A 71,754-nucleotide genomic window follows, 5' to 3' on the forward strand; every position below is an offset into this window, starting at 1 on the left:
AAGGACTGTAGCCCACCAGGCTCCTCTGTCCATGGGATTCTCCAGGCAAGGATACTGGAGTGGGGAGCCTTTCCCTTCTCCAGGGGATCTTCCCGACCCAGGAGTCAAACTGGGGTCTCCTGAATTGCAGGCAGATTCTTTACCCAGCAGGGAAGCCCGCCCCTGCCCCCATTCATGCCTCCATTCACAGGCGCCCAGGCCCACTCACGTCTGAGTCTCTTGACGGGCATGAGAGCCTCAGTGTCTGCCATCTCTGCTCTCGCCCCACCCCTCCACTTCCCCAGGAATGTTCAGAGAAGTCGGGTGGTCCGCCCGAAGCCACACAGCAAGGTGCAATGTGGCTGGGGCCGGAACCCAGGCCTCTGGGCTTCCAGCCTGCTTGTTGTCACTAATATATTTATAAATGTGGGACTTCCAGCCTCCAGGACTGTGGGAAAATAAATACTTGTTGTCTCATCCCCTTGATCTATAGTATTTTTGTTATAGCAGCCATACAGGCTAAGACAGTCCCTGCCTCTGCATGCTGGAGAGATAAGCCTCCTCTCTACCTTCAGAATTTCTTGCCAAAAATGAAACAAAATTAAAAAAAAAACATTCCTAATTAAACAGACTGTAGAAACTACTAAATAGAGATTCTTTCTCTTCCTTCATAAGAAAATTTATAGATGATATTTCTATGTATATTAGATTAAATCATATGGCCTTTTATTGTGACATTTAAAAATTTCTGTTCTGCCTCATTTCACAAAGGAGTTAAAACAGAAACTTGGACATATTTTATGGAAATAATTATTTAACTCAGACTCTGCTTTGTTAATATTCAGAAAGTTTCCATGAGAATTATACTTTTAGGGGAATTCACAGGCTATCTAAAGAGATACTAGATATATCTGAAGGAAAGAAAAAGAGTAATTTGGAAATCTACATGCACCCCAATGTTCATAGCAGCATTATTTACGATTGCCAAGATTGGGAAGCAACCCAAGTGTCCATCAGCAGATGAACGGATAAAGATATATGTGTACATACAATGGAATACTACTCAGCCATAAAAAAGAGAGATTTTTGCCGTTTGCAACAGTGATGATGGGGCTGCACAGAGTCGGACACGACAGAAGTGACTTAGCAGCAGCAGCAGATGGACCTGGAGGGTACTATACTTAGTAAAATAAGTCCAATGACAAATACTTTATGTGTGCTATCATTTACAAAACAAGTGGAATCTAAAAAATAAAACAAACGAATGACTATAACAAAACAGAAACAGCCTCACAGATACAGGAACGAACTAGCGGCCGCCGGTGGGGAGAGAGAAGGGGAGGGGAGAGGCCAGGCAGAGGTGAGGGACCAAGAGATGCGAACTAGTGTGTATAAAATAAATAAGCTATGAGAATATATTGTATGCCACAGGGAATATAGCTAGTATTGCATAATAACTATAGAGTAAAATTTATAAAAATGTCAACTCATTATGCTATACACCTGAACTAACATAATATCATAAATGAACTGTACATCAGTAAAAATTAATTAATGTTAACTAAAGAGCTGCGAGATCAGGATTAAGCCTTTCTGTGAAGAGCCAGATAGTAAATGTGTTGCTGGGGGCAGGGGAGGGGGTTTGGGGGTGCAGTTGGTGGGGTTAATACACGTCCGTGTCGCCGCTGCTCAGCCCTGCTATTGTAACACAAAAGCCACAGACAGCATGCAAAGCAGAGTACTGTGTTCTCAGGAAACTTCACTGCATCTACAAGAGAAGACGGATGTGACTGGAACCTACTGTGTAATCACCTTATAATATATGCAGATCGAACCATCACGCTGTAGCCCTTAAACTTATACAGTGACGTATGTCAATTATTTCTCAACAAAATTAGGGAGAAACTTTAATAAACAGTCTAACATTCGAGCAAATAATCTCATTCCGAAAAATCTAACCAGAAGTAAATCTGAAATATGAAAAAAAAGTTTAATGCACAAAGATGTCCAGTGCAATATTTTCTGTAAACAATGAACACTTGGAACAACTCAAAGTGCTGTATGTTTGTGTTCTCCCAAAATTCATATGTGGCAATCCTGCCCAGTGTGATGATTTGGGAAGGTGGGGTCCGTGGGAGGCGGTTTGTCCCGTGGGGAGAGCCTTCCTGAGTGGGAGGGCGCATTATCAAGGAGACCCTAGGCCCTCCCACCCTATGGGAGCACAGTGAGCAGTTTGCCCCCCAGGAGAGGGCCCTCACCCCACCACGCTGATCCTGGATCCCCGGCCTCCGACTCCAGAACCACGGGAAATAAAGCTCTGTCGTCTCCAGGGCACGCAGGCGGCGGCGTCCATCACGTCAGCGCACTGGAGCGGGCGGGCAGACGAGGGCGCGGCGTGCAGATGCCCGGCCTCGAGTAACGCGGGCTGCGGTCGGTGCTCCGTCGCTGAGGCGGGTCCGACTCTTCGCAACCGCGTGGACTGCAGCCCGCCAGGCTCCTCCGTCCATGGGATTTCCCCGGCAGGAATACCGGCGTGGGTTGCCGTTTCCTGCTGCAGGGCATCTTCCCAACCCAGGGATGGAGCCCGCATCTCCTGCTGCCAGTCCGGTGCTCTCGCACCTCGGAAGCCTAAGCAGATAACCAGCGGGAAGCGCCTCTGTAACACAGGAGCTCATTCCGGGCTCTGTGATGCCCTAGAGGGCTGGGCTGCGGGGCACGAGGGAGGCCCAAGACGCAGGGGACAGACGTACACGTTCGGCCGATCCGTGGCGGTGTGCAGAAAGCAACCCCCACTGTAAAGCAAGCATCCGCCAATTAAAAACAAATTTATAAACAACCCTTTTAAAAAAATAATGAAGACAGCCATGCTCACACATTGAAGTGAAGTCGCTCAGCCGTGTCCGCCTCTCCGCGACCCCATGGTCGCCTGCCAGGATCCTCCGTCCATGGGATTTTCCAGGCAAGAACATGGAGTGGGTTGCCATTAGCTGCCTCGAAGACGGGGACGTATGGATGATTTTCCTTTCTGATGGTCTACTGGGGTGGTAGTTGTTTTTAATTTAATTAGGAAACCCTCATCTTCTCTGTGCAGAGCCACCGGGAACAACCAGAGAACAGCAAAGCCAGCGGCCCGGGGTTGCGGGGCGGGGGCCGTCCGCTGAGACCTCATCAAGGTCCCGTTTCCTTTCCCGTAAAACAGGAGCGATGTCAAGGGCCTCTCTCAAAGGGGAGGCCTGAGAATTACTGAGTCAGGGCGTAGAAAAAAATGAAAATATGGAATGACCGTGTCGTACACCTGAAACTGATGCTCTACGGTAAGTCAGCCACACTGCCATTTTAAAAAGAGAAAGAAAAGGAAAATGAGCATGCTGTTCCAAGCGCTCAGGAAAGGCGGGCTCTCCTCCCGTCTGCTGCGAACGGGAAGGCACTTCGGGAAATGCAGGTGCCTTACTCGCTCTGCGAATCTTGATTTCCCTAACAGGTTCTTCCAAACCAAAGGAATCAGACCTTTAGAATAATGCCTCCTGGAGTCTTAGTGAAGCTTTCACACGCTGCGTGCTCAGTTCAGTCGTGTCAGACTCTTGCGACCCCACGGATGTAACCCCAGGCTCCTCTGTCCACGGGGTTCTCCAGGCAGGAAGACTGGAGGGGCTGCCATGCCGTCCTCCAGGGGGTCTTCCCGAGCCAGGGATGGAGCCCGGGTCTCCTGCGGCGCCTGCATTGCAGGCCGGGTCTCTACCGCCGAGCTGCTGAGGATGCCAGTGAGGTTTTCATAGATTTGTTTTTTACGGAAGCTTTTCTTTGGTCAGTTTAAGCGATTACCCTTTAGTTTTCAATTCTATTTTTCTCTTTCCCTCTCTTATATGAAGGTGATAGTAAAGGCCAACTGAATTTTTTTTTTAATTCCCTTAACTGGCAAGATCAAACTTGGATATCCACCGCTGTGATGTCACCAGCTTATGTCAGTCTTATTGACGACTGAGATTCAAAAACTCTGAGCACCCTGCCCCCGCCCGGCGGGTCTCCTGGGACGAGCCGCTGTCCCGCACCCGGCTGCCCTGGGCAGCAGGTTCTTCCTCGCACCGGCGGCCTGTCCTTGGGTCCCGTCCGTCCGTCCGCGGCCAGCCGCGCGGGGGCCGCGCTCGGGCGCGTTCGGGAGCCGGTGCTGCGCGCCCTTCGCCTTCCGCGGACGAGGGGCGCGCCCGGGTGCCGTCCGAGCGGCTGGCTGCCCCAGCCTCTCCAGCTGCTGGTTAAGCCCCTAAAGTTGGCCGCCAGCGCCGCGCGGGGGACTGCGGCCTTTGTTCCCCGCCAGGTGTGATTCCGGGAGAAGCCTGCCGCCCCGTGGACCGAAGCTGGAGCATCACCGCCTGGAAGAAACCGCCTGGAGCCACCGCTTAAGGAGGAACGGAACTCAGGTTCTGTCTCCACGGGGGCCGGGGGCCGCGGGCCCCAGAGAGCTGCAGAGAAAGCAGTCCAATGGCCTAGAGACTGCTCTAAGATGTGGGTACGATGTAGGCTCCACCGCTAAGAGGACCCCCCTTCCAGGCTCAATTTTCTCTTCCATACAATGGGCCGCAGGCCCCACACCCGGGAGACGGAGATACAAAACTAAAAATAGAGCCTGTGCTCCTTGGCATGAATAAGAGGTCAGCAAACATTCACTAGAATCCGTTCTTGTAGAGAACGATGTACCCAGAATATGTATTACATAAAAACAATTTTTCAAATCTTATCATTAATAGAGTACTAGTTCACAACTAGCCCGATAGAAGTCTTGGACTGTTGCACCATGAAGAGTTGCTTCAAGGACTATTATTCATTCATTTTCTGTCTCTCTATATATATATTCAGTTCAGTTCAGTCACACAGTTGTGTCCGACTCTTTGTGACCCCATGGACTATACCACGCCAGGCCTCCCTGTCCTTCACCAACTCCTGGAGTTTACTCAAACCCAAGTCCATTGAGTTGGCAATTCCATCCAACCATCTCATCCTCTGTCGTCCCCTTCTCCTCCCGCCTTCAATCTTTGCCCGCATCAGGGTCTTTTCCAAGGAGTCAGTTCTTCACATCAGGTGGCCAAAATAGTGGAGTTTCAGCTTCAGCATCAGTCCTTCCAATGAACACCCAGGACCGATTTCCTTTAGGATATATATAGATATGGATATGTTTTTGCTTTTTTTCCACTGGGAGTCTAATGGTTGGGACTCCAAGTTCCCAATGCAGGGGTTCAAAGCCCAGTTTGGGAACTAAGATCCCGCATGCCTCAAGGTGCATTCAAAAAGTTAAAAAAAAAAAAATGTTTGGCTTGCGGGCTGTTAGTTCCCCCTCGAGGGGTTGAACCCCTGGGCCACTGCAATGAAAGTGTCAAGTCCTAACCACTGGACCACCAGGGAATTCCCATCAAAATATACTTATCGCCTCCTATTTACCACTGTTCCAAACATTTGCGACTCAATCATAAAGTTCAATTACTCTAATTTAGACCTAAAGTCGGGGAAAGCAGCACAGTAAAAATGGGTTTTCCTTCTGAAAAATAAAAGAAAAAATAAGTGCGAGAGATAGTGACTCGCATGACTAAACAATTCCACTTACTATTACAGACACACTCAGAAGAACTGGAAACAGACATTCAAAGAGAAACACGTACATGGAAGTTCCCGGCAACACCATCCTCAACTGCCGAAAGGGGGAAACACCCCAGACACCTATCCGCGGGCGGGAGATAAAGAGTGTGCTCTGCCCTGCCAACGGAATAGTGTCAGCTGTAAAAGGGAAGGAAGCACTGCTTCCTGCTGCCACATGGGCAAACCTTCCAAACATGATGCTGAGGCTTCCCTGGTGGTCCCGTGGCTAAGACTCCACGCTCCCTATGCAGAGGGCCCAGGTTCAATCCCTGATCAGGGGACTTGATCCCACACGCTGCCTTAAGACTTGGTGCAGTCAAATAAATAAAATAATTACTTTTTTAAAAACAAGTAATGCTGAGTGAAAGAAGTCAGACAAGAAGGTCTCATATCATATGATTCCACTTATGTGAAATATCCAGGAGAGGAAAATGCATAGAGACATTTGTATAGTTATTAGTACTGATCTTCAGCATTTAAAATAAAGCTAAATAAGGATGGGGGACTTTCAGGTGGCTCAGTGGTAAAACTCTGCCTGCCAACGCAGGAGACCCAGGTTCGACCCCTGGGTCAGGAAGATTTCCCTGGAGTAGGAAGTGGCAACCCACTCCAGTATTCTTGCCTGGAGAATCCCATGGACAGAGGAACCTGCTGGGCTCCAGTCCACGGGGTCACAAAGAGACACGACAACAACAAGAAATAAAGATGGACAATGTTCTCACGGTTCCAGAGCCCAGATTAAGTGCCGCCAGTTTTGAACATGGAACAGAAACAATGCAAATGGCATAACCTGAGAAGCGGAAGTGAGAGAGGGGATGAGGCGGACGGGGAAGCACCATCATTCCGTCATTTTACAAAGGAGGCAAGGAAAACCACGTGTGAGGAAATAAAAATGAGGCCTCATCGCCACTCAGGGCTCTGAAGGTCCAAGTAGAGCCGCTGTTCTCAACGGAAGCAGGTGCCGCCCGCCGCGAGGACACTCGGAGACGCAGACCCTCCACCTTCGGGCGGGACTGGGGGCAGGAGCGCTCGTGTGCCGTCCACACGGGACATCACGGTCCCACCCAAGACGCCACTGGTGCCGCCACGGAGAAGCATCGCCACGGGCGACGCAAACATCCCGGAGTAACAGAGCGCAGAGGATTCTACAGCTAGGAGCCATTCGCTGGTAAGGCAGGCAGAAACGTAAATGCTCTTGCATCACCAGGACAGGATTGGTGGGCGGCTGGGGCGGAAGCGGCGCAGACCCTCGTTTTACATTATAGACACGACTTGGTTGTGTTCACCGTTTGCATAGATTATGTTGCTCATTTTTATGCAAGTGGCCATGTGAGAAGTGGGGAACCGGCCATGAGCTGCTATCATAAGGGCATGCTATCAGCTACTGTCTTTCACTTGGGTTTTTAACGTTTTCTAATGCCACATGGCCTTCAGTTTCAAAGGCAAATTCAGCCTGGAACGACAGAGCAGCTGCCTGCTTTTTGTGGGAAGAAAACGCATCATCTGAAACCACATAACTCACATCTCATCCCAACAAAGGAGCGCCCACGTTTCTGTTTACCTGAGGGCGGGCGCCACCTTGTGGCAATGATGTTTCCTGGCTGTCCACCCACGCCGCCCTAAGTGAGATTCTAGGAGAATTCCTGCTTTTGCAGGATTCACACTGTTGGAAATTTGGTGCGGACAAGGGAACTCTTAACATGTATCCAGTTCACAGTGTTAGATTTACATAATTCAAATCTGCATAAAACAAGACCTCGCTGTGTCGGCTGGGGTCCAGCCAGGAGGATGCTACTTCAGAAAATCTGTAAACTTCTCAAGCCCTGGCGTCGTTTATATTGCAGATGGAAGGAGGCCAATGAACTGGCCGTGATTTATGATTATTTGTTTTATATTAAGGATCAGCAAAAAGCAATAAAAAGAGTCATTAAAGGATTCCATTTTCCAAATCGCTACACTTGCCTGCTCACCTTCAAAATCTAACCGATGATAGTGAGAGAGAGTTAACACAAGTTCAGCCCAAAGTTCCAGTCTTGCTGTCAGCTCCTGACATCGCCTTTCTGCTTCTGGCTGGTAAAACCATGGATCCTGCCGTTCTGCAGCTTTGCGCCCTGCATCTGTCAGTCACATGATGATGGAAACTCCTTAACTAGCTGAGCAGCACCTCTGCAGCCTCTTCAGTCCCTACCCTGGCAGAAAGTTCTCCTACTCAAGTGGATCCCACCTACTGATGAAGCCTGAAATGGGTCCTGCTGCCTTCAACCTCCAGAGGGTAGCTGGAAGGTAACAGCAGATGCAAACCCTCTGAGCTCCACGGGAGTCTCGGATTGGATGACACTTCTTCCAGGAAGCCCTCCCCACCCTCCTCATGGGGCTCAGATGTGCCAACAAGTGAGGTCTTCCAGGAATTGGGACTCAAGCTCAACACGGCGGCATGAGCCGCCCCACAGTCTTAACCTCACGTGGAGGCATGTAGGTGTGTGCTCAGTCGCATCTGACCCTTTGTGACCTTCTTCAGGACTGTAGCCCACCAGGCTCCTCTGTCCATGGGAATTTCCAGGCAAGAATCCTTGAGTGGGTCATTTCCTCCTCCAGGAGATCTTCCCCACCCTGGGATCGAACCCGAGTCTCCTGCATGGGCAGGAGGATTCTTTACCACTGAGCCACCTGGGAAGACCCACTAGGAGGTCCCATCAGTGACCCAGTGACCAAGCACAGGATGGCCAGACGCCGCGTGAGGAGCTGAGGCTGTGGCGCGAACATCAGTCCAAGCAGGCCCATCCTGGGCTCGGGGCCCCCAGTGACTCCCCGTGGCGCTCAGAGCAGAAGCCCGATCCAGCCGCAGGGCCCTGTCCCCTCTGCTCAGCCGCCCGCACCTCCTCCCTGTTCTGGAGGGACCCAGGGCCTTTGTACAGACCGCACTAGGCCAGATCTACCTCCAAGGTTGTGGGCGGAGTCCCCTGGGGGGTGGGGTGGGAAGGAGGAGGAGTGGGGAGCTGGGCGGGCAGCAGAGGGGGTCTAGAGAGAGCGAGCAGGCAGGAGACGGAGCCTCCCTGCATAGAAGACTGACCCCCCACCCCTTGCCGAGATGACCGACGACCCTGGGCCTTCCTACCCCCATCCTCGCGGTAACCCAGGAGGCAGAGGCCCACCTGTGCCCGTTCTCAGAAGCCAGCTCTAAGGCAAAGTGGAGGAGACGATGCAGACCCATCTCTTTCTTACTTTTTAAAAAATTAAACTGAGTTTGGGGCATTTCCTGGGGGAAAAAAAAAACACATCAAAACAGAAGCACTGCCTTCTGCTCCAGGGTTGCAGTCAATAACTAATGAACATAAAGTCTAGCTCATGGGGTGTTGGACTACAGAATTGTTAAGTATTTCAATTAAATCCTATTAATAGAGTCTCATAGTTGCTACAGCATTTGCTATAACACAGATCATTATTGTTCTGTCTTAGAAATTTTGTTCCCAATGGTTGAATAGCAAAGCTGCTTGGACGAGTAAATGAAGTTTGTTTACAAGAGTGCCACCTGGTGGCGTGGTTTATTTTACACTTTCCAGTGTCCTCTGGGGGCTCAGGTAAAGAACCCACCAAGTGGGAGACGCGGGTTCAATCCCTGGGTCGGGAAGATCCCCTGGAGGAGGAAATGGCAACCCGCTCCAATATCCCTGCCTGAAAAATTCCATGGACAGAGGAGCCTGGCAGGCTGCAGCTCATGGGGTCGCAAAGAGTCGGACATGACTGAGCGACTTTCGCTTCACTTCAGGGTTAAGATGTCTGGGGTTTGGTCAGCGCCACTGGGAAAACAACCTGTAATCATTCAAAGTGTTCAGTCACTGACTGTCTTTAAGAACGCACCTGTCACAATTTGGTGAGAATGTGCTGAAATCACCTTCCTCATGACTAGAGGCTGGTTTAGCTCCACATATACTCAAATTCCAGGAATGGCAGTAGCTTAATTCACAGAAATATTGGCATTTCACAAAACTTGTGTATAAAGGCAGCCAGCGACTCAGCTCTCTGGTAGCAGCACAGAGCTGGCTCAGCCCCGCTGCCAGCCGAGAGCAACTCACTGACTTCTCTGCACCTCAGCCTCCTCATCGGTAACAGTGAGAATAAACTCTCCATGTTAAGATAATGCATGTAAAGTCCCTTATTTTTTTTTCTTTTTAAATGGTTTTTGACTCAGCGATTCCACTCCTAGATAAACACTCAAGGAATACTCATATATTAACATATGTGTTTTTTAATATTTATTTGATTGTTTGGGCTCTTAACTTCCGGCATGCGGGATCTTCCCTGCAGCACACGACTTTCGCTTTCTACACTAATGTAGATGGAGAGGTGCCGTGATCAATCACCCAGCCACGTCTGACGCTGTGGCCCCACGGACTGCAGCCCGCCAGGCTCCTCTGTTCCTAGAATGTCCCAGGCCAGAATACTGGAGTGGGCGGCCATCCCCTACTCCAGGGACTCTCCCCAACCCAGGGGTCAAGCCCCGTCTCTTGCATTGGCAGACGGGCCCTTTACCATCTGAAAGTGAAGGTCGCTCAGTCATGTCCGATTCTTTGCGACCCCATGAATTCTCCAGGCCAGAATTGCCCATGGAATTCTCCAGGCCAGAACACTGGAGTGGGCAGCCTTTCCCTTCTGCTGGGGATCTTCCCAACCCAGGGATAGAACCCAGATCTCTCACACTGCAGGTGGATTCCGTACCATAGAAATGACCATTTGATGTCAACCTTTGCTACAATGAAGGATGCTTGGATTGGCAGCTTTTCCTGCATATGTTATCAGTGACTTGTGAATCGCTAAGCCTCTCAGATATGAATATCCTTTTCCAAGCATATTCTTTTCTCTACCTCCTACAATCTGCTTATCAAATTCTCGCCCTCCAACTATCTCCACGCCCTCCACCCCCACCCACATGCACACCCAGTAAAAACAATCATTTAAGTACTCCATACCAAAGCTCTCTCAATCCTATCTTCCTTTCATTCCTCTAAAGTACCTCTACCACCCAGTTACCCTCCATGTAAAACTCCTCTCACTCAATATACCGTGTATAAGGAAAATAAGGGGGGAGGGGGTTCCCTGGTGCTCAGATGGTAGATAATCCACCTGCAATGCGGGATAGCCGGGTTCAAATCCTGGGTCAGGAAGATCTCCTGGAGAAGGGAAAGGCAACCCACTCCAGTATTCCGGCCTGGAGAATTCCATGGACAGAGGAGCCTGATGGGCTACGGTCCACCGGGTCACAAAGAGTTGGACAAGACTGAGCGAAACTAACCAGCGGTGAGTGCACATTACATTTGTTGCCATGGAAATGCTTATGTCGAGAAACTCCAAATAATTTCAAAAGTATGAAGTTATTGAGATAATTCCAAGCACCCACCTGTCTTTCATGACTTGCTGGGTTAGAATAAACCATATATATTATCCATCCATCCATCCATCCATCCATCAATCCTACCAACAAATATCCCAAGCTCTGAGGAAGCCCAGGGGATACACTGATGACAAATCTCTGCCCTCCGGGGGGTCACCTTCAGATGGGGAAGACCAAACAAACAAATGCACATTGTGATGGCAGACAGTGCTGAGTGCTGCGAAGAAAAATACCACCAGGTCCAGAGACGGAGGAGTCCTGGGAGTCAGGGACGTGTGAGCACCTGAGTGTGGATTACCTGGACGACGGCGGAAAGGCGTCTGGGAGGCTCCAGGAGGAAACCCGAGTCCCCGTGGCTGCCGTAACCAACGGGAAGGGCTGGGGGACCCCGCTCAGGAAGAGAGCAGAGCCGCGGGCAGGCTTGGGTTTCAGTCTGAGTCATGTGAGGTCACCGGTGGTTCGAGCAAGGACAGAGGAAGAACTGTCTGTCTGCGGGGAAGACAGGTGTGGCCGCACATGGAAGCGAGGCTGAAGGGGACGAGCTTAAAGAGGGGAGAGGGGAGGCTGGAAGGATGGCTTCATCTGGGGACAGTTGGTGGCCTGGCTCACGGTGATGGCGATGGTGATGGCGATGGGGGTGCCTGGAGACAGCCCCGCATCCGGGCGTGTTTTGAAGGGAACAGAAGGAGCAGGTTTGCTCTTGGATTGGACAGGAAATGAAAGAGGGGCACGGGGGACTGAAAGGGCTTGGTCCATCCCTGGGCGGGCAGGGGGCGGGGGAACACGGGCCTTGACGGGCTGCCATCAGGGGGCGCGTGCTGAGCTCAGATGCCAGCTGGGGGCTCCGGGGCAGACCTGGAGAGCCAGTGGTGAGGGACACACCAGGCTCAGGGCGGGACCAGTGTGGACAGAGACCTGAACCCTGGGATTCTGCTGCTGCCTGCCAGGTCAGAGGCGTGGAACTAAAAGATCCAACTGCTACTGTTGGGGGCACGAGTGAAAAGCCCTGAGGCGCTGAGAATGCAATCAGTCCACTGGGCATCCGCCTGTGAGGCAGGGAGCGCAGAGGCTTTCTAACAGTCGTCTGATGAGATTAAGTCAGTTAGCGACAAGGTCAAGGGTTCGATCCCCATGTGGGCCACTATGGGTCACCTCTGCAAGGAGGCTGCCCTCTGTTTTAGGGCTTCCCGTGTGGCTCTGCAGTAAAGAATCCGCCTGTCAATGCAGGAGCCGTGGGTTCCACACCTGGGTCGTAAGATTCCCTGGAGTAGGAAACGGCAATCCACTCTAGTATTCCTGCTTGGAAAATCCCACAGACAGAGGAGCATGGTGGGCTGCAGTCCATGGGGTCGCAGAGTCAGACACGACTGAGCGACTTCACTGGTGTGCTCGGGAGGCACTCAGCCTTCTCCCTCCTACTCCAGACTGCCCGCCAAGCCTGCCGGAGAGGGGCCGGAGCCGTGGCCAGGTGGTTCTGCCCGCTACAGCCTGTGGGGGCCACAGACATGCGGGAGTTTGACGTGTGCACAAAGGTCATGATGAAAGTTCCATGACAGATAAGGCTAAATGGCAGAAAAGAAATGTGATTTTCTTTTTCCTTCTTTGGTATGACTTTTCACAAACTCAAGAGGTTGGAAATCTTCTGTCACATGAGTATGTCCCACTCATTCTAACAAGTAGGGACCTTCCCTGGCGGTCCAGTAGTTAAGACTTTGCCTTTCAATGCCATCACTTCATAGCAAATAGATGGGGAAACAGTGGAAACAGTGACAGATTTTATTTGGGGTGGGGGGCTCCAGAATCACTGCAGATGGTGACTGCAGCCATGAAATTAAGACTCTTGCTCCTTCGAAGAAAAGCTATGACCAACCTAGACAGCAGATTAAAAAATAGAGATGTTACTTTGCGAACTAAGGTCCGTCCAGTCAAAGCTATGGCTTTTCCACTAGTCATGTATGAATGTAAGAGTTGGAGTATAAAGAAAGCTGAACATCAAAGAATTGATGCTTTTTGAACTGTGGTGCTGGAGAAGACTCTTGAGAGTCCCTTGGACTGCAAGGAGATCCACCCAGTCCATCCTAAAGGAAATCAGTCCTGAATATTCATTGGAAAGACTGATGCTGAAGCTGAAGGTCCAATACTTTGGCCACCTGATGCGAAGAACTGACTCATTGGAAAAGACCCTGATGCTGGGAAAGATTGAAGGCAGGAGGAGAAGGGGACAACAGAGGATGAGATGGCTGGATGGCATCACCAACTCAATGGACACTAAGTTTGAGTAAACTCCAGGAGTTGGTGATGGACAGGGAGGCCTGGCGTGCTGCAGTCCATGGGGTCGCAAAGAGTCAGACACGACTGAGCGACTGAACTGAACTGAATGAACTTCAATGCAGGGAGTGTGGATTCAAACCCTGGTCAGGGAGCCAAGATCCAACATGCCTCAAGGCCAAAAAATCAAAACATAAAATAGAAACGGTATTGCAACAAATTCAAAAAACAAGAATAAATTCAACAAGCCCACATCCATATTAAAAACAAAAATCTAAGTGTGTATATATATAAAAGCGCTGCTTAGCAGTCTCACTGAAGGGCCAGACGATTGGCTCGCCCCCGGGTGCCCGTCCCAGACACGGGCACCGACAGCAAACCCCGGGCATGCCAGCCTGCCCAGGGCTGAGGGAGCAGACTCCGGTCTCAGCAAGCCTGAAAATGCACCCGAGATGCCACGCTTCTCTCTGGACATGAGACGGAGCGCACCCTGGGACAGGAGACCCAGCCGCTCCCACCAACGCCCCGCAGAGCTGTCTGGCCTTGGGGACGCACATGGCCTTCTGGGGACCTCGGGCTCTTCTTCTGTCCAAGGAGACGGTTCAGTCACTGGCAAGTTCAGCTCTCTCACTCACCCTCTTGACATTTCACAGCCATGGGGTGGGAAGGGCCCTTGCCTTATTTCTTCTTCAGCACTTGTCTGAGCCGGGCTAAAATATGGTCAGTCTACCCACGCAAAAAATTTTGAACCCTAGATAACTGATAAACCGTACAGAATAAAAGGCTTGAGTACACGCAAGTGACTAACAGTCACACACTGTACATGTCCAGGAGTGATGGGGTAGAACTGGAATTGGGGGAGGAAGACCCCATCTCCCCAAAACTGAGATCAAAACTAAACCTCCAGACTATTCACCCGCTTATAGGATCACATACAGAGGCTGGAGAGACAGGTTAGATGAAACCACAAGATCCAATAAACCCAAACATGGAAATGAGAATTTCTACAGGACAAATGACCCAGTTTCTTCAATAAATAAAATGTCCTCAAGCGTGCATGTGGGTGTCGAGGGGGAGGAGGTTAACATTAAAATAGGGTTAAGCAGATGCCCATCAACAGATGAATGGATAAGGAAGCTGTGGTACATATACACCATGGAATATTACTCAGCCGTTAAAAAGAATTCATTTGAATCAGTTCTAATGAGATGGATGAAACTGGAGCCCATTATACAGAGTGAAGTAAGCCAGAAAGATAAAGAACATTACAGTATACTAACACATATATACGGAATTTAGATAGATGGTAGCGATAACCCTATATGCAAAACACAAAAAGAGACACAGAAGTACAGAACAGACTTTTGAACTCTGGGGGAGAACGTGAGGGTGGGATGTTTTGAAAGAACAGCATGTATACTATCTATGGTGAAACGGACCACCAGCCCAGGTGGGATACATGAGTCAGGTGCTCGGGCCTGGTGCACTGGGAGGACCCTGAGGAGTCGGGTGGGGAGGGAGGTGGGAGGGGGAATCGGGATGGGGAATACGTGTAACTATATGGCTGATTCATGTCAATGTATGACAAAACCCACTGAAATGTTGTAAAGTGATTGGCCTCCAACTAATAAAATAATATTTAAAAAAAAATAAATAAATAAAATGATTATAGACACACACACACACAAAAAAAATAAAATAGGGTTAAGAAACCTCTCAACTAAACTGAGTAAGTGGATCTTGTTTGGATCCTGACTGCAATTTCCTAGTTGTTAGAAGGTGTTTCTGACACAACTGGAAATGCAGCAGTGGAGATCGGTTATGAGAAATCATTGTCCGTTTAGTTAGATGTCATCGGGAAAAGCCCTTATCTGTTACAGATACTCACGGAGCCATTTGAGGAATGAAATGAAAGCATGTTGAAGATTTGCTTTAACAAGGAAGGGGAGCTGGGGACTCACTCAGAGACTAAGGGTTGCAGGCTAGCCCACGGGGGTTCAGTGCCTGCGTCTTTCTATCACTGTGTGTTCAGGGAAAGTTAAAAGTCAGACACCGGGGACTCAATAAAGACCAAAGCCCGAGATTGCAAAACACCAAATCTATATTTACATCCACATATAATAACATAACTTTAAGCTGAAATATATCATAAATAAAACAAGTAATGTCTACTGTTTGACAACTTAAGTATCAACAATTAAAATAAATCAAACTGGAATGAAATAAATACATAAACAAAAATCCAACAGATTGTACCTCTAGTATATGTACTGTTGTCTCAAAGGGAAAAAAACATACAAAACCAGTAGTATCCCAATAGTTAATACTGATGGACAAAAAAAGGAAAAAAAAAATTTTTGGAGTACAAGGGCTGTGGAAAGAAAAACAAAACTGTATTTTTAAGGATTCAGAAATGTGGCTAAAAAGGATAAATCTGAAAGGTACCCAGATTTCAGCATAACATGAATTGACTTGTTTTCAAATAGATTTGGTGATTTTTTTTTTTAAATACAGATTTAAATTTCAGCCCTCTATCATCATGTTTATCCCCTTTTAAGATTTATATTTATCGTCACAGCAAGCTTTCTGTAACACTTATTGGATTAGGTAAGGATCATGTCAATCATCTTTCTCAATGTGTTAATCTTCAAAAATAGGCTATAAAAGTGCAAAACTAGGAAAACAAAAATCTAGATTATGTACATATGGCTCAGCTTGTGAACAGAAAGAAAGGTCAATAGTGTACACTTTCCTGATACAAAGCACTTCATCACGATGCCAGCAGAGTCAGCTCATATTAGGTCTCCCTTCTCACCTGGGAGTTAAGACTTTTCTATCAAGTGAGCGTCGTGTTGCATAATGAGAACAAACAAAAAATCAGGATTCTTTTGAGGACATTACCCTTGTTCTAATGGAGAAGGGCAAGGCAAGAAAGATTAACAGTGCAAATTTATTTTTGAAACAGTTTTCTTAATAAAGTATGTCGTGGTCACTAAACCCAGGTGCTGCCACAGTCAGCCACGGACAGTGGATTAAGGAACAGAAGTGTAATAAAACATCTAGTAAGCCAGCAGGCGGCTAGTCTCTCTTTAAAACCCAAACTGTCCTGTACACTGAGAAAATGGTGCTGCCTCCAAACCACCAAAAATGGGAAGATGCCGAGGTCTCCAGACCAGGGAACTCCCCGGAGTACCAGGAGCCTCAGTCAGCACCCCTGCACAATCCATGTGTCTGTAACTAACCTGAGCGTGTCCACAGGCAACCCAAGCGCCAGACACACCGAGACTACCAGGTGCAAACCTAAAATTTACCCCTCAGCTTTCACTTCTTTTAAAACTGCTTCCAATATATGTAATCCACATGTATAATTTAGCCTTTATATTTTTATATAACTAATTCAGGCAAACGCCAGAATTTCCCAACAAAAATGATTCATTTGATAGAAAACTAAGTAACTCCACATACAATTTGGTATGTTTACTGAGTGTGTGGCTGGCCTAGAGGAAATGCTTCTCTATAGATACACACACTTAAAACTCCCCCCGCCAATCCCGAGAAGAGGATTATGGGTCTGGGTCTTCCTCAGACGACCTACTGAAACTTGCAATCAAAGGGTACCAACTAGAGAAAGGCTGATCTTGGTTTGAGCAGCACATGTTCATGGGGAGTCGATGTTTCCATTAAGACAAGAGACTGTGGAAGATTTGACATAATACAAATCACTGAGATTAAAAAAAAACAAAAACCGTACATTTTAGATGAAAGAGGACAAATAGCAGGAATGTGCTCAAAGTGATGAGCAACATTAGAGGAAAAGAATACACACAGTATTTAAACAAGCAGGTTTACAACATATATTTACAAAATTTTTTACCTGAGGTGCAAGCGTTATATACTTTCTCCCCACCCCACCCCCCAACCCAAATGATTTCTTTTCAGCAGCGCTCAAGTATGCAAAAAAAAAAAAAAAACAAAAACCTCCATTTCTTATTTGGTCAATTCTAAAAAACATATTATTCGGGGCAAAATAGAGATGATGTCCAGTCTCCATTCGTGTACAACCCAAACCTTCCAACTAGTCTTTATTGCTATTTGGTACAAAAGTTAACAGAACAACTTTACAAAACCGTAGTGTTCCTCGATGTGTTACACACACAGTACAATCACAGCTTATCTCAGTAGCTTTCAACATTTGCTTTTTCAAAGGATGAACTAGTTTAATTTCATGGAGAGTAGACATTTATATCCATCAAGACCTAAAGGGGGGAAAAAAGGTTTAAAACATGATTAGGCTAAAACTAAATACAGTTTACAAAATTTTTTAAAAAGTGTAATAAATACACAGAACTAAAAGGGTCTAGAAATGCAATGGATTCCATTTAAGCTTAAATTTTTAACCAAGTCTCAGGAGTCTGAATAAATAAGCTGCACTATTTAGGAGATGCTTATAATGAACAGTGATTTAATGAAGATGATTTAACCAACAACCAGAATTTACATCAGATACGTGTCAAGTCAACTGCCACCTATAGGAGACTCTGGAAATTTATACCTAATGAAAGGAAAATATATGGCACAAGACCACAAGTATTTAAGATAAGACTCAGAATAGAATAACCTCCTCCATGAGAAGAACAGGGCATAAAACGCGTGTAACACTGTTTGGCCAATGTCTATGGAGTTTTACAGCTGAAATTCCCAGCTCTGGGCCAGGCACCACCGCAGCACCGCCCAGGATGGAAGTCGGGGGCATAGAGGTATGAACCACAGCAGCACAGAAGAACACCAACGGAAGCCCCAGGTCCTCGCAAACATGCTGCAGAAGTAAGTACCAGAACAAGGTCGTTTGGCCAGGAGGGTGTGGAAAGGACGTTCCAGAGAGAAAGGCAAGCAGAGAAGCCCAGAGGGTGCAGGAAGAGGCGGGAGCTGGACAGACACGCGACGGTCCCCACCTGCCGCTACACACAGTGCAAATAACCAGCCAGAAATCGTTTTTATGTTTCAAGGCAGAGAGGATCCAATCCCATTTCTGCGATGCCGCCAGCCTCATACCACTAGCATCACCTGAGCGGGAGAGGATGCAGACGAACAGGCCCGTATGCCCCGGAGTCCCAGGGAAAACAGGAAGCAGAAACGCTGCCCCGGTCCACGGGGCTCTATCTCTGAATCCAGATCTAGCAGGCACTGGGTCAAGAGTCTGCTCCACAAGGATATGGGAGCGGTTTAGCAGAACAAGAGCTATCTGGGAGGGAATGAAATCTGTCCATGAGCCTCAGTCTTTCCATTCACTTTATTGTTAACTCTCACATAGAGGTCATGCCCTCTGCCCACACTTGGAAGTAACTAAATTAACATGTGCACAACTCCAAGAGTGCCACCTGAAGCTTTTGGGTAGTTACCACTAGATACATCTGCCGTGTGAACCAGAAAGTCAAAATAAGCCTCCTTGCTCTGGCCTACTCCTGCTCCTACTCTGATAAGGATTTATAAAGGTTCTGAACAAACACTTAAACTGGAGGGTTGGGGCACAGGCCTTGGACTTTGCAGACCTAGGGCCAAAAGCAGGCAGAGGAAGGCACTGAGCAAGTTACATAAGCCAAGTCCCAGTCTCCACATCTGCAAAGTGGGCACAGAGCCTCCTAACTTGGGGATGGCAAACCTTTCCTGTAACTGGCTAGACAGTTCTCGGCTCTGCAGACCGTGAAGTCCCTGCCACAACTGCCCACTTCTGCTTTTGTGGCCCCAGGCAGCCATAGACAATGTGTAAAGGAAAGGAAGTGGTTCTGTGCCAATAAAACTTTATTAACAAAAACTGATGGCCAGCAGCTGGCCTAAGCTCTAAGGATTAAACTAGTTCATGATGATAAACAATTCATTCAACCCCTGGCATGAAATAAGCCCTCAGTAACTTTTAGTAGCTTTTGCTACTTTACCATGATCATCACCACTGATATCCAGAAACTCTGAGGGCTCTGTTTTAAAAACACTTCAAAATTCAAGTTAAAAGCAATTTTACTTTGTAATATTATACTGGATAAGTTAGATGGTTTGTTTTCAATTAGGTAAAATCAATACAGTGTATGTGCTCACCTTTCATCCCCAAAATAAGAAATCAAGTTTTTTTGTCATTTGGTCGATAATGTGCGTTCCCAATAAAATTCTCATAGTTCCTCTTTTGCAGCATGCTGCTAGATAAGTGTTGATAGGATACAGGCCTTTTTCCTGGTTGGGGAAAAAAAAAAGCGTAAACGGGCATTTAAAATTAAGCTCAACAATTAGGTAAGATGTATGTGGGTTGTCAGAAGTCAATTTTCAAAATTCCTAACTGATAATGTGAGCAGAACACATAAGATGCATATGTATTATAAAGTTAGTTACAAGGTAAAATGTTTTTAATTACCAGGAAGACATTTCTTAGCTTAGAATTTTAAGTCACTAAATGGTAAAATCATCTAAGTGCTAGTAAAATTTAAAAGCCAAAATGGCAGTATAAAGACTTTAAGCCTTTGTGGATCATGAACCAAAACTGTGTGGAGGAAAAAAAGACCGATTCACTTGCAGCCATCTTTTCTCTTCAAGTAAAAGACACAGTTATGACACTGTCCATTTTAAGTGCTGGGGGGGTGGGGGGGGAACACTTCTGATCATATGGCTGCAGAAATTATTTTTTTCGCCAAAATTTTTATAAAAGTCACTGGACTGCGATTGTTTTCTAATTAGCTATCCCCAGATCAACTGGCATCAAGCCACTGATACAGAACTGTCACCACCCAGAACCTTCCATTTCAAAGGTTCAGAGGTCTTTAAAATGGATTTGTCCCTTTGGGCGGAGAAACCTGCAGAGCTTCCGACCACAGAAGGCACTGCGGTTTCACCGAGTCGGCCGAGCGGGACAGTCCCCGCGCCAGCCTCACCGCCTCTCACGGGCGCCGGTGTGTGCCGGACACCCGCTAGGGAGGGCCCCGGGGCAGCGGGGGCTTTAGAGCCGCCTCCCGGGGACCGGGGCCTTCAAGGGACCTGCGGGCAGCGAGGGGAACACGGAGAAGGCTGCGCTCTGAGATTCACTTAAGGCTGAGCCCCGGCAGAAGGTGGCAGGGCAGCTCCCCAGCTCTGGACACCAAAGGGGCCCAGCAGCCCGGGAGGGGCCCGGGGGTCCCGCGCCTGCAGAGCGCTCCCGAGGGCCCCCGGGCGCCCTGTGCGGGGCTGACCCGCGCTGGTCACGAGGGCGGGCGGGCAGGGCGGGCCGCCCCCAGCCCAGGAGGAGCTGGCAAAGGGGCCGCTGCGCCCGGCATGCCCCCTCCCCCCCTAGGGCCCCGCGGGCCCCCCGAAGATGCCCACCTTCTAGCGCAGCGGCGGCGGCGGGCGTGCAGGGCAGCAAGGCGGCGAAGGCGGGCGCGGGCCGCGGGCGCGCGGGGGGCGCGCAGGCACACTCGGGCGGCAGCAGGGACGCCAGCCCGCGCACCACGCGGTACTGTGGCAGCTCGGGCGGCCGGCGGCACGGCGCGCAGGGCGGCTCCGGCGCGGCTCGCGGCCGCTTGGGCAGCGGCTCCCCCGGCTCAGCGCCGCTGCGACCGCACGCGTAGTCCCGCGCGGGCGCCCAAGGGCCGTCACTCCTGGCAGCGTGGTCGCTCCTGGCAGCGTCTGCGGGGGGCTGCGGCTCGGGCCGACGCGTCTTCTCCGGGCCCGCCTTGCAGGGCTGCGCCTCGGGCGGGGTGCGGGCGGGCCCGGGCCCCGGGCCCCCGAGGCCTGGCGGTGGCCGGGCGTTCAGCGCCTTGAGGTTGCTGGGGGCTAAAGTGCTGGCGTCGGCGCCCGCAGGCGGCGGAGCTCTGCCGGAGCCCTGGGCGCCGCACGCAGGTCGCTCAGCCGGCGAGGGCTTGGGCTGTGCCGGGGCGGGCGGCCGCGGCTTGGGCCTGAAGGCGCCGGGCAGCGGGGGCACGTCCTTGCCCAGCAGGCACGGCGGGCAGCCGGTCCGCCGGCCGCGCAGCGCAGCCCTGCCCCGGCAGCCCTTGTGCGCGTCGGGGTGGTACTTGTGCTCCAGCTTCTGGTGCATCGCGAGCACCTCCGGGTAGAAGGTCTTGAAGGTGCAGAACGGGCAGGTGCTGCTGGCGGTCACGCTCCTGCCCAGAGGCACCCCCGCGCCCCCATGCGGGGCGCCAAGGGACAGGTTCAGGGGCTTCTCCTGGCAGCCCACGTCCGCTCGCACCTCCCAGGGCCCGGGCTGCGCGTGGCGGGCTGCCGCGGCCGCCTCTGTCCTGCACACCACGGGGCTGGCCTGAGGGTCCGCGGGCGGCCTCTTCTTCAAGGCGTCCAAGCAAGTGGGGCCGGGGACCTTGCTGGGCTTCTCGGCACTGTCATCCGCTGCGTCCTTGCTGAAATCCTGAGTTTCCCTGTGCACTGGAGCGAGCACCGCGCCGCCCAGGACGCTCTGAGAGGCGGGGGCCATCCCCTTCAGTTGCTTTGCGGGTGGGCTGCCTTTAACATCTTTGGCACCGTCGAAACATCTTTTCAGATTTTTGGCTGGCGCGCCGTCGGCGGCTGGGAGTGCGTCCTCGGCCTCCTGGGCCCTCCCGTCGCTCCTGCCGTCCGCGGCGGCGTCCGGCTGCTTCTCCTTGTGGTGTCTCTCCAGGTGATACCGCAAGGAGGTCTTCTGCGCGGCAGCATAGTCACAGAATTCACATTTGTATGGTTTCTCACCTGAAACGAGAAGTGTCACTTTACTACACAGGCTTATGAAGAGCATCAACACAGGACAGAGAGAACCGAGTCCGTCCCCCTTCCCTTCTTGTCTGTGAATCTTCTCATCCAGAAGCTGTCATGAGTTGTGGCTTTATCACTCTTTCCACCCCAAATATTTGAAAATGTGAACATGTGTCTTCAAAATTAAAAAGCACACCTTAAAATGATCTTTATAACAGCCCTACGGGAGTGAATATTATCCCACTTTTACAGCTAAGAAAATGAGAGCGCAGAAAAGTTAATCTGCCTATGGGTGCACAGCCAGTGAGTAGAAGAGATGCAAATTCAAATCCACACGGCCTCCCAAACCATCATGTCACAGCTGCTTCCACAATCTAAAGAAAAGAGGAGAGAATTCTCTGGGGGTCCAGTGGTTAGGGCTTCAAGCTCCCAGTGCCAAGATCATGGGATTAATCACCTGCTGGGGGAACGAAGATCGCCCCCACCAAGCCAAGCAGCGTGGCCAAAAAGTGATAGTAATAAACATAAGCCAAAGATGATTAAATATTATTAATTTCATTCTAAATCATAAAAATTAATAAAGCTGTGACATTTTAAAATATTAGAGATTTTAATAAGATGAGAGTAAGGATAAAGGAATCAGACATTAAACAAGAGATCAACTTCACATGAAAACAGATCAAGTTACAATACTACTAAAGGAATCAAATCAACAGCTACAAATCAACAGACTACACACATATTCTTAAGATGTCCCAAAGATCTAGAAGAGGACCTGAACCACAACAACCAGACACAGAATTACATCACAATCCTTAGAGCTAATACACGCAGTAAACAAATCTAAGGAGTTCCTTACCTGTATGCGTTCTGAGATGAATATTGAGGTAATAATTTGAACGGAAAAACTTTCCACAATAACTACATTCTCTTGAGGATGTAAGATGCTTCATTTTCCCTCCATCATCATTTTTATCTTAAAACAGAAACAAAAATATTCATGTAAGAAAACAGCTCAAGGATGTGAACAGGGCAAGCTGACTTAAAGATTCTTGGTAGAAGATTTTTAGAAAGTCTAAAATAATTTTTATGTTAGGTATTGGCTAAAACAGCCAACTGCTGCTTTGAGGCTGTGTGCAGCATTAAAGCCTGTGTGCACACAGTTTTGTTTTCTGAGCACAGCAGAATTCACTGTTGAAGATTCCCTTCTTCATGGCCTCGGTCACAAGACCATTTAATAGACTGAAATGAACAGGCAGCTTTCTGCACTCCCCGGCCTGAGACACACAGAATCTGGCAAACTTGAGCTGGACCTGCACTCGAGCTGGAATAACCAGCTTCTTCAGAATAAGTAATTTAGGAAACCCAGCCAACACAAATGCCAACTTTCCCAACCACCAGAGAAAAAGACTAACTTCCTTAAGATTAAGCCAGCTACCACTAGAGGGCAGCAGGCACAACTTAAATCTTTAAAAGTTTGGCCCCGGGCAAACGCCTAGGAAAGTTTGTCAGAATTTAGCAAAGCAGATTTTGGAAAGCAGATCATATGATTCACAAGTGCTCACACGGGCAACCTTGACGAATCCCAATCTGTCCCCAAGAAACAGTGGCTTAGACTTTAAGCTCCACTCTGTCCATGATCAGGACGGTGGAGTGGACACAGGCCCAGAGGCGCTCCCAGGCCCGGAGGCCGCGGTCACGGCCCAGCTCGTCCCGCGGGGCAGTGGGCTCCGCGTGAACCGCCTGTCATCGCCGGTCACATCACACAGGAGACGGGGCATCTGTACAGTCAGCATAACTCATCCTTTTGCCTGGAAACCCTGTAACTTCCAACTGAAGGGCCTCTGCCTGGCCCTGTCCACACTCCAAGTCTAGATTGATAGACTTCACTGATTTTAAAAAACAGCTTATAAGAAACCTTGGTGAGTCTCCAGGTACCATAAAGACGGAAGTAAACAGAGAATTCCCCAGTGGTCTCGTGGTCGGGACTCCACACTAGCACAGCCCAGGGCCCAGGTTCAACCCCTGATGGGGAAACTGAACTCCCACAAGCCTTGGGGCACGACTTAAAAACAAGAGAGACAGGACCATGTAATTTCTGTCACCCCTGAACTTCCGTGAAGACAGTACAGCCCCCTCCAAACACTGCGGCAGAAGACAGCAGACACAACCTTTGGCCTAAAAAGGTGTCACAAGGACTTAAAAAATCACTGCTATTAATCCAGTTTATAAAAGTTGAAAATGATAAATCATTTACTTTGCTTTTTGATCATGAAAGTAAATCTAAAGAAAGCCAGGCTGATAGTAGATGACAGTAAGTCAAGTCTAGACCAGAAGGCCACATCACAGTGTGGATTCAGGAGGATCCAACCCCTCACAGAGCGCCCGGCGCTCCCTCTGACACTCACACCCAGCTCGCCAAGCCTGTAGCTGAGCCTGCATGTCACAGCAGTTTACTGCTTCCAGCTGTGTGTCGGGATTTATGGCATGCTGCGTCACATCCAGAGTTACGAAATGCCTTTACTCCAACACAAAGGACGTGAAGCGTCCGGTCTGCCCGGTTCCTGCTCCTTTAGCTTCACCCCTGATTCTGTTGTGCTGTCCTTTAAAGGATTTTTTTTAATAAATAGGCAGCTGAAATCATCCTTGGGAGGTGGAAGACAAGGGTCGATGAACCAATTGTGTAAACAGGGAAATCAGGGCAAAGAAAGGTTAAGCAAGACGTAACCAGACCCAACCAAGTCTGGGCGCTCCCAGCTATTACGGGCCATCCTAGCCGCCCGCCAACGGGGCCCGAGTTTTCCACTCAGTCTGGCAACGCCACCTACAGGCAGACTGTGACCGTCCACCGGGTCCTGCCCACGCCACCTACAGGCAGACTGTGAATGACCGTCCACTGAGTCCTGCCCACGCCACCTACAGGCAGACTGTGAATGACCGTCCACTGAGTCCTGCCCACGCCACCTACAGGCAGACTGTGAATGACCGTCCACTGGGTCCTGCCCACGCCACCTACAGGCAGACTGTGACTGACCGTCCACCGGGTCCTGCCCACGCCACCTATGGGCAGGATGTGACCGTCCACCGGGTCCTGCCCACGCCACCTACAGGCAGACTGTGAATGACCGTCCACTGGGTCCTGCCCACGCACCTACGGGCAGACTGTGACCGCCCACCGGGTCCTGCCCACGCCACCTACGGGCAGACTGTGACTGACCCTCCACCGGGTCCTGCCCACGCCACCTACGGGCAGGATGTGACCGTCTGCTGGGTCCTGCCCACGCCACCTACAGGCAGACTGTGACCCTCCACCGGGTCCTGCCCACGCCACCTACGGGCAGACTGTGACCGCCCACCGGGTCCTGCCCACGCCACCTACGGGCAGACTGTGACTGACCCTCCACCGGGTCCTGCCCACGCCACCTACGGGCAGGATGTGACCGTCCGCTGGGTCCTGCCCACGCCACCTACAGGCAGACTGTGACCCTCCACCGGGTCCTGCCCACGCCACCTACGGGCAGACTGTGACTGACCCTCCACTGGGTCCTGCCCACGCCACCTACGGGCAGACTGTGACTGACCGCCCACTGGGTCCTGCCCACACCACCTACGGGCAGACTGTGACTGTCCACTGGGTCCTGCCCACGCCACCTACGGGCAGACTGTGAATGACCGCCCACCGGGTCCTGCCCACGCCACCTACAGGCAGACTGTGACTGACCCTCCACCGGGTCCTGCCCACGCCACCTACGGGCAGGATGTGACCGTCCACTGGGTCCTGCCCACGCCACCTACAGGCAGACTGTGACTGTCCGCCCACTCACGTCTCGGGCACTGGGGCATCTCTCACTACAAACAGCACAGCACTGCCACTGTTTCTGAGGAGTCACTTAGAAGACTAGAAGGCTATGTTTAAAGTCATTTTCATGATGTCATTAAGACACCTAATGCATTTTCTAGATTTCTAAAACCTGAAGTTTGTATGCATGCCAAATGCTATGTTTCCTGCCTCCAAGGAAACTCAAAACACGCTAAACGTTTGCTATGAAAACGACCGCTCTCACACCCATCATGTAATCAGAAAAGAAACTGGGCACCGGCTTGAGAAAAGATGTATTACCCGGTCACAGTCCCCCTGGGTCTCATATAGGGGGCTCTTAAGAGACGTGAACGCATGAACACACAGCCAACTTACACCACCAGACGCCAGTGTATGTTTAAACGCACAGCCACCTCTATCAACGACAGTATTTTTCTGAGACCAACTCATGTTCTCATCATTCCCCGGCTGCTTTTGCAGGGGTTTATCAACCGACCTCCAGTAGCAGAGTTCCCTAGGCAAATAAAAGATTACTAAACAGAGAGAAAAACTGTGAAGAGGGTTGTGACCTGAACCACAGGTGAGACGCTCTGCCCTGGATGGTGCCCCCTGGACCCAAAAGACCCACCAACAGGCCCTCAGCGACGGCCTCTGTTCCCTGTAAGCGCCGCCAGAACACCAGAATTGGGACTGAGCGGGTGAGAGCTTTCACTAGCTTTGATGTGTTCACTCTCTGTACTTTACCAAGTGCTGGAGTGACTCAGTCACAAGCCCCTGCCCCCAGACACGGTCGGCCCAGGCAGCGCCCAGTGGCCCACGCGTCACTCCCGTCCTGATCTGTGCCCGCAGACACGCACGTGGAGTGTGTGTGAGAGCTGGCTCTTGGCAGAAAAGCAAATGGACTGCCTTTCAGGGCACCCTGCTTCAACAGACCAGGACTGGGGCGCTGGGGTGTGAGCGGAAGCCCCCATCAGCCCCTTGCGGACATCGGGGGCCGGGGCACCCTCCGCTGCGGGCCGCCCGGGGACATGCGGCACCCCAGGCCTCCGCCCCCATGATGCAGCACATGTACCAGGTGAGCTAACGTGAGGCCTGTTAGCAAAACATGACATGGCATCCCTCTTAGAGCAGGAAGCAACCTCGACAGGCCTTTTAAGGCCACCCTACTGTCCCAGAGAGGAGATGAAGGCCCTGAGAGCTTAGGGACTCTTACAACAGGAGACCAGAGCCAGGACCCAGACCCGCCCTCGGTGGGCCCTGTCCTCCCTGCAGGACAGGGTGGGGGTCGGGGGTCGGGGGGCAGCTCACCCAGGTGGAGCCCGTCCGGGAGCCCGTCTTCGGAGCCGTCCTCAGAGCCAGCCTCCCGGTCCAGGGCCCCGCTGTCCTCCAGGGCAGGTGGCAGCTCCGGGGAGCACGTCCTGGGCTGCCTGCCGTCCGCGGCCGCGGGGGGCGAGCTGGCGTCGGCCCTGCGCTCCTTCTTGTGCACGCGCGAGTGCAGCACCAGCTGGTGGTAGGTCCGGAAGGCTTTGCCGCACTCGGCGCAGTGCGTCGGCTTCTCCTTGCTGCTGGCCAACTTGGGGTCCGCGTCCACAGAAGGCACTTCGCCGTGGGGGTGTCTGGACTTCTCCTTGTCTTGGGAGAGGCCGGGGCAACCGCCCTTACTCGTCCTGGGCTTCCCGGAGCCTTCGGACTGGCTCTTGCGGGCGCTCCAGATCTCCCCCGGCTCCTCCTTGTCGGAGCACGACTCGTCGTTGTCCGTGCTGCCCTCCTGGCCCGGCTGCTGCTCCTTCACCTCTCGGCACACGGCCACCTTGCCCTTGGTAGCCAGCTGCCAGGCCTGGTAGGTGGTGAACGGGTCCAGCTGCGGTATCCACTTGGCTGGCTGCTTGGCGGTCTCGGCGGGGCACGCGGGTCTCAGGTTCAGGAACTGCAGCAGCTCCGCCCCCGGCGACGGCCTGCCTTCCGGCGGGGCTTCGGTCTGCGGGCCACGGGGCCCAGAAGCACCTTCTTTGGTGTGCATCTTCCGGTGATCGATGAGACTTTCTTTATTTGGAAAGAGAAAGCCGCAGACCATGCAGATCTTGTACGGCGAGGAGACGCCCTCGGCCGCGGGCTCCTGCACCACCTCGTTGATGGTGGCCGGGCTCTCCAGGCCGGGCTGCGGCCTGCTCTTCGCCCCCGCCTTGCCCGTGTGCGTCCGCATGTGATTCTTCAGAAACCAGGGCTCCTTGAAGCGCCGGCCGCACATGTGGCACCCGTACGTGAACGAGTCCTTGTGTTTCTTCATGTGGATCTCGACGTCGAAAGCCACGCGGAAGGTCTGCCCGCACACTTCACAGCTCAGCTCTTCGTTCTCCTTGCAGCTCTTGTCCTTGGGAGGCTCGCCGCGCACCTGAACTTTATCCAGAGGGCTGAGGTACTCGGCTTCCACGCGCAGGACGGCGGGCTCACAGAGGGTGGGCCGGTGCTGCAGGAGGACGTGTTTGCTGAGGTCCTCGGAGCGCGTGAAGGTCTGACTGCAGAACATGCAGTCCAGGGGCATGCACCCCTCCATCTGGATGATGCTCTTCTCCGGCGTGGCTCGGAAGGGGACCGCAGCGGCCCCCTTGATCGTCATGGCGTCATCGAGCTCCATCTGGGTGCCAAGGGAATTGCCGATAACTTCCGGTCCATCCATATACACCAAGAGGGATTGGGTTGGCATGTTTCCTGTCTCCTGAGGATTGTATATAAAATTAGAATCTGCTTGAGGAATCTCTGGAGTTGGAATAAGGCCACTTGTAAAAGACTTGTCACACACCCAGCAGCCCGAGGCTTCAAAACTAGAGCAAATATTTGTTGTAAAAATTCAAAAGAAAGTGTGTATTCCTCTACCGTCTTCTCTTCCCAAGTCCAGGAAGCTCAGTCACAAAGCCGATCGCGGGATCTCTCTCCGACCAGGCAGCGACTCCCCGGTGCGTGGATGCAGGGCCCAGTCAACACAAAGCATGAGTTCTCTGTCTTCAGAGTGAGCGAGTCAGCTGAGCAAGAAGTCGATTCCAGCAACCTGGAGACAAGGGATTTCCAAAACCTAGAGGAGGAAAAAAAAAAAGGTGAGCTCCAGTCAGAGAGGAGAGAAGGCAGGCGATGACTCAGTGGTCTTCCCCACGAAGCAGAGAAGGTACCCAATTCGGTAGCTTCCCTTTTAGCTAATATCGCTGTGTACAGAGCGTCCTGCTACACGTGCTCATTAATTAAACCACTGGCGTTTTATCCAATAACCCTTATCAAACTGCGAGAAATTCACAGTTAAACTGAAAACCTGGTGCTTCAATGATTTAAATCAAAAATGTCAAGTTTCAGAACAGAAATGATCATATTGAGCTTAATGTGTTTTAACTGCCACTAAAGTGCATGTGTATCCTTACAAACAATCTCTACAAGTCTAGAGACTTTAAGAATTGTTTAAAAAAAATAACAATGAAAGCACCTGAGGCAAAATTTTAAAAGTCAGAGTTTCACATTGTCTTATAGACAAACACACAAGAAATGCAGACGCCTAAAAGCACACTGGAGGATACACATAACCTAAATCACCAACAGAAGCACTGAAAAATAGGAACCTTCCCTGAAATCCCCACTCAAGAAACACATTTTGGAATAGTTTCTCATCCTGGCCACGCAGAACCTTGAACACCATGCTCCTCATTCCACTGCCCAAACCTGTTTGCTTTTAACAACTTTCTGCCTTCAACGGGCACCGGGGTAAGACTTCCTTGCCCAAACTACAAATAAGGAAATAAAGACACAAAGCTACTTTGTGAACGCACACATTTTAAATAAGATCCTCAACACGGCTGGTTCAACATGGCTTAGACTTCCATCAGAAAACAGACCCTCTCATTTCTAATCCACCTTTCACGTATGCGTTGGCCAGGTGCAAAATGGATGACCTGACTGAACCGCAGGCTCTGAGCTGGGAGCACATTTTCACACTTGCAGAAGGATTAGCCTGTGAAGCCAACACCCTCCACCTTCAAGGTGAGCACAGGAACTGTTTCCACACAGTCCCAGCTACTGTACCTGAGGTCAGTCAAGTCCACCCAGGAAAACAGAGACACATGCAAACTGCTCCCACCACAGTCAACAGTGAAAACACACACACACAACTTTCCTTTCCTTCTCTCCACTTCCTCAAAGAGCAGGAGCCAGTGGGCTCAGAACAGGAGGAAACATTTCTTCCCCTTCTTCACACCCAGAAAAAGAAAATCCTCTACTCCCTGTTATCTTTTAGTTCAGAGTAAACGAAATCTTTAACATTAAGCTTTAAGGAAGCCTGCAGATCAAAGTTTAGGGTAAAAAAGAATGGACTGAAGTGTTTTATCTTCAGTTTCTTGGCCTTTTGTTGCAGTCACAATGGAGGAGAAACACACAGACTGGGCTGCCAGCTGCTGGGCAGCACAGAACACTCCAGAGGCCCGAGTTCCAGTCCTGGCTGAGTTACAGCCTTGACGCTGTCACCCCCGTGGACCTGTCTTCCTCCGTCTCCTCAATGTAGGTGGTTAGATCACAGGACCACTTGCAGAGTTCAAAATATCCATGGTCCTGGGGTTAGACGCACTTCATGGGTAGACGTAACTCCTTGATCATGCTGATCAAGATATGAGATGATATTTGGATTTGCTGAGTGATACTTTAGGTTTCCGTGTGCTCATTTACTCGTTCAGCAAACACTTACTGAGCGTGAGTGTCCCAGGTAATACTGTAACTGAAGAAGGAACAGCACACCCTCTGGAAAAGCAGCTCTCCAGCCCTGACGACACTTTTCACCAGCCGACAGCTGAGTGAGAAGAAAGGTGACTCTGAGCACCACACACAGTTCATCTCAATCTGAATAAAGCCTGCCCTTTATTTAAGACCCTTTCTACTTCTTGGGTGCCAAAACACCCTTCTTATAAAATCAAACAGTGGCAATAGGAAAAGAGTTTTTTTTTTAATGTCCTGATTTGACAAAAATCAAAGTCCTGCATGTCAGACTTCAGCTTTTTTTTTTTTTTTAAAGAAATCTGACAACAATCTGACATTTGTAAGCATTGGGAAACTCCACTTTTCTGTAAATAACCTTTCCCCAAAGACAGCAATCCTAAACTCCAACAACTCTGGATGAAAAGCATGATGTGGGTACACTTCCCACAGTGCGTAACGGCATAGACTGGACATTCCCGTCTTCTGATAGTTAGTTTCAACTTATATCTTTGAAACGTTCAAATATCTGGGTTAAGTAAGCCGTCATCAGCTTCCAACACAAGGCCCAAAGGGGTGGTACAGGAGGACGCTGGAGAAAACCTTCGGAGAAAGAAGAGCCTCAGTGCTGCCCGAGAGGGTGAACAGGATGGGGTGGGAGCTGGGGGACGAAAGTCCCAGCCAGGGAGTCTTCTGCGGGCAAAAGCTCCAGTGAAAGGACACAGCCATCCTTCCTGTTCTCTCAAGATGCCGGGAACAGGCCGTGCCTTCAGCCCCAGCGGCAGGCCTGCAGTCTGCTGGCTCACTGCTGCCCCCGCCTGCCCAGACAGGAGGCTCAGGCTCCCAGGAAACACCGGCTCAGCAGTACAGGGGTGCAGAGTGAGTGCGTGTCTCTGGCCACACTCAGCAGCCGCAACTGACTTGATACTAAAATTAATTTGAATGTTCATCAAGACTTCTACATGGCTGTCTGTGGCTACCATCTAATGACCATTTTCTACATTGTTAAGAGGATAATAAAAAATGAATCATATACAATCATACCATAAAGCTGACCAGTAGAAGCAAAAGTGCATCATTTGGATTTATAACCACTTTTCTTATTGACCCACCAAACCCAAAATGCAAGGCCTACTAGGGTAGTCTCCCACAGCAAAGCCTTTAACTCTTCTCCATTTTATTTATTTATTTACTTTTGGCTCAGCTGTGCGGCGGCGTTTAGGACCTCAGCTCCCTGACCAGGGATGGAACCCGGACCCCTCGCCTCGGGAGTCTGGGGTCTAAACCCCTGGACCGCAGGGAAGTCCCTGCCCTCAGCTCTTGACAGACACTCAAAGAAGACTTAAGCTACAAATCAGTAACTACCGAGACGAGACTGCTCACCAAGAAGTCAAGTCTTTCTAGAGCGCCTGGAATACCAAAGACTTGAATGACGACGCATGGAACACAGAGGTCCTCACCGCCCTCCTGCTCACGGTGACAGACCACCCCCAGCGGAGGGCCGCGTGGGCGCGCAGGCCCCAGAGCCGACAGTAAGGACGGGCTGAAGGGGCCTGCCTGCCTTGACAAGGAACTGGAGGTGGGCAGACGTCACAAACCAACACACTCGCTCTAAACGCTGTTAGTCTGCACAAGAGGGAGCCTTCTGAACACACCGAGCTGACCGAAAGGTGCGCAGCAAGGAAGTTTTTCAGTATCTAAATTAACAATGTTTTAACTTTTCCTCAGGTTAACGACCGCACTCAACCGTCAGCCATTTACTCCTCAGGCACCTAAAGCAACAGGTTATTCAGGAGAACCTTCTATTTGGAGAGAAACTAGCTAAGTTATGTTGTGATCACTTCAGTAGATACTTTTTTTTAATTTACCACAACATAGGCTTTGAAAAGAAAGAACCATACTGCTGTAACCACCTAAAATAAAATGCAAGTCTGGTGTTCTTTAAGCCGTTTATTTTTTTAAAAAGCAGATACTCATTTGTGAACAAAGTTACTATGAATTCTGCCAATACCTACAGACCTGGAAATTAGCAAATACTACCCATTCTATAATACTTAATGAAAGGCACCATAATTGTGCTTACGCACAATAAATTACAGGTGAACGCCACCTTGCTGACCAAGTGACTTGGAAATACCTTTCTTTATGTACAGTTGTTCTCAAACCGGTGACCTCAAAGAAAGCACACCCCAACTGAACAGGTTATCTGACATGGAATATCTGCTACCATGGTGTACAGCAATAAGGTATTCAAAGTCCTCACAACCTGTTAAAAACACAGAAAACTCTATTTATAGCCAAGTAATTTGCAGTATTCCAGCAAGTCATCCAAGCTACCAAGGTATCCAAATAAATGATCATTGAAACATTCAATCTAAACAAACTGCTAGTCTCTGGCCGATTCATTTGTATCCTTTAAACTTCAAAATTATCTCCAAGATCTGGTTAGGAAACTGACAGTTTTTCTACAGGTTTCCCTTCTCTCTTTTACACATACTATTTTTTTCCTTAATCTGACAAGTGAAGAGAACTCTGCATAGCAACCTACAGTGGTGATCAAAACCCACTGACTAAATCCTTCAACACTATTTCAAGGAAATCACCAAGGTCACACCCATTGAGCAGATGGTCAACCTGACTTTCCTAATATAGCTGTGGAAGGATGTTTAAAAGCTAAAGAGAAAGATTAAAATATTCAGCTTATATTCAACACCACAACCTATTCGAAAGTGAGTGATTATTCAAAGGCAAAGCCTGAGAATCTGTGACAAGACAGTCTCACTTTCTTGAAATTCAGTGTAGGTGCTCAGTTCTACATGGGAGACCAAGATAGGATAAAAATATAATCCTACTAGCACATTTGCAGGTTATGATGATGAAATCCAGCCTGATTCCTCCTAAATCAATTAAGGTCCATAAAGGATCTTACTATGAACTTAAAGCACCACGTATTAGCTTTAGTTTCAGTAATATCAGCATTAACAGATATTATGGCCTGTAAACTGGCTTTTAAAAATTCCATCTTGACGTGAAAGAGAACTATAAGGGAAATTAATTTTTTTTAATTTTTAATTAAGCAAGAAGCACTGCTATCAGTGAGTTTCTATTATTACCACTTACCCAGTACTACCTTAAGTATTTTGAAAAGATTTTGAACAGGACTAACTAAAGACAATTTCAACGAACCAAAAAAAAAGTGTATTTTTTAACCCTACAGAGAAAATGCTGCACACACACACAGATAACTGAGTGTGTGTGTATATATATATATATATTTCTGTATGTGCATATATACAGATATACAAATCACCATAACCATTATATTACCCATTACCCCACACACCCACACCTCTTTTTCCACAGAGCCAAATGGTGAGTGTTCTTAATTATACCCAATTTAACCCAACTTCAGATTATATATAAACAAGGGCAATGCCTTTTAAGGCATGAGATCTTTCTTTAGCCACATTTAAATATTCCCCTCCCTATCTCTGTTGAGTAAAATACTAAAGCTGTAAGTCTGGCTCTTTCAAATCACCTATTTGCTTTCAAAAAGAAGAAGAAAAAAAGTCTCCCTTCAGTTAATACAATCACTGCTCAGTGGACCTATATACTGAACTTACCCGCCAATCTAAAAACTACACAAAAATACTTCTGGTGTAACTGAACTCTTCTGAGGTTATCCTGACTTGTCACAGGCAGGAAATAGAGCAAGAAACAGCGTTTCTCCTAAATGCTGACTGGGGAACAAACATACCTGGACTCCCCACGTTAGCCCAGGGAACCGTCTCTCCCCACGTTAGCCCAGGGAACCGTCTGCTGAACTCGGAGGTTCCCTGATCTAGAAACCAGAGCCAGGGGCTGGCGGCAGCAGCCTCAGGGGACTGGCAGCTGACCGCAGGCCAGCGCTCCTGCGGCAGGGGACCCCGCGGCCGAAGGGGGCAGAGCTCAACGCACTCTCTCTACACAGCCTATTCAGCTGTCTTTTCGGGTTTAGTAATTTTATTTCTCAACTTTATCATCAAATTACCAAACCGGCCCCAGATTTCCAGTAACTCAGTTACGCTGTGACCCGGGCAGGAAGTAATGGGGCCGTTCGGCAGAGCCCGCCAACAAGCCTCCAACTCTGCGGGCCGTGGGCGCGGGGTGAGCTCGACGGAGGGGCGCGCGGTGCCACCTGGCCGCCAGGCTGCCCTCGAGGGCTGGGGAGACTTCTGTGGGAACTGAGCTTACTCACCATGAGCTGCAGATTTTAGGAAAGGATGCTTCTCTACCCACCCCCCCACGTCCCTCCCACTTCCTCAAAGTCAGATTTCTATCTGCCCTCACGGTCTCCATTCCAAATCCTCCGCCCTACATACCGTTGCAAATTTGCCTAACTATAGTAAAAAAAAAGCTGGAGGAAAAAAATCCACATCACCTTCCTCCCCAAAGTCACCATTTCATCAACACGTCGGAAGGATTAACACTGCCCCCTCAAAATGAGGCTACTCAGCTCTAGAGATCAAGCTTCCCTCCCCCAAATTTAAGAAATTTCCTGCTGTCTTTGTGTAACTCATCCTTTCTTCCACGTGCATTTAAACCAGTCAGCACCCCTCCCCCAAAGACCTGGAGAGGAGGCAACGAATCAGGACTCTTCTGGGCACCACTTTCATTTACATGCAACTAAATCCTTCACTATTTAGAATATTTAATATGACTGGGATTCCTTCAATGCCACTTCGGTGGCTGTTCTGTAAATATCTTCCAGGCTGTTTTTTTTTTTTTAATTTTGTAACACATCTCAGTAATTTGAAAACTACTCAGTGTATTCCACATGAAGTCATTTAACTTAAAGTCTCCTTACATTTATTTTATTCTAGTGGAACAAATACTCATCAGTTGATAAGACTGTCTGCTGTGTTTCATTCTTACTGTGTAATTCTTAAGCTTGAAAATATATAGCCATTGTTCAGTTCTTTGACAGCACCTTTCCAATTCCCCTATTAAACACACTGCTAGACAAGTCAGCTAAAATAAGAAATTAGAAGTGAGCAATTTAAAACACAGGCAATAGTGGCATCTGTGAGCTGGAACAACCTGAATTTTCTTTTTTTTCAACCAAGTGGAAACAAAGCTTCATGTAAAACATTAAAAAAAAAAAAAAAGATACAATCATTTACAGTCCTGAGGTCTTTTTTTTTAAGTAGTAGATTTTAAGCAGTCAAGAGTCATTAAAACTACTCAAAAGTTCTTATCAACCAATATCGTGTTTGGAACAACTGTGAGAAGAGAATTTTACAAAGTGGGAAAACAGCACATCTTTTGGGACCCCCAAGGCTCTAATCAAGCGTATCAGAATTAAGAGTGCTCCAGGGTTGGGCAGGCAACCCTGCTGTGGCAAAAACAGGCCATTTCATCATAAATGTTGTTGTTAAAAGACAGAGAAGTGATTAGCATTTATCTGAAATGAAGAGACAGAGGGACCCTGTCCTTGCCAGGCCATTATATTCCTTAATTATTTCATCAGTTTGAAAGTGACTTGATGACTGAGTTCTATTTTCAGATTTCCTCTGAAAAGGACCACTGGAAGGGGCTTTTATTAAAACAGGCCAAAAATGGAGGATTAGGAAGAGAACTCAGACCAGCCTCTGTTTAAACCTTTACTGGCAAAGGCTAACCCTAACCCTCCATCTTCCTCCCTTACCTGGGAGGGGGGAGATCAAGCTGTTATCTAAATCAATTCTCCAGGGTGACCGGGGGAATATTTTCTACAAGCTTTATCTGAATGGTGTATTAGTTCCTTTTTTTGATTAACAAGTGAAAGGGAATAATATGAACCCAAGACAAGCACTAAACTTAGGTCTCACAAATTTAAAAAAAAAAACCAGCAAAGGTCAAACAGCAGTGTTTGATGGTGTTGTGAAGAGAAAATGACTGAAAGAAGTTGGACATGAAAGAAAAAAGTATGTGTCCTTTACCTAGAAAAGCCATGCTTTTCCCCCCACTTCCTCCTGCAGCATGCAAATCACTGGGCAATTCTAAAGGAGCAGCCTCCTCCCCCTCACCAAGTAATTAAAATCCCAGACAGTGAGATTATAAACCCTATTCTACCAAACAAGCCAAACAAATGATCAATCTGGCTTGTAACTAACCAACCACTGAATTTTTAAATAAGTCACTGCCTCTTGAATTTAGCACTATTTATATAACTGATTCAAGATGGCAGCAATTTGGGGTGGGGGTCAACTTCCACTAAAACAGGGGTATTAAACACACACACACCACTGCAGTCTTTAGAATACCAAACAAAACAGTATCTAAAATAAATAGGGCTTCTCAGAAAACGTCATCTGCCATTAAGGACACACCTTACAAAGTCCTCAGCACACATTAACTAAGCAAGCACAAACTGGTGGTTTGACTGTTATATTTTTCAGACAAAAAGCAATTAGGTGACCACTCTGCACTTGTCACTAGGGCTCTAAAGGCTGCATGGAAAATCTAGGTCTATTACTCATTCTCAAAGTTATTACCAAAGTCACTATTTTAAATCTTGTTTGATATCAATCAATCAAGGCAGTCCATCGATCCCAGGAGGGGGGAAAAAAGTACAGTGTGGAAAATTTTAAATGTACCTCCTGACACACACAAAGGAGAAGGTGAAAGGCTTCCTTCAAGACCCCTACCTGGTGGCCGGGCCTGGCGGCAGCTGCTGTTACCCTGCCTTTTCTTTTGTTGAGCTTAATCTCATGTCAACTCATTCAACCAACTCGAAAGCGATGAAGACATAATTGAATCAACCTGAAGTAAATCAGACCTCGGGTTCTGAAAACATACAGCTCAACGTTTCCAAACGATCCGGAAAACTAGGAAGCCAGCTAGCTTGCACAGGGCAAGTAACACAGGCCCCCAGACCTGCCAAGGCGGCACTGGAGCCGCCATGCCTTCAACACACGTTAAGGAATGTTCAAGCTCAACACTCCAAGGCCTATAGGCTGATCCAGAAAGATAAACTGAGGCTCAAGGAATTTCACAGTGGAACCAGCGCACCAAAGCCTCACACTCTGCAGTGACTATTCTTTTCTTGGAAAACACAACAAAAAGAGAAGGAAAGTTTACACTGCTCCAAGTGTGAACAGGCTGCTTGGGGGCCCAGAAGTGGCCAGTGATGGCCCTTTCCTGCTCTCGTTACTAAGCCTCGCTCGAAAACTTCCCCTCCCCAACCCCGGCCCTCCCCACCCCCACCCACCCGCCCAAGAATGCGGCTTCCCGTCCTCGGCGGCCCTACCCTGAATCCTAAAACGTAGATTCCAACCCCGGACCTGGACATCTATTCCGACCCCGGGTCGCCGGTCCCGGCCTGTGCACCCCGCAGGCCAGGTCTGGCCCCCTCCGAGCAAGCCCGCCCGGGCCGCCCCAAATCCAGCCTCCCGGGGCCCCCAGCAGCGCCCTCCCCTCTCGCCCCCTGCCCACCCCCTGGGGCTCGCCTTTTGGGACCAAATCAAGAGTGAAGAGGGCTCTACATCTGAAACTGAGCGGTTTCGCCACTCAGCGCCTCCTGGCAGAAACTTCCCTTTTAAAAAAAAGAAACAAACACTTTTAGGCTAACATTTCAATCCCTCCTGCCCTTTATAGAGTTCCTAGTTCTGCTTCCAGCTGGCTTTTCGCGTCCCACTAGAATTGAGTGATACAGTCTTAAAGCTTTTAAGGGTTACTTTTTTGAAGTTGCTTTTTTAAAAAAATCTTTCAAAATTAAAGGGAAAAAAAAAATTAAAAAGCATATCACAGACATCCAGGAAACGCGGCCCGGTGCACCGCCTGCTCTGGGATGGGCAGAAGCCCGGGATGCCCGGGGACGGGCCTGGGGGCGCCCGGGGGCCTGGCCGGGGTGGGCGCCCCGGTCTGCGGCGCGGCCAAGCCCCTCCCTCGGCCCGGTAGACGCGCCCTCCGCCGGCCCGTGCGCTCGGTCCCGGCCATTGTCTACGGGGGACGCCTGTTAGGACGCATTGTTTTGCCCGTTCCCAACTTGCGCCGGCCCCTCCCGGGCCATCGTCGGGGACCCCGCGCCGGCCCGTCGCCCCCCGCCCGCCCGGCCCCCACGGCCCGGCCGACCAGCGTGGGGACGCGCCGGGCGGAGCCACCCAACTTTTCACAGGAGCCCCCCGCCCAGCCCCCCGCGGGGCCCCGGGCTTCCCCGCGCCCCTGGCCGTCCTGAGGGCCCCCGGAGTGAGCGCGACGGCCACACCGCCGGTGCACACCCGGGGCTCCCCGGCATCGCGCCGGCAGGATCTCGCGCAGCCGGGCGGGGAGGGGGCGCCCGAGAGGGGCGGGGTGGAGGGCAGGGGTGGGGGGCGGGCTCGGGGGCGCAGCGCCCCTTTACCTGCGGCGGCCGGGGTCCGCGGGAGCAGGGGCGGGGAGGCCGGGGCGGGGGCCACGGCGAGCCCCCTCGGCCTTTTGTGCCGGCACCTCCGGGCCCCGCGCCCGCACCGGGCCCCCCGCCGGGCCGGAGCCCGCGGGCGAGACCGCCTGAGGACCCGGCGCCAGGGAGGGCCCCCCGAAGGTGGCGGCCCCCACCCCAGCCCACCCCCCGCCCGGAGAATCTGGGGGCCGGGCTCACCTCGGGCGCGGGGCTAAGGTGAGCGGGGCGGGGGTGCTCTCGGGGGCCGAGGCGCGGGCGCCCCCTACTCGTCCGCGCGGGGACAGTGCAGGCGCGGGGGTCCCCAGGGCCGCAGGGCCGCGGCGCGTCCGGCGCACGGGGACTGTTGGGTCAGAAAGTGCTCGCGGAGCAGCTGTTGCGCCCGCCCTCGGCCCCGCGGCTCCGCGACGCCCCGCCCCGCCCCGCCGGCCGCCGGCCCCGCCCCCGGCCCCGCCCCCGAGCCACGTGACGCGCACGGCGCGCCCCCGCCCCGCCCCCAGCGCGGGCCCCGCCCCCGTGCGCGGGCGTGCGCGGGCGCGCGCGGGCGGGCCCCGCGCCGCTGGCGCACGCGCGCGCCCTTCGCCGCCCCGCCCCCCCGCTCCCGCCATCCGGCCTCACGCGGCCCGCGCGCCGGCGGTCCAGTGACAGGTACGCGGGGCGGGGGCCGCCAGGGCCGCGCGCAGGCGCAGTGCCGCCGCCCCGCCGCCGCAAGGTGTGCCCGGACGCCGGGTCGGCGGCTGCCCCGGGCCCGGACGGGCCTGACGCCCATCGCGGGGTTAGGAGGCGCTGTGCACGTTTTGTTCAGGTTTTCCCCAGGCATGAGGAAGGTCCGTGAGACGAGATGATTAAAATGTCTCTCAAATGTGCATCTGCAAAAACTACCTTTTAACTGTCACTGTTTTTCTGAAAGGGCTTGAGCTTGCGCTGCTCCAACTTGAAATGTCTAAGCTTGGCCTAGGTTCCAAGAATCATCTTGGCTTTGATAGAAATCCACATGGGTGAAACCAGACGTAAAGCTGGGGATCAAAAAAACAAAATAAGCCTCCTCCCTCTCCTTAACTGAAAGAGTTTCCCAACTATTCTTTTTATTTGTTCACACAGACGCACAAAGGTTATGATTCCGAAGGCCAGGAATATTCCCCCCCCCAGTTTACGTAAATCCCAAGGAGGAACCACAGAAGCAATAATCACATCCACCAAGTTCTCTGCCTCAAGATGCAAACGAATGCAAAAGTAAAAGCTATGCAAGTCGCCACAAACGAATAGCTATGTTTTTTTTTTTTAATTTTTATTGGCCTTCAATGTATCCAAAATGGAAAAACTTAAAAAGTATCAAGAAAGGCCCTTCAAATATATATTTAATAAAGCAGTACCCCCAAAAGCCCTACCTAAATACTCCATTGCTGAGCAATGCAATCCTTAATAAAATAGGAAATGGAATTTGAGAGACAGTTTCTTAGCAAAGGGGAAGAATTTGCCCAAGTGTGATGTTTTGCTGTCATTTTATATATAACTACTAACCCCACATATGGTCTGGTTAGTCTTTTTTAAAAAGGAAGTGAACCAATTACTTACTCACACTTAATTAATTAGCAGTGCCAGAAGTAGAGTTTTAAGCCAGAACTTTTTTTTTCACTCAAGTACACTGATACTGATCACTTCATCACTTCTAGTACTGAAGTTCCTTTTCTCAGGGAAGATGAATATCATTCTTTAAAATATTTTTTAAAGTCTTTAGAGTCACATCCCAAACACAGTCCAAAGACACACACTCCTCCTAAACAAGAAACTTCATTTAACTTATCAAAATAAATGACTCTGGGCAAAACTACAAAACAAAGAAACGATGAACAAGTGAAACCAAATTGAGTCTTCACCTAAGTGTAGCCTCACTCTACATGTTAATGGATAACCTTTGAACTCTGAAACCTTGAATGCTGTAAACACAATAGAACTGATAGTTTAAACTCCTAGTGTCAAAATGGAGCAAAAAGAAAAGTCCAAACTTTTCAGTAGGAATAGGGAAACAATAAAAATGTTTGACAAATAATCGTTTCACTAAGAACAGTGAGGCTCCCGGCTCTCAGACCTTGTTGCTGCTGAATTATTTTCTGAGACAAAAAAAAAAAAAAGGAGCTTTTCCCTATGCCCTCACAAAGTTACTACTTTGTGAGCCTAATAGCATCATATGGTTTGTTAGTTACTGTTTCTTTCTCCTCCGCCCCCCCACTCCAGCCTGGCCAAAACAGCAACAACAACAAAAAACAACCTTATTATGTTGTGGCTTTTAAAACTGAAAGATAATTGTATTGACTAAACTGTCCGCTAAGAGTTTTATAGGCGACCCTTATGTTTGAGCAAAGAATTACAAAGAACCTTGATCCTGGAGACGTGCCAACAAAACTGGGAAGTCGTTGCAAAATTCTGCCAGAGTCTGAGAGCTGGGTTGCAAACACGTACTGTGTTTTTAAATGGACAGAGTGAGCTGAATGCGCCGTAAGGGCGTCTGGTGAGCCACATTCGTCCCTTAGAGATGGTGGGGACCCACACTTCAGATTTCCTTAGAAAGCATGTATGGTTTAAACAATTAAGAATGAAAACTCCAGAAGCAACAGGAGGGCACTGGGAATACTCGGTTTTGTAGTAAAGCTAAGAACTCATTATTATCTTATGAAATGAAAATCGAAAATCGAACGTTGGGCTCCATATACTTAGCTCCGCCCACGCGTAATCCTGTTTTGCCATCGCCACCCCCAGCTAGACTCTCTCTAAGCGAGTCAGGTGCTGCAGAGACGCAGGCGACACAAACAATGGAGCAGAAATGCCCCTTCCAACGTGAGCTGATGCTCCTGCTCACACGTTATTCGGGGAGAGAGGGGAAGACCCCACTTCACCCCTTCCTAACGCCGCACACATCAGCTACACCTCATTTTTCACAGTTATCCAAACAGACCAGCCTTCCTTAAGATCTATTTCCCAGTGTATGCTTATAAAATCGCACCATTATCTCCGATCTAATCCTCGTGATAGGAGCCCTCTGCCTTTAGCTAACTTCTGATTTTCTCTCCAGCTCCTCCTGCCTGCCACCGCATTCTCAGCTTTCTAACAAAACAAAACCAAACCCCTTCTGATTTGCTATGTTTAACATCCATTGGAATCACCATTTGAGAGTTAGCCTTAATGAGAAGAAGAGAATGCCGGTACTATCTTCTTACTTTCGCAAGTATTTGTTTTACTGTGGAACTATTATAGAGAAGCGATTTGGAAACTCTATGTAAATCCAAGGGCTGAAACGGTGCCAAGACAGACTTAAAAGAATTCAGTGTTCAGAGCAGGAAAACCTGAAAAACTGCAGTGAGGAGTTAGCAGGAAAAGAAAATGAAAAAGTTAGGCAAACCCTTGCCAGCTCTGCAAACTACAAGGGACATTTGAGAAGGAAGCCGGGGCAGCTCTTTTAACAAGATTGAATGCACCAAAGGAAGTAGGGATCACCAACCGCTCCAGGGAACACGAAACTTCTCTTTTCTATGAAGTTTCTTGATCCCCTGCAGTCATCTCACAATTTTAACTGCCCTGTAAAACTTCACAACAGTACATGAGAGAAAACAAATAGCAGAAATTACCTCTGAGAAGGGTAGACAGGGTCTGGAACCAGGGGGCCTCTTTCTCCCTGAGTTGGCCGGTCCACCTGACTCTGAACAATACTGGAAGAGATGTGATTGCTGGTTTTTATAAGCAAACCAAAAAAGGGAGGGGCCAAGAATAAGGCTCAATATAAATAGAGGTTTAGATGCAATCCCGACTTGACTAACCAATCATGACTGGTAACTCGACCGAGGACCCTCCCCCACCCTACAAGCAGAATTATTCACACCCCCTCCACCATCCTGCACGACTGGCCCAAGGGGGTCTCCACTCAGAATGCCAGTTAAACGTTCTTGACAATTACACGGGCCACAAATAAAACAAACTAGAGGATATGGCAAAAAAAAAAAAAAAAAAGAAACACTCAGATATAGACAACAAACGCGGTTATCAGTGCGGGACGGGGAGGGGGAGGGGCAAGACGGGGGAGGAAGATGAGGGCTGCAAACTACTCCGCAGGGAAGTAAACAAGCTAGCAGGATGTATGTGCAAGTCAGGGGGCAGAGCCGTGTTCTCCAGCCACCAGAAATGGACCCTTACAGGTTCTGAGTCACTCTGTATACCTGAAACGTAATACTATACATCAACGATACCTCAAACATATATATATATATACACATAAAAACAAGTACTAGGGATGTAGTATGCACCATGATTGATCTAATTAACACGATTGATATAATTAACATGATTGATGTAGTTAATGTTATCTATGAAAGCGAAACAGTAAATCCTGAGTACTCATCACAAGAGAAAATTTGTGTGTGTGTGTCGGTATGAGATGATGGGTGTTCACTCAAGTTACTATGATCACTTCATGATTGTTTTTTAAGTCAACCATTACGCTATACACCTTAACCTTACGCAATACCGTGCATTGAATATATCACAATAAAACTAGAAGAAAAATAAATTAAATGGGTCATATAACTTTTGGAGCACCTCTTTAAAGCATTTGTCCTCATCGAATATTCTAGATGGGGACCCAAGGGGTGAGGAGGGTGTGACGATAGGAGAGGAAAGTAACTGGCATGTCCTGAAATCCAGTTTTCATCATTTCAAAACAGGGAACCATCTTCCATCCACCCACTTATGCCAAAATCTAGAAATCAAACTGGTATTTCATCTCCATCCCCCACCACACACAGGCACCCCCACCCCCTTTATCCATCAGCAGGGCCTGTAGCTTCTATCTTAAGATATCTCAAACCTGCCCATGGACCTTCATCTCCAACACAAGGGTAGCCTTCACCCCACAGCTCCGTGAGCTCTCACTCCTGCCAACATACCGCGGTGTCTGCAAACTTCTTCCTTTCTAGGTTTGCCTTAATATGTTCTCCACCCATAGCCCAGGAGATCTTTTTACAGTGTAAATCAGACGGTGTCACCACCCTGCTTAATGGCTTCCTATTGCCTCAGGAAAAAAGAACAAGCTCCAGGGCCTGCCTGCCTGCCTGCCAGCCCTGCCGATCTGGGCCCTGCCTGACTCTCCCGCCTCAAGTCTTGGCAAGCCCGTCACTCAGAGCTCTAAGCCGCAGCCTTCTCTCTGACCCAGAGGCTCCAGCCCTGGGTTCCCTTCGCCTAGTTCTCTCTTGTGAGCCTTTCAAAAAATCAGGCAAGATATTGGAATGTCTCCTCTCCAGTAATCCAGTCTTGGGCTCAAATATTCCCATTTCAACCTCTAGACAGTTGAATTAATCCTAGAATACTATTTCATCTCCATGGGTTTCCATTCCTGATCCATAAAATGGTGTGATGGAGGGAGAAAGAGGGAAGTGAATCTTTAAAAAAAACTTTTTAATTGAAGTAGAGTTAAGGAATTCCCTGGCAGTGCAGTGGTTAGGAGGCAGAGCTTTCACTATAGTGGCCCCAGGGTTCAATCCCTGCTTGGGGAACTAAGACCTTCCCCCAAAAAGCATAACTGATTTACAACAGTATGTGAGTTTCAGGTACACGGCACAGCGATTCAACATTTTTATAGGTTATGTGTGTGCCTAGTCAGTCATGTCTACTTCATTTAAAGTTTTGAAACGTTGGCTATATTCTCTGTATATTCTTGTAGAAGCAGACCTTTCTCATCACAAGGAAAAAATATTTGTAACTCTGTTCATTAAACTTATTGTGGTCATCATTTCTGAAATATGTACATATATCAAATTACTATATTGTACAATTTAGGCTTATACAATGCTATAATGGTAATAATTTGGGCTTTCCGGGTGGTTCAGGGGTTAAAAAAAAAAACCCTCCTGCCAATGCAAGAGGCATGGGTTCGATCCCTGGGTCAGGAAGATCCTCTGGAGAAGGAAATGGCATCCCACTCCAGTACTCTTGCCTGGAGAATCCCATGGACAGAGGAGCCCGGCGGGCTAAGGTCCATGGGGTTGCAAAGTGTCAGAAACGACTGCTCCTGAGCACATACCGTAATCACAGCTCAATAAAACTGGAAGAACTATATAATAAAATAATAATTTATATAAATATTTCTGTTTATATAAGACTTGAGAGTCTGAGACACTGCATGAAGCCTGTAAGCCCACAGTCTGGCGGGCCTGCACTGCTGCAGGCGCTGGAGCCACAGCTCACAGTCAACAAAGCAAGTGAAGCTCGTGCCCCTTTTGGAGCTTGCTTTCTCGAGGGAGGCTGACAACACAGGCTCCGTGGAGACGGGAAGAGCCTGCTGTGTTTTGGACTGGGGCTCCTTGAGGAGCAGACCCGGCCAGGAAAGCTTTCTAAGATGAGGCGCAGAAGGTGAAGAGGCTCAGGGCGGAGGACAGGCTGCCCTGCGGAGGCCACTGCAAGGGGCCCAGCGATTGAGAACTGGGAAGCAAGGAAACAAGGAGACAGAGGCAAGGACTGGCTTTTTCTGGGTTTTTTGGTGGCACTGGGTGGCAGGCAGGATCTTAGTTCCTGGACCAGGGATGGAACTCGTGCCCCCTGCAGTGGAAATGCAGAGTCCTAACCACGGGACCACCAGGGAAGTCGCAAGGCCTGGTTGTGAAACTGGTAGCAAGAGACCAAAGATGGTCAGTTCTCTGCTCTCGCTTTATTTTATCTCATCTGCAGCCCTTGACAGAGTCAACCCCTTCCTCAAAACACTTTCTCTCCTGATTCGGGACACCGCCTCTCCTCCTGATTCCCACCAGTCCTCACTGGCGGTCCCTTCTCCATGCCTTCGCTAGCTCTGTTCCCCTGACTCCAGATTCTGACGTGCTCCAGGGTCCAACGCGGGAGCCTGGTCTTTTTCCTACGCATTCTCCAAGTATTTCATCCTGTCCAATGGCTCAAAATACCATTTACAAGGCGCCTAAATTTGTATATTTCCCACCCAGACTTCTCCCCTCAAAGCCCAAAATATATTTCCAGCTGTCCACTCCAGCTCCATTTAGATGTCCAGAAATTATTTCTGGATTTCAACTCTCAGACCTTCTCCCACAATCCCCCACCACTAACAGATCCGTAAGACCATAGAATCACATAAGGCTCTCCGGGAAGGGAATTCGGATGGAGAAGAAAGATCTGGTAGAGAGATGGGTCAGCCACTGACACCGACTCTGGGTCACGCATCCCTGCCAGGTACCCCCCAGCTCAAACCAATGCCCTCATACTCACCATTATAGCAATTATTCCTTCCTCGCCCCTTCCCACTAAAGCTTAAACTCCATAAAAATACATGACACTATGATTTGTTCTCTGCTGACATCTAAGTCTTAGTATGATGTCTGTCTACAGCGGAAATCAATAAATGCGTTCCAGACAAATGAATATAGAAATAACATTAATGTACAGAACTCACATGATTCAAAGAGATGACTCATTGGAAAAGACCCTGATGATGAGAAAGATTGAAGGCAGGAGGGGAAGGGGGTGACAGAGGATGAGATGGCTGGATGGCATCACCGACTCAGTGGACGTGAGTTTGAACAAAACTCCAGGAGACAGTGAAAGACGGGGAGCCTGGCGTGCTGCGGTCCACGGGGCCGCAGAGTGGGACAGGACTTGGCCACCGAACTGCAGAACTCAGCCGCAGTGAGATCCAGCCAAAAGGGACCTGAAGTTTGAGCGTTTAGGCCACTCACAGGGGTCTGGGCTGATTCCTCATATGTACAAGGGGGCTTCTAACCTCTATTCGACCTGCCTAGTTGGATGGTTGGGTTGCCCTGTGTCATACCAGAGGGAACCTGTAACAGCAAAGGATTGCTACCGTAACTCTTGTCTTGACTACTGAGTATCAACCTGGCAGGGGGCTCCACTTTTGCCTGGACTCAACTCTGAATATTCTTGGAACTCGGCCCCCTTGATGAGCTTTTGTTGTTCGGTCGCTAAGTCCTGTCCTACTCTTTGCGACCCCATGGACTGCAGCGCATCAGGTTCCTCCGGCCTCCACTGTCTCCAGGAGTTTGCTCAAATTCATGTCCATTTGACCTGAAACCCAACAGGTCCTATACTTTGCTAGAAGAGTATTCAGAGGCTCTGAACTCACTTTTCTCTGGTTTGGATGAGATGATCGGTGTAGGAATGGCTTAAATAGTTGGTTGGTTATGAATTTTGTTTTATTTTTTTGGTCTGAATCAGACTGTTAACTCCATCAAAATGGGGACTTGCCCAAGCTCACTGCCAGCAGAGCCTCCTGCATGTCTCTGCCTTGGGATGGGCTGTGTGGACTAAAGCACCAAGACTTAAAAAGCTTCCGTGCAGAAACGGGCCAAGCTGCCGAGAAGCAGGGACGCTACCTGGGTCCACGTGCGCGTTTCACTCGGTAACGCAGTTAATCCACCTAAGAGTCCTGCAAGGCGCGGCCTGTGCTGTCCCATTTTTATAGACAAGGAACCCGGGCACCAAGAGATTAAACGGCTGGTAACAAGCGGCAGAGCCGGGGTGTAAATTCAGCAGCTGCCTCTAGGGCCTCTGTCCTCGTCCACATTCACAGAGCCTCCCTCACAGTGGGGTCCGCTGCCCAGGTCTCCCCTCAGCGCCTCTCTCCCCCCCCTCACCCCAGCGCCCCGTGGGGTCTCCCCGGGCCCTGCGGATGTACTGCCAGCACACAGAAGATGCTCACTAAACACTCGGTGCAGGCTGAGGATGAACGCTGGGCGCCAGGCACGGGCCACCTACTGTCTCGGGACGCTCTCCCGGTAACACGACCAAACGGCTGATTTCAGCGCAGACGTTTAACATCCAGCCAATGGCACGCACACCTACTGTGAGCCGGGCGTGCTCCCCACGTGCTGGGGAAACAACTGTGAGGGAAGTGGGTGCCGACAAGCACATCTCTGCCACGCCCCAAGCTCCTTACGATTCAGAAGTCCAATCTGGGGACTCCCCTGGTGGTCCAGTGGCTAAGACGCCGTGCTCCCAGTGCAGGGGGCCCAGCTTCAATCCCTGGTCAGGGAACTAAACCCCGCATACTGCAACGAAGAGTTGGCACACCACAACGAGACCCAGCACAGCCAAATAAATAAATAAATATTATTTTTTAAAAAAAAGTCAAGTCTGATCATATCAGGGCCCTGCCCCGAAATTCTAGTGTCTCTGAGAAGACAGACAGAATTTCTGGTAAGGCCTAGCGGGCCTTCTGAAGACTTTGGACTTTGTTCTAGAGCACTAGTCTGCCACCAAAAAAAAAAAAAGTAAGATTGGAAGAACTATAGAACTTCAAGTGTTTCTTCCTCGAGAGATTATCTCCTAAAGGATTTCATCCCACTTAAAGAAGCATGGCAAAAAGCGAAGTTACAGTCCTCTTACTTCAAGACCACATTCTCCTCCCCTTGAGGGTAGGATCTCAGAATCAGCCCTGCCTCCCTGATCACCACACCTGGCACCAGCTGTAATCTGATCAATCTTCACCCCTTGAGTTATTACTGCCTTTCCTTTTTTCTACCCCCCCCCCCGCCTTGTTTTTTTTTTTACTATCAGATAGATGCTATATTTATAAAAATAAAATTTTATTTTTACATAACTCTGAGCAGAGTTCCCTGTATGACACAGTAAGTCCTTATTACTTAACCATCTTATGCCTCTCTTTTAAAAAAGAGGAAATCAAGGCTCAGGAGCCTTGAGCAGGCTGCCTGAGGTCACACAGCTAACAGTCTGATTCCCCATCTTCCAGATGAAGGTCAGTGGACCATTTGAACCCAACGTCAAATCCCAGCTCTGTCACCAACCTAAAGCTCTTCTAAAAATGAACCCTGAATGCACACTGTTGACACTTATTTCCTGAACGTTCAGTCCTGCGCGGCTCTGGGGCAAGGTTGAAACCTCCTCGCCCAGCCGGCCTCCCCTCCCCCGTTCTGGAACGGCCTTCTTTCGCCGGCTGCCCCTGGCTGCCCCGGGGCTGCTCCCCTCCCACCGCAGTCACTCCCCGGCGTTCCGGCCTCCCAGCCAGCTTCCCTAGCAATCTGCTAGTCTCCTGTGAAGGTACTGAAGGTAAGGAGAAAAGGTTATGCAAATTATGTCCCAACAGCAATTAGCAGAGTGCTTTTCGCAGAGCTGGGAGGCAGTATATGTTTGTAAGATGAAGTCTCAAAAACTTCCATGCCTCCCTTTTACCCTGCCTGTCAGAGCTGATCAGTTCACAAGTCTTACAGCTCCTGCCATCTCAGAATCTCTCAAATGCACCCTTTTTCATTTCCAGAGCCCTTGGTTCTTGTTTCATTCTGATCTGTGTAACAATCTCATAACCGATCCTCTTGTCCCTGTCTTCTTAAGCCAGAACACTTTTTCCTGAGCCCCGCAAATAACCCCCTGCCACTGCCCTGTGCAGTGGAGACTCGGTGAAATCTCCAGTTTTACCAAAATAAACCATAGTTCCCTCTCTCAGGGAACAACACTACACATGGCCCAGCCGACCTTTCGGCCAGATGCATTCCACAAGTATTTATGTGGGCACACTCGTCTGTCCCAGGCACTCAGCTAGATAGTACTTAAGCGGTGAGACACAAAACGGACTGGATTCCTACCCTGGTGGAGCTTATATTTTAACAGGAGAAATCGTAAACAAATTAAGACATAAGCAGAAAAGCAGGTAATTAGAATACCTACTCTAGAGAAATAATCGCTCAGTTACATAAAGAAGCATGTACAAGGATGTTCACTGCAGTATTGTTTATAAGAGTGAGAAATTGGAAACAACCTGGGTCTTCATCAAAAGGAAATGGCCGCATACACTGTGCTATATCCAAAGTGAAGAATGCAGACAGCAGCTGGGAAGAATGAAGTCGTATGGCTAGATCATGGAGACATGGTGGAACAAGAGAACAAAGCTGCTGCCTAGGGCTGAGTTACGCTGATGTCCGAGAAAACAACAACATTCTGTACAGCAACTATTCTTCAATTAAAAAGTGAATTTGTTTAAAAACCTGCAAAAAGTAATGCCATGCTTTTGTTTAAAAACATGTACACATTAATGTATTTTCCAAAGGAAATACATGTATATTGATATTTATGTGTGATATTTATATTTACACATATATTTACATATACATAAATATATTTACATATACAGTATATATTCAATAATGTATTTATATGTATTACATTGTGTATCTGTACACATGTGTATACGTATACACGTATATTTGTATGTATGTGTAATGTAAATATATTTATGAACACACACATCATAAAATATATCCATGCTGATCACTTCTCAACATACATAACCAAATCATTATCCTGTACCACTTGAAACTAATATAATGTTACACGTCATTATATCTCAATAAACAAATAAATTTGGCTAATTCTCAAAAATGGGCAAGGATCCAGGGCATTTTGGTGATAGCTAAAATTTTAATCTCTTTACATGTAAAGCATACACATATGCCTACTAACAAGAAATTCCAAACTGTGTGGAATAACCTCAGAAATTAAAAAAAAAAAAAACAGGCAATAAAATGTTTAGTACCCCCACCTACTGCCTTTTTATGAACAGCAGATGCAGCACTCTCTGCTTACCCGCCTCCCTGCTCCGGCCGCCTGCCTGTCCCGCCGCCAGCCTGAACGTCTCCAGACGCAGGTGCCATCCGCGTGCACAAGGCCCTCCAGAGCCACCCTGCCTGCCCCCCGAGGCCGCTGCCGAGGCCGCCGCCCCTCCTTTGTGACACCGGCTAGACCAGGCTGAGCCCACCTGTGTAAACTGCAGGCCCCTCGGAGGGCAGGCCGCTCTCCTCCATGTCGAAGCTGCTGGCACACAGGAAGTGGCTCGATATTTAGCTGTTCTATGTAATTAAACACTGGAAAAGGAAATGGCAACCCACTGCAGTCTTCTTGCCTGGAAAACCCCGTGGAGAGAGGAGCCGGACTCCACAGGGAGGCAAAGAGTCAGACACGACTGAAGCGCCTTAGCACATCGCACATTTAATTAAAACAATGTGCTCTTAGCTGTACCATTTAACTAAATAAACATGCTCCCTAGGTTCTTTCAATCACTCATGCATTGTCTTTCCTCCGCAACATTTATTAAGCACCTACTGTGTACTGGGCACTGTTCCAGGCACTAGGAATGCAGTTGGACAGCGAACCAACCAAAATGCCTATCGTCCCAGAGTTAACATTTAATATTCTAATGTGTTCCATCAAGTGCCGGGTCTCCCCTGGCGGTCCAGAGGTTCAGGCTCTTCACTCCCAATGCAGGGATACAGGTTTGATTCCTGGGCAGGGAACTAAGCCCCAAGTGCCTCGTGGCATTGAGAAAAATAAGGGGAGAAGCGGTCAGGAAGTGAAGGGGGAGAGGGGGTGTTAAATAAGATAGTCTGGGATGACTTCATAGTGGCAGGCATCTGAGTAAAGATCTGAACAGGGTGACAGCGGGAGCCATGCGGACTCCTGAGGAAAGAGTCTAAAAGGCTGGCCCTGCAAAGACCTTGAAGGGTATGCCCAGTGATTCAAGGAGCAACCGAGGAGGCCAGAATGGTGGCCGAGTGGCTGGTGTGGAGTAGAAAGAGACAAATTAAAAAATGAGAGTGCTGGCGGTGACATCAGTTGCCTGGGGCCTTTGGGGTTTTGAGAAGATAGGATTTTTTTTGTTTGTTTGTTTGTTTGTTTTTGAGAAGATAGGATTTTATCTGAATGTGCCTGAGAGCTATTGAGTGGTTTGAGCAGAGGAATGATGACCGGGTATTAAGAAGCTTATTAAAGAGATGGTAAAAATTAAGAACACTCCTAAAATAGTGAAGCAGATAATCTCCTTTGCCAAAAGCACTCAGATATTTGTGTGTTCATATTTTCAGGCAACTTTGATAACAACAATAATACTAATAGAAGAAATAAAAAGGATAAGAAGACAGGAAAAACAATTTATTGAGTCCCTGCTAATGTGCCAGTCTTAACTCCACACCTAATGTACCCAAGGCTTTGCTGAGTTCTCCTGATAACCTATCTATATTTATGTAATTATACATGAATTTATATTTATGTATAAATTAAGAATATTTAAATTTATTTGCCAGATGAGGAAACTGGAGCCAGCAGAGGTTTGCTTTCTGACTTACTAGCTTCTTTAACTTCCTTGAGGTTCGACAAAAATAAAATGAACTTCTAGCCCAGTTTAATTCCAAAGTCCGCGCTGCCACATGCCAGTTCTTTTTCATCCTAAATTGTTGACCCTGGCCTTAGGAGAACAGAGGATAATAATAAGGATCACTGATGGAGCACTTACTATAGTCCCAGTACACTGTATCCGCCACTTCTGGATACCCAGGGCGAGTTAGTACCCCCTTCACCCAGACTGAAAGTGAAAGCGAAAGTGAAGTCGCTCAGTCGTGTCGGACTCTTTGTGACCCCATGGACTGTAGCCTACCAGGCTCCTCTGTCCATGGAATTTTCCAGGCAAGAGTACTGGAGTGGGTTGCCATTTCCCTCTCCAGGGGATCTTCCCGACCCGGGGATTGAACCCAGGCCGCCCGCATTGCAGACGGACGCTTTACCCTCTGAGCCACCAGGGCAGCCGGATTGGAAACCTGCGACTCTGAGCGGCCACGTGGCTGGTGGTTAAGAGGCTGAGCCCACGAAGCTGGTCACACCGAGGCTCGCACGACAGGCTCTGCAGCCGGTCCCCGCGTTTGAGCTTTCTTTGCCTCTTCTCCCCCTTTTACGGATGGAGGTAAGAACCCTCACTGACACGTGCATTTAAGAGAAATGAATAAATCCGCTTCTGTAAAAAGCTCTGGAGACAATTTGCCGCACGGCGGGCTTCCCCGCGGGGTCCGCGGTGAAGAGCCCACCAGGCCCTGCAGGAGACGCGGGGCTGGACCCCTGGGTCGGGAAGGCCCCCTGGAGGACGGAACGGCCACCCACTCCAGTGTTCTTGCCTGGAGAATCCCGTGGATGGAGCGACCTGGCGGGCCGCAGTCCCTGGGGTCGCAAAGAAGCGGACACGACTGAGCCGCTGAACTGGCCTGAACAACATTATGAAGATTCCTGCCTGCGGCCACGGGAGCTGGGCCACCGCAGGGCGCGGCCACGGGAGCTGGGCCACCGCAGGGCCCTGCCACGGGGCTCGTCCGCGGGCCAGCGGGGAGACGCGGCTGTGCTCACAGCAGGTGAGGGGGAGAAGGGTCTGGCCCGCATCGCGCTCCCCAGGACTGAGTCGCTCTCAGGCCTCTTCTAGGCCACCCAACATGGACTAAGCAAGCGAAATCCTCTGAAAAATCGGGATACCTTACTCTGGGCGGTCTCTCAGAGGTTCGCAGACAGCCTGCCTCTCAGCGCCCCCCGGGCATCTTCTCCCGGCGGAAGGTCAAGGAGGCCCCCTGAAGGTCGAGGTGGGAGGTGGGGGCGGCGAAGGATGGGACAGCGGCCTTCCGACGGTAGGTGCGCCCTCGGGGCCACGCCCGCCAGCACGCCGGGCCGGGGGAATGCTGGAGAGCAGATTAGGGCCAGAGCCACACCCCAGAGAGGCACTGAGCGACCGGAAAAATCCGAGTCCAGACGAGAGGTCAGACGGCCGCCCTGCACCTCTGGAGCTGGGCGAGCCCGCCCCGGCGCCTTCGCAGCCCACTCTCGGCAGCTGCCGGCACTAACAGCCCGTTTCCCCAGAAACCGGAACTGAACCAAACGCAGGGCCCAGAGCCTTCCTGGATCCACATCCTGAGCGCGCCGCCCGGAGGCCTCGCCCCATGCTTGGCCTCCCTGTCTCATCTGTGAAATGGGAATGACGAGTCCCCAGCGCACCGGACACCTTTAAGGCTTAAAGAAGCTGATGGCAACGGGACCTAAAAACCTTAAAAGTGACTCCGTGAACGTCAGCCAGAATGACATTAGCCATCCTTCTCCCTGTCCTAATCAGCCCTTCAACTGAACTAATCCCCTTGGCCTCGTTGACAACTTTTTTTTTTCAAATGTGGTTAGCACATTTTGTTGACATATTTTTACAAATACCAAGCCTGCGTGTCCTCTTAAAAATATTTTAGAAGATTATGTTTTGTTCCCACTTGCTTTGAGGAACGGCTTCAGCGAGTGGGATGAAAACAGTGTAAAAAGCAAGTCAGGAAAATAGGACCATCTTTCCTGAACTTTTAGAAAAAGAAAGAAAAGAAAAGAAAAAGCAAAGAATAAAGATTCAGATGCTCTTAAAGACTATCTTGTTAAGTATTTTCTTATCAAGTTCCTTTTCTCTTTTTTTTTTTCTCCCCAATAAACACAACAGTAATGATATAGCCTTTCTTCTTCCCTGTTTAAATTAAAAAATCTGACACATAAATTTCTCCAAACTTAATACAATTGAATTTTCTGTAATGATTTCTAATAACTATGCTATGTCCTTTAAATAATGCTACAAACAGAAATAAACAAGTTTCTCGAGCACTTGTGTCTGAAGTCAAGGAATAAGAACAACGTGTCCCCAAGGAAACAAAGTAGAATTTGGACTCCAAGCTAAGATGGCTCTGCCTTAATCCTCTGTTACCCGGTACCACGGGGCTGCGTTTACAGGAAGCGCCTGCCACCAGAAGTTTTCTGCTAGTTTCCAACCCGATTTCAATCGTATTTTTGCATCACCCCCTCAGCCATATGGAAACAAATAAAAACACTCAGCTTAAAAAAAAAAAAAGAACCGTAAAGATCGCTGACCTGTTCTTTTCTGCCTTCTCCAGGATGGGTAGAGGCAGGAAGAAATGCAGGGCGCCCCTCCCCCTCCACGACGGGCTTCCCGGCCGGGCAGAGACTATCTCATTACCACATTTTCAACAAGCAGCCCGGCTTCCTCGTTTAATCAAAGTTAGTTTGTGGTTGTTTGGCAGTCTGCGCATGCCAGCTTTTTATGGCTATAGAAAATGTGTATTTATTTATTTTGAGATGGCTCTGACCATATGACACACGAGTCAGCCCGAGCCAGTGATTTATAAGAGCTCTGAAAAGCATTGCCTTTAAACATTTTAATAGAGACTGTCTCATCCTTTGTAAGTGGAAGTGTAAATTGGTACAGTCCTTTTGTAAACAACTCAGTGGCACAAGTCAAGGGTCTTACAAATGTTCATACATCTGGGTGCAGTAATAACACTCCCGAAATCTACCCAAAGGAAATAGCCTGATCGAGGAAAAGGTGTCATGAACAAAGACATTCAAGGCAACAAGATTTACTATAAGGAGAGGAACAATACACGCACACTCTCTCCACGCCCACGTGGAAACACACAGGAACAGCTAATCATCCCAATTATGCCTCACTTGTGCACATAGCCATTTTGAAATCAGAAAGTTTTGAAAAAGAATGCCGTTGGGAAATAGTTAAAAGAGCAAATGGAAAAAAATCAAGATGCAAAATCATATTTTTCATAAACTATGTCTTTTTCTTAGTAAGCAAGCAGCACATAAGAATACATAAAACTGTTAAAATTGGTTTTCTTATCAGGGAAACTTGAGCATGGACTGTACATTATGTGATAGCGAGGACTTATTGTTCATTTATTCACTGTGATAATGGCATTTTGAGTTACTAGGAAAAAAAAGTACACTTTTTAAAGAGACATATTAAAGAGTATAGGAGGAGAATGGCGTGATATCTTGAAATTTATAATGCTTTAGCAAATTTCAAATAGGAGAGAATTGAAGCAAATGTGGTTCACATCTTGAAACTGCAGAACTGATTCTCTCTATTGTTACGTTCATTTCAAAATTTATTGGTATTTCCCTGGCAGTCCAGTGGTTGGGACTTTGCCTTGCAATGCGGGGGGTACGCGTTCAGTCCCTGGTCGGGGAACTAAGATCCCACGTGCTTTGTGGCCAAAAGAACAAAACATAAAAGAGGAGCACTGCTGCAATAAATTAAAGGCTTTTGAAATGGCCCACATCAAAAAATTTTTTGGAAAATTTTTCTAGTAAACATTTTTTAATGGTTATTTTTTGATCACGGGCTATGCATGACCTTTTCTACCTCCTCTTTTTCTCAAATTATTTTTCTCTTATATGCCTGTATTACCTTTGAAAGAAAACAAATTAACATTTATTTTACCAAAAAGAAATTACAAAGAATTGACAGCCCCACAGAGATGTTTTTATTGCTGTGCAGTAGTCGTGAATCGTCAGAATACTCTGATAAGCCTAGGCACCTTAAAATGCGACCCCATAAATGGTCCAATTCCTCTCTGTGGGTTGCACCACTGTCTGAGACGATGCTGTAAATATGATCAGCTGATAACAAGGCCAGCTGCAGCGAACCATTTTTAAGATTAGGAACCCTTTAAACACACAGACACATAACCACCTCCTGCCTCTTAAGTGTTAAGTGGCAAGATATTCTGGTTTTATTTCCAAAGTTTCATGCAATAGTCATGTAAGCAGCAAGCAGCCCAGAGTTCCACATACCGCCAAGCTGACTCAGAAGGAAGGGTTCCACATTCCTTAATTAGCAGCATCAGAAAAGCGCCACTTCCTGCAGTGGAGTTTCCCATGTCACCAAGCTACTCACGGCTCAACACAACCCACCATTTCACAGGGAGGATTTCCATAAAGTCTGGAAACATAGATAGTGTTATTTCTTTTACTTTATTTAATTTACTTACTCTTTTTTGTTTTGTTATTTGATTGTACCATTCTGTCAGCCTTATTCTGTTGTATTCTTATTTTTTTGCAGATTGAAGAGGATTCAAGATGGTATTACGCATTTCCTTCTTTGTTTCCAGACTTCACAGACACTCTGTAAATACTGAGATCAAAGTTGGGAGCAGAATAGATGAACAACACACCAGCTTGAAAATTCAGTTCTCTTGGTTATTAATACTCCAAAGATTCAAAGCACTGAGCCAAAAGTTTCTCTTTTAGCACCATTTACTTAAATTAAGTTTCTGATTTGTATTAAAGTTCTCTAGCAGATCTCTTACTGGGGGCAAGAGCATGAGAGAAGGTTCCAAACAAGATTACACGGTTTTCCAATGTGATATATTTGATCATCTTTGAAAAGGCAGGGGTAACACTATTGCAATCTTAATTGAAATGTCAAAATCTCAGGAAATAGTCTCCTTGTAAATACTGGATTTAACTGTTGTAACAATTATTTACTTTGAACTTCAGAGATTTTGAAGAAGTGGGAAGTAACCTTAAGCAGGTAATTGACAGATTTGACAGACACTTAAAAAACTATTTGGAAAACATTATTTTGCACTTTGAAGGATCCTAAATCTGCTCTATGACCTCGTATTCCGTTTTTCTCTTTCAGACATCTCTTTCCTAAACTGTATCTTTTCAAACACTTCTTGCCCACCACTTTGATAGATTTATATTTCATTTTTAATTAAGTACCTTAGCTGTAAATAAGAAGGCACAGAAGAAAAGCTCACAGTCAGACTCCAAAATAAAGCAGGTGATTGCCTTCATAGCAAACCTGCCTTCTCAGGGGTCTAAAAGGGAGCAAAGAAGGCCTGCTTAGGAATTTTATTTCTTCTGAAGGCATCTTCCAGCATTTGAGAATGTCTGAGGCTATCGAGTGGGTAAACTAACCTTTGATTGGGTCTCTTAAGAATGAAAGCCTTTGTTTCTGGCCTCGGAGACTGATGAATTACTTCTAACACTATATGATAATCATGATAAAAACTATTTTTTAAAATTCATGTGCTTCAAATAACCATGATGTCAAGTTGAGTTGAGAGTTAAGGGCACAGGCTTCAATTAAATAAGACTTTGGGCTTTTGGTTCTTGGATTATGTAAGAGCTGCAGTTTGACTCCATCCCTGACCGAGTTCTCCTCCTTATATCACAAGACACTGGAGGGGTGCAGGAAAAATGCCCCAAGACTATCATATTATCTTTTTTTTTTTTTTGGCCACGCCACATGGCTTGCATGGTTTTGATCTTAGTTTCCTGACCAGGGATCGAACCCCTGCCCCCTGCAGTGGAATTATAGAACCTTAACCACTGGACTGCCAGAGAAGTCCCATATTGTCTTTTTGAAGACATCAAGGTGTCGTTGATTTTTTTTGTCTTGAAAATAATGTTTATAAACACAGTACTTTGTAAGAGAATCCTAAACCCAAGAAGCTGTCTCACCTTTATGGAAATCAAGATTGATATAAAACTGTTCTTATAAACATTTTAGGGAATTTATTTTTATCTGAGAGTTTTGCTTGTGAAAAAAGATGATGTCCGAATTCACACTCAAGTTTTGTCTCCTTCCATCTCTCTGTGTTAAAAAGCAATTTCTGCCCATCTCTGCACTTTTCCAAGTTATTACAGATCTTATGTCTTTCTGAGTTTTCAAGTATGCAGCCCAACACTGTAAATTCATCAGAGGAACCCTGGAAACCGGTAATGGTTCAAAGCTGCTACTCGGAACACAGGGCACCCACCACTCGCCCATATTCTGTTGTGTTCAGGTCACGGAGAATCGTGTGAATGGTCTCTACCTGAAGTTGCTCAATGCACTGACATAATCTTTGCAAACTTGCAATGGTTTCCGTACAACCACTGCTCCGCACCAGCCAGCTGGGCCGCCTGCCGGTGCCACCAACTGTCAGATAGTGACTTAGGAGGCCTCCTGGCCTGGCCGATATTTCTTTGCCTATCAGCGGATCATAAGTCAGAGTATTCCCTTAGTCATACAGACTGGCCGTTTATTGGGATGTTTGCAGTGGGAACTACAGTTGAAGATAACAAAATTAAACATGAATGTGAAAAAATATATATTCTTTTTTCCTTGGGGACTTAAGATTGGTTTTGCTATTTTCTGATTCTTAAACTGTTGGTTGTTCTTAGGAGTAGAGATCTGATTATTTTTTTTAACTCTTTCCTATGACATTGAGTGTTTAAGTTTTTTGAAAATATTTACATTTTCTGACCCAGCTTGCACAATATCCTCTATGGTTCCTAAGATGAAGAAAATAAGAGAAAACTAAAGAGATGTGGCAAGTAAGTATGTAATAATCTGGCAAAAAATTCTTGAGCAAAAGTACATGGGTTTGAGTTTATTGGAACATTTGAAACCAATTAAAATTATCCCCCCCCCCAAAAAAAAATTGTTTTTGTCCTTTTTACTTTAAACACACACAGGCATACAACTGAAAAATAACATTACAATGTAAATGAAACATTAAGCTGATCAAGTCAAGATGCTATACCTGCATCTAGAACATTAGATGGGATGTCTGTAATCCATTCTCAGGTGTAAAAAAACCAACTCTTTAAGAAAAGCTGACCAGATCTTCAGTATTGAAGTTTAATTTCTATTTATTGATCTGATACAGACTATCTTGAATAGTGTTAAAAATACCAGCTTTCAAACTGCAGGGATAGCTGCTGAAATGCCATCTATCTGGTGAGAGTCTGTGTAACTTAATGTCAAACAAAGGTAAATAGGAGACAGCAGAGCCCACAGGAGATGAATCAGAATTATTCAGGATAACCCACAAGAAGCTAGAAGAATACTGTTACTAAGTCTATGCACCTGCCATACTTTAAATATAGATGTTCTCAAATTCTACAATGTCACTGAGAAAATACTAGCGGATACATTCTAGGCACAATATAGAATATATAAAAGATACTTTTGAATGTTCATGATTAGAAAGACTTACTGTTCATGATAGAAAATTTGAAAACGGAAGAAAACACCCAAAAACCCAACACATGACCCTCAGAAACAACCATGGTTCCTAAATTGGTGGGTTTCCTGGCAGCTTCTAAAAAACGGCATAGTACTTGATTTTCTTTGGTTTTTCTTACCCGATCCTTTACAATGATGATTTTTCTCATATGTCCAAAATGTCAACTTTTTATCATGCCTTGTTTTCTATCTCTTATAAAGATTTATAAAATGCAAATGCTGTACAGAGCACCTCCCTCCCCGCGCCCCGCTTCCAACTCCTTTTGGCCTATAGAATGGGGCAGAATATCAAGGGAAATGGAAAAAGGGCTTCACTGATAGTTGAATTAAAACTCTAATAGGTAGAGCCTATCGTACCATGGAAACTCTTTTATTTCCCTTCGTATGTTAAGATATTTCAGAGCAAATTAGCCAGGAATAAATACCACAAAAGAGGTATTTACATTGTAAAGCAAAACCAAATTGTCAGGGTAATTATCTCCTTGGAAAAATCTTCACTCTGGTCAGAGTGGTGACCTCCAGGGAGGGGACATGGTAATGGTGGGGGGGTGCGGGGGGCAGCCGGGACAGGCTTCTTCTCTGTCCGTCCCTGTGCTTCCTGAATTTGACATCAGAGGCAGGTATTAGACTGGGACAAAATGCAAACTGTGGGTTTTTAAAGTCCAGGAATATATATGTCTGCATTACAATCTGCAGGCACCAGGCTCTGCAAACAGGCACACCACCTCTGCGTCTCGGGACCCAAGATTCTTACCACTGCTCCTGTTTCTCGCTTTCCACTTCTGAATCACACTTTGGGGGTGTGGTGTGGGAGGGGTGGACAGCAGCTAAAACTACTGACACCTGCTTCATCTCGTCCACGAGTAAACCGTCAGAGCAGCCTCGACAACGCCCCTAAAGCCGGATTGTCTAATTGTATAAAACAGAAATACCTAAAGGCGATTATGAAGTGAACCTTCACAGCATTTGTGTTTGTTTCTACTTGGGGGCGTTTTTCTCGTGTCTCACCCGCCCCTGGGGGTGAAGATGTGTGGGGCCCGGGCGGTGCGCGCCGTCGGGATGCTTGTCTGCCGTGGGCGCCGCACGCCGTCCAGGCGTCTACCTGTGATGCGCTCCACCGTGGGTGTGAGTCACTTAGCCACGGTCCGCAGCTTGAAATCCATTCTCTTCCTGAGTCAGTATGAACTTTGCCCAGTCTGTTTCCTTGCAGTATTTCCACCGGCACATGGAAGAGGAATTGCATGCGAGCGCGTTTCTTCCGGGGCACGAAGCGGCTCACGTGTGCTGGCACAGATGGACAAAGACGGACAGGTTGAGCTTTTCTTGCAGAATGAGGACGAGTGATTCTGGCTAGGATGCACAGCCTTGAACGTGGTGATTTGTGGCTTGCTGCACAGCCTGAGGCTCTGCCATGGAGCCCCTGTTGGCTCTTCTGGAATGGAGCCTCCCTCTGGCCTGGGGAACTAGCCAGGGGCCCAGGCAATGATGAGTCCACAGGCTGCGCAGGGCACAGAGTAGTCACAGAATCAGCCCCAGTCTAACGCACCAGACATGAGTGACAAAAAAAGTTTGGTTGTGGAGTTTTCTCTGTAAGCTGTCCTGAGGCTGGTGCCCTGTTTGCCTTCTACATTCTAGAAAATGTTTCTAATCAGTAGGATTCTTCTACATTAAGTATTTTTTCCTTTTTTTTTTTTTTGCTTGTTAATGGGGCCTGAGTCGTGGTGCTTTATTATAAGATTACATTTTGAAAACATGTGGTGAAAGTTAGGATTTTTCCTCTCCCTCTTTTTTTTTCTTCTTACTGCTTTAAAAACAAGATAAGCCTGTATGCAAATAGAGTCCACGGTAACCACAGTAACATTCTCAGCCTTATTTATTGAATTGCAGAGTCTTCCTTCGCCGATTAAGCTCTATTTGCATACCTTTAACATTAGAAACATTTATTCCAGTAATGAGTCATCGGAGACATCTTCTGGGTTTATAACTCTGAAGCTGGATTCTACAGTACTAATGCCAGAAAAATGAGTGTCTTCTGTGTTAAACTTCAGGATTTTTTCTGAGTTGAGACAGAAAGAGAGGTTTTTGTTGTTTGGGGTTTTTTTATTCTAAAAGTGAAATGTGCCCAAATGAATTAAACATAATATCTGAAACATATTTTGTTATTTATTTTATACTCTATGGGAATATACTGTATGACTTTCTCATTCTGTGAAGAGATAAAGAACTTGCTATTCTCTTCTTGCCTGAATAGAATTACTCTTATAAAGAAGGGTAATAGCTTTATATTTTGAAATTTTTTTCCCAGTCCATCGAGGTATAACTGACAAACGATATAATGTAAATTTAAATTGTACAACGTGTTAATTGATACTTCATATTTTGCATTTTTAAATGGAAAAAGAAAGGAAAGAAAGAAAGAAAAAGACAACCTCAATGCTTTTCTCAGAAAGAACAGGAAGCCTGAAGGAGGAAGTATGTGACAGTTTATTTTTCAACAAGTACACGTTATCAAGTCAATGAAATTCCTCTGGAAGCTATAAAAATGAAGATTGGAGGATGGTTGTGTTCAGATAGCACAAAGGGCTCCTGGATATTTAGAACCCTTTTTTTTTTTTTTTTGGTTTTAGCTAAGTTATTAATGAATGTCAATTATTGCACTTTTCCAAAAGGAAACACTGAGTCATTCATGAAATGATCTAAGATTTCGAAACTTGCTTACAGCATTTTTTTCTCTCCTTTCCTACCTTGCCAAAAGCAGACTCAGAAAAGCCAACCAGTAACCATGGCCTCCATCCCAGGAGCCGGCACCAAATTCGCACAACACTGCAGAAATTTCACAAAGGCTCCTGCTGCCCCCAAGGGTTACTGCCCGTGAGGACGGCCTCCGCAGCCTGCCCGGGGCCAGGCTGGAGGGGCTCCGGCCCCCCTGCTCTGCAGGGCCTGTGATTAACTCCTTCTGGCACAGTCATTATTTGGCCATAGCTGGCCTGCCTCCAAGTTTCGTGTGGAACAGCAGATGGGTGTGGGCCCGCAGATAGGCAGGCCCGTGTTCCTAGGAGGCATTACATGTTTATGGCCGGAGCCCTACGGAATTTGGCCAGAGATGGGGCGCAGATGAGGATGTGTTTGGCGAGGAAATACTGCCTTCTCGATCCATTTATCAAGAGCGCTTCAGCTTAGGCCATTAGCCGGTGTCCAAAAACAGTCAACAAATGTTCAGTCTGGAATAAACTGTGAGTGAGGTGGTTTTAACCCCGGGACAGCTGAGGAAGCATATTTCTAGATACTTATTTTTAAAAACATGACTTTAGATAAATGTGCAAAGAATTAAACCACCCGAGTTTCTGAACAGGCCCTGGGGAGCCTACTCATTTCATCTTTAGGAACAACTGGAAGTCCATGTAGGTAAATAATGTAGACAAGGAAATAATGCTTTGATCCAAACAATACAAAACAGCTTGGAATTGTGCCTCTTAACAGTCTGTTTGCATTGTACTACTGAAAGAATTCTTCAGATACTTTATCTTAATATGACTCTGCAGGGGAGAAAGAGGAAGTGTATGGGCCCATTTCACAGATTAGGAAACCGTGCCTCAGAGAGACTTTGACCTTTCTAAGGTCACAAACTTAGTTAATTGCAGAGATCAAACTTAAATCCAGGACTTCTGGCAAAGAGCACTGGCCTTCCCCTGACACACCCTGCCCCTTGTAACTTGGCTCTGCACGTCCAGTTCTGTACAGAGTCTGTTAGCTCCCATGCCTGCTGCTGTGACATTAAACCTGTGCTTTTCAGCTCCTAGCATTCCCAAGGAATTTTCTTGTTTCTGCTCCCTGCCTTGAAGAGCCTGGTCCCACTTCACAACCTGTTTGTTGTGAGGATGCACCGATTTGAAAAGGAAGTGGTCTCCCATTCTGGCATTTGTGTAGAATAGCTTCCTCTTTTTCTCCCTAAATTTATTTTGGTCTTATTTTATCCTGACACCTAAAAAAAAAAATCCCACATACAAGGGATTTTTTAAAAAACCCTTTCTCATCCACTAAGATGTTATTAATAATCACTCGTAATTTTTAATTTCCTCTGTGTATGTGTCTTTATTTTTCACATTTTTTAAAACAGTGATACTTTTTTGGTTATTTAGAGAAAAATCATTTTTAAAAACTCTCTTATCATTTTTGTGTAACTCACGTGGCGTAATTCACATAATGGATATTTACTGCTAATACCGGGAGAAAAACAAGTACAGAGCTTGGTGACAAACCATTAAACAGTTGTTTGGGTATCACTTATTTAGAATATGCCCAGTAAGCACTGGTTAGAAATTGATGATTAGGGGCAACCTTTCCCAAGTGATTTTTGTAAAACACCTAGGAGACCTTGAACGTTCTGTTTTACGATCACGGGGAGGTTGGAGGGTGGTGTTCGTGAGGAATATCACCTTATTACTCAGCTAAAAGTCCCTGTGGCTCTAAAAGTCCCCCTTCCTGATGCCACAGGCTGGAAGAAGTCCGTTTTCTCTTCTTTACAGTCTCCTGTGAAGGATCCCATTTTCAAAATACAAAAAAAAAATTTGTTCTTGTAGTCGATGACTTCCCCCCCAGTGAGTACAGACCACCCCTCCTGAGCAGACTCCTATCTGCTAAGCTGTAGCCTTTGGGCAGGGAGGGGGTCATCACCAACTCACACCACGGTAACGCAAACACTTTTATACAGCTCACCCCCACGTCTCAAAGTGCTGTTCCAAGCATTTTATGTCTGGGCTCCGTGGATCCTCACCACTGCCCCATGGGGCAGATACCATCTTGTACAGGAGGAAAAAGGCACAGAAATGTCAGTTCACAGACGCCCTAGAGCACACAGCGAGGTGCCAGGCTCAGACTCAGTACTCCCAGCTGCCTGCCTTCAGGCATTAAAGCAGCCTGCAGACCTTCAGTGAAGTTAGCTCATTGACCTTTGTCCCAGAGACAGATTTTTTTTTCCCTAAAGTCAAAGGAGTGTAGGTGAAAGGTGGGGAGCTCTTCCTCCAGATTCTGGGATTCGGCAGGGCTGTGGCATGGATCCGCAGCAACACTTTATTTCTACCCGTTAATATTCCCTGTAAAGGCTTGAGTCAGTCATTTTGTTGCAACGTCGGTCAACTGTGGTTCCCTAGCAGAGTCAGATAGGCTAGCAAATAAGATGGACCTTCCTAGTGAGTGCTAGATACCTTAGCTTTGAACAAGCAGATGCATTTAAATTCATCTTAAATGCCTATGAAGCAAACTGTAGAATGTCAAAACGTAGAGGATCTTATTCACTAGCTGAAGGACTCAGAGTTAACTATCTTAAAACAGAAAAAAAGCAATCAACAAGCAAACCAGAAAGAAACCAGAAGGGAACAGATTCAGCCAAGCAAACAGCCAGTTTGATCTTGCCGTAATGCTTGAGAAAACGCAGAACTTGTTTAATTATATTTTCCAGGTACTCAGATGTCCACAAATAAAAGTTTTGTTTCAACTTTTATATATTCTAAATACGTACTAAAATATATTTATATATATGTAAATAAATATTTCTTATACATTTTTAAATGTACAGGAAATATTTTCCAATCTTTAAACATGTGTTATACAGGAAATACGACACCTTTTATGAAACAAGTTTGGATATCAATAAAATAAAGCACAGTAGAAAAAAAGAATTATGGATAATCCATCATTCTTCAGTAATTCTTCAATACTTTCATTCTGAATTGACTAATCATTCATGATGAAATAGAGGTGGCTTAACTTTTACCTACATGGACTTCACAGCATTCCCTGGAAACTTCTTTTTTTGGACTAAATTCCTAATATGAGTTCTGTTCTCATGATTTATCTCTTCCTCCTTCTAAGAGGGAAGTGAAAAAAAAAAGGTCTCCATTTTTACACAGACACACACATACACACACACTTTAAATGCAGTACCCACTTTACGGATATTGCAGTGAAATTTTAACAACAGGAAGAAACGCTATCTCTGGGACTCAATTGAAATATACAAAATTTATACGGGTCATTAAAACTTATTATTATCAAGTAGCTAACCAGTAAAGAACACACACAAAAGCTATGACAAGTGTAACTTAATGAAGCTCTCCAATCTGTGGTTAATGAAAAGACCTGAAGATTCTCATCTTAAAGTGAACTCAATGTAAATCCCACAGAGGAAAGTTGAAATGATTTTATTGCATGAAAGAGCTCAGTGAACTTTTAAATTCTTATTCACGTGAGAGAGTTATACTGCTAAAGCCAAACATCGTGAACGCAAAAGGCTATGTCAATCCCTTCTCTATGAGAAGGAGCCTTCTTTCTCTCTACCATATGTAGGATGTTTTTCATTCACCCAAACCTCAACTAAAAGAAAATACAGTAAGAAGTTCAGCCAAGTGAATCACCTACGTGAAACCCATGGATTTCCTATGTCTCTGGCATTACAGACCTCAAACTCAAATAGATGAAGAAGACACTTGTGGGGCTTCCATGGAGGTCCCGTGGTTAAGACTCCACACTCTCAATGCAGAGCGCACGAGTTAAGTCCCTGGGCCCCTGAGATGGCACACAGTGAGGCCAAAGAAGAAAAAGGAGAGAGAGACTGATGAAATGACTGACCTGTAATCTGGGTGAAATCGTGGAAGTGCGCTGTGTGAAACTGCCACACCCCTGGACTACCATTCAGCAGGTCGTCACTGCAGACATCTGCTGTCGTCCCCTGGAGACTGCCAGGCAGTATTCTAGGGGAAGGAGGCGCGCTGATAGGTTAGACTCACAGGCCCTTGAAAACAGAGTTACCTTCCCACAACCAAGGCAAAGTGGGAGCCTTGTGAGAATGTCCAGGTACATTTTTTTCCTTAGTCACTGAAAACTCACTGAACACCTGCTATGTACCGGGACCTCTGCTGGGACACAACTGCTCACACACAAAAGGGTCCTAACTGGATTCGAAACTTTAGCCGGGTTAACAGATGTAAGGGCTCTGCTGGTGGCTCAGATGTAACGAATCTGCCTGCAACGCGCAAGACCTGCGTTCCATCCCTGGGTTTGACCTCTGGGGTCAGGAAGATCCCCTGGAGGAGGGCATGGCAACCCACTCCAGCACTCTTGCCTGGAGAATCCCAGGGACAGAGGAGCCTGGAGGGGTACGGTCCACGGGGTCACCCAGAGTCAGACACGACTGAGCGACTCAGCAGCAAGCAGCAAGCAGCCTCACACAGTGAGTTAGGCGGAGCCCAGCCGTTTGTCACATCAGCGTGACCACAGCCCTGATTAAAAAGGCCCCCGAGAAGGTCCTTCCCTGGGACCCGAGAGGTCTCACACTCTGAATTCGACCGCCCGGGATTCAGATGTAGGTGTTCTGTGTTTTGTTTTTTTGGCCCCAAGGCTTGGGGCTCTGAGTTCCCTGACAAGGGATCAGCCCGGGGCCTCAGCAATGGAAGTGCAGCGTTCTAACCACTGGACCGCCAGGCAAGTCAGAGATGGAAGCTTCTTAGTCTGCACCTCACAGAAGCAGCTAGTGACAGCTGGGATACACGCTCAACAGAAAAATCACGTTTGCTGTGAAGGCCAGGTTCTCTGTGTGGAATGGGGGTACGGTACCCGGGATCTATGATACTTTTAGGAGCCCACAAACATGTTTCTATTTTCACTTCTTTTAAAGTCAGAAAAGAAAGTGAATATAATAATCATGAATATATCATAATAAGTCCAGCCTGGATGATCTTCAACTTTATTCATTTATGTATCCACAGTTGCAAAATACAATTTTTAACATCCTTTTATGGAAGAAGTGACCCACACAGGCAAAAATACATTGGACCCACAACAGTCATGATTCAGTTCAGCCCCAGCAGTCTGGGAATATATATATGTGTGTGTGTGTGTGTGTGTGTGTATGGATGTGAGAGGTGGACCATAAAGAAGGCTGAGTGCCGAAGAATTGATGCTTCTAACTGTGATGTTGGAGAAGACTCTTGAGAATCCCTTGGACTGCAAGGAGATCCAATCAGTCCATCCTAAAGGAAATCAACCCTGAATACTCTTGGAAGGACTGATGCTGAAGCTAAAGCTCCAATACTTTGGCCACCTGATGTAAAGAAGTGACTCACTGGAAAAGACCCTGATGCTGGGAAAGAGTGAGGGCAAGAGGAGAAGGGGACGACAGAGGATGAGATGGCTGGATGGCATCATCGACTCAGTGGACATGCGTTTGAGCAAACTCCGGGAGATGGTGAAGGAGAGGGAAGCCTGCTGTGCTGCAGTCCTTGGGGTTGCAAAGAGTCTGACATGGCTGAGCGACTGAACAACTATATACACACATAGATACACAAACATGAGGGATGCAGCCCTGGAGGGGGCAGAAGTTGGAAGCTGGTTAAGGCTTCCAGGTAGGAGGAACAGTTGAGCTGAGACCTGCAGGGTGAATAGAAATCCTCTATATTAAAGTCAGCATAGGGAGGAATACACAGGGCGGCATTAGAAAAAGGAAGGGAGTCCAAGAAAAGGGACATGGTGGTGCAAAGACCCTGGGGTAGGGAAGAGCATGGAAATAGGAGGAGCCAATGACAGTGGGGTCAGGGGGACTCCGGCGTGGGGAGGAGGGGGAGCACTATGGTGGGGCCAGTAAATGCCAGGCATAGACAGCAAAGAAGACACGGCCCTGTTTCTCATCCACCCACCCCCCTTCGCCTAATTCCTAGTTTGCATCAAGAGAATGTAAACCTTTCACATGTATTGATTTTCATCTTACTGATTTGCAAAATGTGCGTGAGTATCTAGTTTTAGTTATTACCTCTTTCTTTGAATTCTATTTGTCTACTTTTCGCTGTGCTGGGTCTCCCTTGCCGCTCCGGCTTCTCTCCAGTTGCAGTAAGCGGGGCCTGCTCTCTGGTTGCGAGGCTTGGACTTCTCTTGGTGAGGAGCAAGAAGCTCTGAGGTGCAGGCGCTTCAGCAGCTGCGGTTTCCGGGCCCCTGAGCATAAGCGCAGTAGTTGTGGGACATTGGGCTTAGATGCTCTGCAGCATGTGAGATCTTCCCGGGTCGGGGATCGAACCTGTGTCTCCCGAATTCTTTACCACTGAGTCACCAGAGAAGCCCCTAATTATTATTTTTCAATGCCAAATAAGCTTCTAGATTTTTGTTTGTTAGGGGTTGGGGGTTCCTTTGAAAAAAGAAGAAAATAGTCCTCTTTTCTGTGCATAGAATGAAGCAGCTTCTTTGTCTTCTAGAAGTCTCCTTGGCATTTTGATAGCTAGGCACGACAGCCAGGTCGTCATTACCAGTGCTACAGTTTGGAAAACTCTCAAAAGCTTTCTGTCAGATTCTAAGAATATTCCAGAAGATTTGGGCTTCAAAACACCAGCTGCTCTGGTCACTGGGAGGAGAGAGAGAAGTAAGCGCGAGCACTGTGACGTTCGCTCCGCGCCTGCAGCACGGGGTGCGGGGCGGTCACCGTCATCCCCCAGCCCGCAGGGGCCGCCGTAACCATCCTCCCCTCTAACGGGGGCTCCGAGGGGGCAGCCACGTGCAGCATCTGCCGGCTGCCAAAGGGTGGACATGCTGCTCTAATATTGATGAATGAACCGCTTTTCCGAAAGGAACCAGGTATCTGAGGTTTCACTTGATCTTTGTGAAGTCTCTCAACTTTCTAAACACCACACACCGACCAATATGCATCTGTGGCCACATTCAGCCTGTGAGCCTCGAGTTCAGGGTCACGGCAGTGGCTCTGCACAACTCCAGGGGGCGCCGTTCGTAGGGCTGAGCCTTGGAGCTGTGCGACTTGGCACCGTGCCTCCCAATCACAGCGACTCTCTCCACGTCCTCTAGGATTTAGGCCCCATTCTCACCCTGAACGGCATCCCACCCACAGCAAGCGTCGACAAAGATTTGTTGAATGAATCGAGATCTTGTCTTCTTTACAGATTTGCCAACTAACCCTAGCTTCTTCTCTCCTTCTGAAACCTTCCTAATCAATGCCATCTGTCTGTCCTCTCTCCCAGTTTATAAGCCGTCTGACCTTGGACAAGTTACTTAGCGTCTCTGGGCTTCTGTTTTCTCAGTTGCAAATGGGAATGATAATAACTCTCAGTCTTGTTTTGAGGACTAAATATGTGTAAAGTGCTTAGGACAATATCTGGTACACAAGAAGTAATCGACATGTGCTAACTAGTAATAACTATTTAATCATCTCTTAACTGGAACTTCCCAGGCGGTGCAGTGGTAAAGAATCCACCTGCCAGTGCAGGAGATGCAAGAGACATGCGTTCAGTCCTTGGGTTGGGAAGCTCCCCTGGAGAAGGGAATGGCTACCTGCTCCAGTATGCTGGCCTGGGGAGTCCCGTGGACAGAAGAACCTGGTGGGCTATAGTCCACAGGGTCACAAAGGGTCAGACATGACTGAGCAACTGAGCATGCATGCACATCTTGATTAATCATCTTATATTTTGTGTATCTTTCTCTCAGTTAAATTGAATTTACAACTTTTACCTTGTTTCTCTCATAGCAATGAACTTGATACAACTTATAAAGTAAGTAGCAAATATTAGGGACTTGAAAAAATAAAGTTTAACAACTATATTAATTCGGATCAGAACTAGTTCTGAACAACAGAAAACACAGGATAAGAGTTTTGTTCTCCTTCATGAAAAGTAAACTTGGAAGTAGTCTAGGGCTGTGTGGCACTCCATCATGTCAGGAAATCGACTCTTTCCATCTTATTCTTCCACCATTCTTTCATGTAGCTTCTGACTCAAGATCCAACGTGGCTGCTCAGGCTCCAGCCATCAGAACACATCCCAACATGCAGGAAATGGCGGGGAGATCAGAAAAGGAGACATACCTCTTTAAAGATACTTCCAGGAAGTCATGTATACACCACTTCCCTTTAAAAACCAGTGGTCAGAATATAGTCACACAACTATCCTCAGATGTAAAGGAAGCTAGGAAAATGCTCTTTTATCTGGATGGCCATGTGCCAACTAAAAGTTGGACATTTTACTGCTGACAGAGAAAGGGATACAGATATTGAGGCAAGTAGGGTCTCCATCCTAGCCTGTCAGTTTGACATGTGAATATCACAAAGAATACAAGTGATCTCAGTCCCCTTGAAGGAGGCTGGTAACTTGGGCTTAACTGCGAACTTTATAAAAAGCCTGACCCTATCTTCTACTTAAAACTCTAATAATAATTTTAGAATGAATGGCTTTTCATTTATAAATGTCAGTGTTCACTTATAATGGAGCTCCCTAAGGAAGAAAGACATACACGTAAAACCAATTGATTAAGTGGTTTTTATGACTTTTCTTTACTATGGACAATGTCAAGCAAATACTAGGTCGAGAAAAGAGAATAGTGGATCTCCGCCTTCCCGTTACACAGCTTCCACAGCAACCAGGCTTCTGTTGAAGGACCACTTACATCATCTGCACACCACTCCCTCCACCACGTTACGATAAAAATTCTAGATATCATGTAACTTCACCTATTGATATTTTAGTATCTGTAAAAGATAAAGACTTCCTTAGAAAGCTTAACCACAGCGTCATTATCACAATTAGCAATGTCTCTAACATCACCACAGTTTTTATCCGTGTTTAAGTTGTCTCATAGATTTCTATTCTTGAAGATTCATTTGTTTGACTAAGAATCCAACCAGAGTGTTTGCAGTGCAGTTGCTAATATGTCTCTCGGTGCCTTTTATTTTTATTTATTTATTTATTTTTATGTTTAAAGAGAACTTTATTATGACAGTTGAGTTTTGACTTGAAAATCATTCCGTGAAGTGAAAGTGGCTCAGACGTGTCTGATTCTTTAAGACCCCTTGGACTGTAGCCTTCCTGGCTCCTCTGCCCATGGGATTCTCCAGGCAAGAATAATGGAGTGGGTTGCCATTTCTTTCTCCATATTTTTATTTATTTTTAGATGTGTATTGGAGTATGGTTGATTGATGGTGTTGTGTTAGTTTGTGTTGTATAGTAAAGCAGCTCAGTTCTATGCATACACATTCCCCACTTTTTAGAGCCTATTCCCATCGAGCCTTTTCCCACACAGAGTATTGAGTAGAGTTCCTTGCGTCACACAGCAAGTTCTTATGAGCTATCTATTTTACACATAGCAACATGTGTACATCAATCCAGTCTCCCAATTTACCCCCCACCAGGCCCTTT

General features: G+C 47.7%; 1 protein-coding gene across 6 annotated transcripts; it reads right to left on the reverse strand.

The window, feature by feature from the left end:
* Window positions 1–17,338: 17,338 nt before the first annotated feature.
* ZNF217 (zinc finger protein 217) lies at window positions 17,339–54,697 on the reverse strand. Of its 6 annotated transcripts, none has more exons than XM_065922207.1 (6): window positions 54,613–54,697; window positions 27,087–28,848; window positions 22,818–22,934; window positions 20,600–21,955; window positions 19,352–19,483; window positions 17,339–17,517 (listed from the first exon to the last, which is right to left on the reverse strand). In XM_065922207.1, exons 2-5 carry the CDS (start codon window positions 28,480–28,482, stop codon window positions 19,374–19,376), a joined length of 2,979 nt encoding a protein of 992 aa, XP_065778279.1. In that variant the 5' UTR covers window positions 28,483–28,848; window positions 54,613–54,697; the 3' UTR covers window positions 17,339–17,517; window positions 19,352–19,373. The 6 variants fall into 6 exon arrangements, with proteins under 6 accessions (XP_065778279.1, XP_065778278.1, XP_065778280.1 ...); XM_065922206.1 differs by lacking the exon at window positions 54,613–54,697 and adding an exon at window positions 42,522–42,591; XM_065922208.1 differs by lacking the exon at window positions 54,613–54,697 and adding an exon at window positions 40,478–40,574.
* Between the last annotated feature and the right edge of the window lie 17,057 nt (window positions 54,698–71,754).

The sequence above is a fragment of the Muntiacus reevesi genome, chromosome 2, assembly GCF_963930625.1.
Source record: "Muntiacus reevesi chromosome 2, mMunRee1.1, whole genome shotgun sequence".
In the NCBI taxonomy this organism is placed as follows: Eukaryota; Metazoa; Chordata; class Mammalia; order Artiodactyla; family Cervidae; genus Muntiacus; species Muntiacus reevesi.

What these genes read in the sequence shown, in the direction of transcription:
- ZNF217 (XM_065922207.1), bottom strand. Translation starts at nt 28,482, where the DNA reads ATGCCAACCCAATCCCTCTTGGTGTATATGGATGGACCGGAAGTTATC. An exon ending in CCCGGACGGGCTCCACCTGG is followed by an intron (nt 22,935 to 27,086) that starts GTGAGCTGCCCC and finishes TTCTGTTTTAAG; the next exon opens with ATAAAAATGATGATGGAGGG. An exon ending in CGCCGCCGCTGCGCTAGAAG is followed by an intron (nt 19,484 to 20,599) that starts GTGGGCATCTTC and finishes TTCCCCAACCAG; the next exon opens with GAAAAAGGCCTGTATCCTAT.